We start from the raw sequence: 72,089 nt of genomic DNA, 5'->3' as shown, positions 1-72,089 counted from the left end.
CTGCTACAGGTCTGTCAATCATTTCCGCTACTTTTGAGCCTTCCCATCTACAATTTCTTCATCCCGGCCGCGCTTCTCTCTACATAGGTCTCTGTGTCAGCTTCACTGGTAGAGTGAACAGTGCCAGCCAAGACGGTCATAGACAATGTCCCCTCTAAGCTCCCTTGGACTCCTGCATGGAAGAAACATGAGCCAGTGACGCTGAACTTTCTAGAGTTTTCCCCTTTAGCTATCACTATCAACGTTTCGTTTTGGGAATTGTGATCGAATCAACGCCATATTAGCCACTTTCGATGTAATATCCCGAAACACAATGAACTAGGCAAGATTTAGTATGCAAAACTAAACTAAACTAAACTAATTCTCTACTATTATTATTCTGACATTTCACGTTCTTAAAATAAAGTGGTGATCCTAACTGAAATAAGACAGGGAATTTTTATTAGATCATCTGTTCACCTACTCTGCATCTCAAAGGCAGTTCGAACCAAAAATCTCAAATTTGGACTCATCAGACCAAAATGACAGATTTCCACCGGTCTAATGTCCATTTCTCATGTTTCTTGGCCTGATTCCCACAGTCTCCTCTAAACAGTTGATATGGAGATGTGTCTGTTACTTGAACTCTGAAGCATTTATTTGGGCTGCAATTTCTGAGGTTGGTAACTCTATTGAACTCTGGGTCTTCCTTTCCTGTGGAGGTCCTCATGAGAGCCAGTTAGCGCTTGATAGTTTTTGGGAGAAACTATAAAATTTCAAGAACTTTTCTGTATTGACTGACCATCATGTCTTAAAGTATTGATGGACTGTCATTTCTCTTTGCTTATTTCAGCTGTTCTTGCCATAAAATGGACTTGGTCTTTTACCAAATAAGGCTATCTTCTGTTAACCAACCTTGTCAAAGCACAACTGATTGGCTCAAACGCATTAAGGAAAGAAATTCCACAAATTCACTTAACAAGGTTCACCTGTTAATTGAAATGAAGTCCAGGTGAAGCTAGTAGAGAGAGTGCCAACCCAAGGCAAATGGTGGCTAATTTGAAGAATATAAAATCTATCTTATATATATATATACACACACACACACACACACACACATATATATTGGTTACTACATGATTCCATATGTGTTATTTCATAGTAGAATAATAGCGAAAACATCAAAAACTATGTAAAAACTAGTAAAAATATAGAAACACCCTGGAATGAGTAGGTGTGTCCAAACTTACTGTATTCCTCAACTTTCCTTATATTAAGCACATTCCTTCGCTTTACAACAGGAGTATAGCCTACCTGGCTAACATGAAAATGAACCGCAGAAAGTGTCCTCTATTCTCTATTTAAGTGCATACAGATGACATGCATTTCTTTCCCTTGCCCCTGAATTATAATGGCCCATTCTAAATCAGAACTAGTTTCACACATATATTATTTTGGTATATGTACAGACAAGATTAAATTGAGAATAGTCTGATGGGTGACAACATTATGACCTGTGAATGATGCATTATCACTTGTGAATGATACCCAGTCTCAGGCAAGAAATAGCACGCCTTTTTTTGTGTGCAAACTTTTAAAATCATAAATCACACACACATGGCCTAGCCCACCGGCCTAACTGTTTTGATACGGTTTATATCACAACTAAAGTGGCTAAATACAGCGTATGTTACCCCTTGGCAGCGTTATCAGAAAGCACCATGATTTTTTTTCCTGCCACCAGAGTATTTTAGCTCCACGGATAAATTATTAGACTGTATGGGTGATTTTAAATACTTGGATGGATCAAAACTTCCTCCAGCTAAATCAAGACAAGACCGAGGTACTTATTGTTGGAGTCAAAGCATAGAGAGAATCTAAAACATTCATGGGAAATAAAGATAAGAGGTGTTATTTTAGATTCTGAACACAGTTTAGAATCACACATCAGGAATGTGACCACAACAGCTTTTTATTACCTGAGGAACATTGCCAAGGTGAGGCTGTTTCTCTCTCAGACTTTTATTACAAGCAGGCTTGACTACTGTAATTTTCTTCTCTCTGGTCTACCCAAGAAAACCATTGGTTAAATGCAAAACATACAGAATGCAGCACAGGTACTGACCAAGACCAGACGGAGAGCACACATTACGCCGGTTTTAAGGTCTCTGCACTGAATGTCTGTGGGTTTAAAAATATATTTTAAGATACTTCAAATCAAATTGTATTTGTCACATACACATGGTTAGCAGATGTTAATGCGAGTGTAGCGAAATGCTTGTGCTTCTAGTTCCGACAATGCAGTAATAACCAACAAGTAATCTAACTAACAATTCCAAAACTACTGTCTTATACACAGTGTAAGGGGATAAAGAATATGTACATAAGGATATATGAATGAGTGATGGTACAGAGCAGCATAGGCAAGATACAGTAGATGGTATCGAGTACAGTATATACATATGGGATGAGTATGTAAACAAAGTGGCATAGTTAAAGTGGCTAGTGAGACATGTATTACATAAAGATGCAGTAGATGATATAGAGTACAGTATATACGTATACATATGATATGAATAATGTAGGGTATGTAAACATTATATTAGGTAGCATTGTTTAAAGTGGCTCGTGATATATTTTACATCATTTCCCATTATTAAAGTGGTTGGAGTTGAGTCAGTGTGTTGGCAGCAGCCACTCAATGTTAGTGGTTGCTGTTTAACAGTCTGATGGCCTTGAGAGAGAAGCTGTTTTTCAGTCTCTCGGTCCCAGCTTTGATGCACCTGTACTGACCTCGCCTTCTGGATGATAGCGGGGTGAACAGGCAGTGGCTCGGGTGGTTGTTGTCCTTGATGATCTTTATGGCCTTCCTGTAACATCAGGTGGTGTAGGTGTGATGTGTATGCCGATGAACTTAAAACTTACTACCCTCTCCACTACTGTTCCATCGATGTGGATAGGGGGGTGTTCCCTCTGCTGTTTCATGAAGTTCACAATCTCTGCTGTTTCCTGAAGTCCACAATCATCTCCTTAGTTTTGTTGACGTTGAGTGTGAGGTTATTTTCCTGACAACACACTCCGAGGGCCCTCACCTCCTCCCTGTAGGCCGTCTCATCGTTGTTGGTAATCAAGCCTACCACTGTTGTGTCGTCCGCAAACTTGATGATTGAGTTGATTGAGTACTTCTGTTGGTTTTTAAGTCAATACATGATTGTGCACCCCAATACATGTCACACATGCTTTTAAGTTACAGTGCATTCGGGAAGCATTCAGACCCCTTGACTTTTATTACGTTACAGCCTTATTCTAAAATTGAATAAATATTTTTTTCCCCCTCAACAATCCACGCACAATACCCCATAATAAAAGCAAAAACAGGTTGAAAAGTTTTAGCAAATGTATTAAAAATTAAAAACAGAAATACCTTATTTACATAAGTATTCAGACCGTATACAATGAGACTCAAAATTCAGCTCAGGTGCATCCAGTTTCCATTGATCATCCTTGAGATGTTTCTACAACTTGATTGGAGTCCACCTGTGGTCAATTCAATTGATTGGACATGCTTTGGAAAGGCACACACCTGTCTATATAAGCGGAAGAAGTTTAGAACCACAAAGACTCTTCCTCGAGCTGGCCGCCCAGCCAAACTGAGCAATCTGTCCTTGGTCAGGGAGGTGACCAAGAACTCAATGGTCACTCTGACATCTCCAGTGTTCCTCTGTGGAGATGGGAGAACCTTCCAGAACTCCACCAATCAGGTCTTTATGGTAGAGTGGCCAGAAGGAAGCCACTCCTCAGTAAAAGGCACAACAGCCTGCTTGGAGTTTGCCAAGATTCTCTGGTCTGATGAAACCAAGATTGAACTTTTTGACCTAAATGCCAAGCATCATGTCTGGAGGAAGCCTTGCACCATACTTATGGTGAAGCATGGTGGTGCCACCATTATGCTGTTTTTCAGCGGCAGTGACTGGGAGACTAGTCAGGATCGAGGGAACGATGAACGGAACATAGTGCAGAGATGCTTGATGAAAACCTGCTCCGGTGCACTCAGAACCTCAGACTGGGGCGAAGGTTTCTATTTGTATTCATATTTATTATGGATCCCCATTAGTTCCTGCCAAAGCACTAGCTACCAAATGCACTGCATTACTTAATTTAGTAGCTAGTGAGCTTTATGGCTAATTGATAAGCTTCTTCCAAAAATCAAGCATTCACTTAGTAATAGCAGAGAATTCCCTCCAGGATCAAGAGCCTTGATGTCAAATATTGTTTTTTTGCATGCAGCAAACTGTGTGGCATTTTTGAATTACTTATTTATATTTATACTATATATTTGTATAGTTTAGGTCAAAGACCGTATAAAATGTTTGCAATGTGATTGTTAGCATTAAGTTAGCATTCTCTATGGGATTGTACATGTACTTGTTAGCATGGCTAACCTTTGGACTACAGAGAAAGGTTTGAAAGCAGCGCCCCTTGTGTTCAGTGCCAGTATTCCAAATTTGGTATGAAGGTATGACAATCTAGATACCGCCGAAGTCTACTTAAAACATATGTTGGTCGCACACTGATGTCAGCGACATCACGTAGCTTTGAGGTTAGAGGGTTGGGCCAGTAACCGAAAGGTTGCTGGTTCGAATACCGGAACCAACAAGATTAAATAAATAAATACATCTGCCACTGTACCCTTGAGCAAGGCACTTAATCCTAATTGCTCCAAGGGTGGCCGTGGCCCCAATCCTTGCGGGTGACTTTAAAAATATATAAATATTTTACCTTTAACTAGGAAAGTGAGTTAACCTCTTACATCTATGGGGCGCTATTTCATTATTGGATAAAAAAACGTGCCCATTTTAAGCGCAATATTTTGTCACAAAAAGATGCTCGACTATGCATAGAATTGACAGCTTTGGAAAGAAAACACTCTGACGTTTCCAAAACTGCAAAGATATTGTCTGTGAGTGCCCCAGGACTGATGCTACAGGCGAAACCAAGATGAAACTTCAAACAGGAAATGAGCAGGATTTTTGAGGCTCTGTTTTTCATTGTCTCCTTATATGGCTGTGAATGCGCAAGGAATGAGCCTGCCCGATCTATCGTTTCCCCAAGGTGTCTGCAGCATTGTGACGTATTTGTAGGCATATCATTGGAAGATTGACCATAAGAGACTACATTTGCCAGGTGTCCGCCCGGTGTCCTCCGTCGAAATTGGTGCGTCATCTTCAGCTGCAAGTCTTTTTCCAAGTGATTCAGAGGAGAAAGTAGACATCCACGAACGATATATCAATGAAGAGATATGTGAAAAACACCTTGAGGATTGATTCTAAACAGCGTTTGCCGTGTTTCAGTCGATATTATGGAGTTCATTTGGAAAAAAGTTTGCCGTTTTGACGACTGAATTTTCGGGTTTTTTTGGTACCCAAACGTGATGTACAAAACGGAGCGATTTCTCCTACACAAAGAATCTTTCAGGAAAAACTGAACATTTGCTATGTAACTGAGAGTCTCCTCATTGAAAACACCCAAAGTTCTTCAAAGGTAAATGATTTTATTTGAATCCTTTTCTGGTTTTTGTGCAAATGTTGCCCGCTAAATGCTACGCTAGCTATCAATACTCTTACACAAATGCTTGTTTTGCTATGGTTGAAAAGCATATTTTGAAAATCTGAGATGACAGTGTTGTTAACAAAAGTCTAAGCTTGAGAGCAAATATATTTATTTCATTTCATTTGCAATTTTCATGAATAGTTAACATTGCGTTATGCTAATGAGCTTGAGGCTATAAATAGGATCCCGGATCCGGGATTGCTCGACGCAAGAAGTTAAGAACAAATTCTTAATTACAATGACAGCCTACAATGTCTCATGGGGAGTTGGGCAAAAATACACATTTCCATTACACATGTGTGAGTAACAGGACAAATAAACACCACCCAAATAATTATTATTGTATTATTATTACTCACCGGCTCCCAGTAGTTGTAGGTCTCGTCACAGTCGGAGATGTTGCTTAGCAACGCTGCACAGAATCGGGCTGACAGGAGACATTTAAATGCCGTGGCACCTTCAGGAGCCCACACCTGGCCTCCTCTACTGACACACCTACACACACGCACAGACAGAGAGAGAGGGAGAGAAAGAGAGAGTGTGAGTCCTACTACATCTAAACTCCACCAGACCCAAAGAGCAGCGACTTAGCAAAGGTATCGACACACAGACAGACACACGTGCCGTACCGGGAGAAGATGGAGCCGGAGAAGAAGGCAGACGTTTTAGGTGCCCACGGCCAAATGTGTCTTTTTGTTTGCGTTGTTTGTAACTTATTTCTGTATGTAATGTTGCCGCTACCGTCTCCTATGACCGAAACGAACTTCCAGACATCAAGACTGCGATTACTCACCACGGACTAGCAGAATCCTTTTTTCCTTTCACGACTCTGACGAGCCCGACGCGAAGGATATGCTGCTTCCTCGGGAACAGGCCCCGATCCCTGTGATCTACATGAAGTCTGCATGAAAAGGAGGCGGAGAAAGAGGTGCCGAAGGGGGGCTGCCATCTGAGAATTCGTAGGCGATCAAATAAACCCCCAGTTCCCTCCATTCTGCTAGCAAACGTGCAATCTTTGGAAAATAACATTGACGCGTTAAGCAGAAGATTAAACTACCAATGAGACATTAAAAAAACTAATATCTTATGCTTCACGGAGTCGTGGCTGAACGACGACAATATCAACATACAGCTGGCCGGTTATACGATGTACCCGCAGGATAGAACAGCGGCGTCTGGTAAGATAAGAGGCGGCGGTCTATGTATTTTTGTAAATAACAACTGGTGCACAATATCTAAGGAAGTCTCAAGCTATTGCTCGCCAGAGGTAGAGTGTCTCATGATAAGCTGTAGACCACACTACCGACCGAGAGAGTTTTCATCTGTATTCCCCGTAGCTGTTTATATACCACCACAGTAAGAGGCTGGCACTAAGACAGCATTGAATGAGTTGTATTCTGCCATAAGCAAACAAGAAAACCCTCACCCAGAGGTGGCACTCCTCGTAGCCAGGGACTTTAATGCAGGGGAATGTGCAACCAGAGGGAAAATAACTCTGGACCACCTTTACTCCACACACAGAGAGGCATACAAAGCTCTCCCTCGCCCTAATTTTGGCAAATCTTACCATTATTCTATCTTCCTGATTCGGGCTTACAAGCAAAAATTAAAGCACCAGTGACTAAAAGCAGATGCTAAGCTACAGGACTGTTTTGCTAGCACAGACTGCAACATGTTCCGGGATTCCTCCGATGGCATTGGAGTCCACCACATCAGTCATTGGCTTCATAAATAAGTGCATCGATGACGTTGTCCCCACAGTGACTGTGTGTACATACTAGAGTATAATCTAATGACCGATTAATTAGGGCCGATTTAAAGTTTCCATAACAATCGGTAATCGCCATTTTTGGACACCGAAAATGGACGCCATTTTTTGGCCGATTACATTGCACTCCAGGAGACTGCGTGGCAGGCTGACTACCTGTTATGCGAGTGCAGCAAGGGGCCAAGGTAAGGCGCTAGCATGCGTTTAACGTATCTTATAAAAAACAATCAATCTTAACATAATCACGAGTTAACTACACATGGTTGATGATATTACTAGATTATCTAGCTTGTCCTGCGTTGCATATAATTGATGTGGTGCCTGTTAATTTATCAGTGAATCATAGCCTACTTCGCCAAACGGGTGATTTAACAAGCGCATTCGCGAAAAAAAGCACTGTCATTGCACCAATGTGTACCTAACCATAAACGCCTTTCTTAAAATCAATACACAAGTACATATTTTTAAACCTGCACTATGGAAATTGTATCACTTCTCTTGCATTCTGTGCAACAGAGTCAGGGTATATGTAGGAGTTTGGGCCACCTGGCTCATTGCGAACTATGGGAAGACTATGATTTTCGCATTTGCGAAGAAAGCACAATCGTTGCACGAATGTAGCTAACCATAAACATCAATGCCTTTCTTCATGCGTTTACCAGCAGCAATTAGCTCTGCTTCAAGCATTGAGCTGTTTATGACTTCAAGCCTATCAACTCCTGAGATTAGGCTGGTGTAACCGATGTGAAATGGCTAGCTAGTTAGCGGGGTGCGCGCTAATAGCATTTCAATCGGTTACGTCACTCGCTTTGAGACCTTGAAGTAGTTGTTCCCCTTGCTCTGCAAGGGCCGAAGCTTTTGTGGAGTGATGGGTAACGATGCTTCGAGGGTGACTGTTGTCGATGTGTTCCTGGTTCGAGCCCAGGTGGTCCTCCAACAAATCGGTATTGGCGTTGAAAAATCATAAATCGGTCGACCTCTAGTACATACCCCAACCAGAAGCCATGAATTACAGGAAGCATCCGCACTGAGCTAACGGCTAGAGCTGCCACTTTCAAAGAGCGGGAATCTAAACCGGAAGCTTATAAGAACTCCCACTATGCCCTCCGACGAACCATCAAACAGGCAAAGCGTCAATACAGGTCTAAGATCAAATTCTACTACACTGGCTCTGACGCTCCTTGGATGTGGCAGGGCTTGCAAACCATTACAGACTACAAAGGGAAGCACAGCCATGAGCCACCCAGTGACACAAGCCTACCAGATGAGCTAAACCACTTCTATGCTCACTTTGAGGCAAATAACACTAAAACATGCATGAGAGTTACCAGCTGTTCTGGAAGACTGTGTGATCACACTCTCCCCAGCCGATGTGAGGAACACCTTTAAACAGGTCAACATTCACAAGGCTGCAGGGCCAAACGGATTACCAGGACGTGTACAGCGAGCATGCGCTGACCAACTGGCAAGTGTCTTGGCTGACATTTTCAACTTCTCCCTGTCCAAGTCTGCAATACCAATTTTTTTTAAGCAGACCACCATAGTGCCTGTGCCCAAGAACACTAAGGTAACCTGCCTAAAAGACTACCGACCAGTAGCACTCACATCTGTAACTATGAAGTGCTTTGAAAGTCTGGTCATGGCTCACATCAACACTATAAATCGCAGAAACCCTAGACCCACTCTAATTTCCATACCGCCCCAACAGATCCACAGATGACGCAATCTCTATTGCACTCCACACTGCCCTTTCCCACCTAGACAAAAGGAACACCTATGTGAGAATGTTATTCATTGACTACAGCTCAGCGTCCAACACCATAGTGCCCTCAAAGCTCATCATCAATAATAATAATAATCTAAGGACCCTGGAACTAAACACCTCCCTCTGCAACTGGATCCTGGACTTCCTGATGGGCCGCCACCAGGTGGTAAAGGTAGGTAACAACACGTCCGGCATGCTGATCCTCAACACAGGGGCCCTTCAGGGGTATGTGCTCAGTCCCCTCCTGTACTCCCTGTTCACTCATGACTGCACATTCCCAGTTTCCCTGTTTCCTCAAGCATCTTCACAAGGTCCTTTGCGTTTTCTTCTGGGATTGATTTGCACTTTTCGCACCAAAGTATGTTTATCTCTAGGAGACAGACCGCGTCTCGTTCCTGAGCGGTATGACAGCTGCATGGTCCCATGGTGTTTATACTTGCGTACCATTGTTTGTACAGAAGAACGTGGTACCTTCTGGCGTTTGGAAATTGCTCCCAAGGATGAACCAGACTTCTGGAGGTCTACAATTTATTTTCTGAGGTCTTTTGATATTCCAGTGATGTCAAGCAAAGAGGCACTGAGTTTGAAGGTAGGCCTTGAAATACATCCATAGGTACACCTCCAATTGACTCAAATGATGATCAGAAGCTTCAAAAGCCATGACACCATTTTCTGGAATTTTCCAAGCTGTTTAAAGGCACAGTCAACTTAGTGTATGTAAACTTCTGACACACTGGAATTGTGATACAGTGAATTGTAAGTGAAATAAGTGAAATAATGGGTCTGGAGGAAACTCATTCCACAATTTTAGATGAAGTTTTGTGGAAAAAGGACGAGGTGGGCGAAATACACTGCTCAAAATAATAAAGGAAACACTTAAACAACACAATGTAACTCCAAGTCAATCACACTTTTGTGAAATCAAACTGTCACTGATTGACAATAAATGTCACATGCTTCTGTGCAAATGGAATAGACAACAGGTGGAAATTATAGGCAATTAGCAAGACACCCCAAATAAAGGAGTGGTTCTACAGGTGGTGATCACAGACCACTTCTCAGTTCTTATGCTTCCTGGCTGATGTTTTGGTCACTTTTGAATGCTGGTGGTGCTTTCACTCTAGTGGGAGCATGAGACGGAGTCTACAACCCACACAAGTGGCTCAGGTAGTGCAAATGTGCATGTGTCTGCTCAAACGGTTAGAAACACTCTATGAGGGACGTTTGGCATTTGCCAGAGCACACCAAGATTGGCAAATTCGCCACTGGCGCCCTGCGCTCTTCACAGATGAAAGCAGGTTCACACTGAGCACGTGACAGACGTGAAAGAGTCTGGAGATGCCGTGAAGAAAATTCTGCTGCCTGCAACATCCTCCAGCAAGACCGGTTTGGCGGTGGGTCAGTCATGGTGTGGGGTGGCATTTCTTTGGGGGGGCCGCACAGCCTTCCATGTGCTCGCCACAGGTAGCCTGACTGCCATTAGGTACCGAGATCCTCAGAGCCCTTGTGAGACCATATGCTGGTGCGGTTGGCCCTGGGTTCCTCCTAATGCAAGACAATGCTAGACCTCATGTGGCTGGAGTGTCAGCAGTTCCTGCAAGGGGAAGGCATTGATGCTATGGACTGGCCCGCCCGTTCCCCAGACCTGAATCCAATCGAGCACATCTGGGACATCATGTCTCGCTCCATCCACCAACGCCACGTTGCACCACAGACTACTGTCCAGGAGTTGGCGGATGCTTTAGACCAGGTCTGGGAGGAGATCCCTCAGGAGACCATCCGCCACCTCATCAGGAGCATGCCCAGGCATTGTAGTGAGGTCATACAGGCACATGGAGGCCACACACACTACTGAGCCTCATTTTGACTTGTTTTACGGACATTACATCACAGTTGGATCAGCCTGTAGTGTGGTTTTCAATCAGCCTGTAGTGTGACTCCAAATCCAGACCTCCATGGGTTGATACATTTTTATTTCCATTGATAATTTGTGTGTTTTTTTTGTCAGCACATTCAACTATGTAAAGAAAAAAGTATTTAATAAGAATATTTCATTCATTCAGATCAAGGATGTGTTATTTTAGTGTTCCCTTTATTTTTTTGAGCAGTGAATATTTCTCCCATGGGCAAAGACATTCAAAAGGGGTGATGGTATTAATTAACAGTAATTTTGATCCAAATGTGCAAAATGTCCAAACAGATCATCAAGGTTGATGGATTATTTTAAATATGCTATTGGACAATAAACAGGTATGGCTTATTAATCTACATGGTCCAAATAATGATGATCCAAGCTTCTTTGAAAATATAAAAAATAATATATCAACTCTACAACCAACACTAGAGTATTATTATGGTGGAAGATTTTAATACCGTTTTAAATACCTCTATGGACTGGAATGGAAATCACACCATCACCCTCAGGCACTTAAGGAAATCATGAATGTCATGGATATATTGGAATTGGTGGATATATGGAGGCTTAAATACCCTGACCTAATGAGATTTACATGGCGGAGGCTTAATCAAGCTAGTCGTCTTGATTACTTTCTTATGCCATTCTCTCTGGCACCAAAAGTTTTAAAAGTGTTGATAGAGGACAGAATGCAGTCGGATCATGACATAATTGGCATATATATAATACTCTGACAGATTGTCCACGTGGGCGAGTATATTGGAAATTTAATCAAAGCCTACTAGATGATAAATTGTTTAGAACTAAGACAGAAGAATTTATAACCGACTTTTTCAGACATAACACAGGTACAGCAGATCCCCTTACTGTATGGGACACTTAAATGTGCCTTTAGAGGCCATGCAATTCAGTAGTCATCTATAAAACAAAATCAATTTAGATCAAAAGAGTCCATATAAACAAAGGAAATTGAAGGACTAACAGTACAGTTAGACAGCAATTAAAAAACTGTACCTTCGAGGCACAGAATAAATTAGAGGAAAAACAAAAATAAACAGAGGAACTTATTCAAGAAAGATACAGTGTAATATATTATAAAAATAAAGTGAACTGGATGGAATATGGGGAAAACAATGCACCAAATGATTTTCAATCTTCAATCTAGAAATGCTCCCCCAAAAATGTATTGAAACTTGTTACAAATGGAGTCACCAAATGATCTTTTGAAAGAGAAAGTAGAATATTTTCGTTTCAGTCTCCTCCATCTCCACTAACTGAAACTGTAGTGTTTCCAAGCACGTGGAAGAACGTGCGTTCTTTGGTATTTTTCTCCGGTAAAGACAATGAGAGAGATATAGTCTCTAGAGACGTTTAAACCAGGTGATGTCATCGCATATGTGGGAGGTGGAACAACATGGTTGGTTAAGGTATATTGAGCAGGGCTAGAGGCTCTACAGTCAAATAAGACAGTAATCACTAACCAGGACAGTAATGGACAAGGCATATTGATATTAGGGAGAGGCATGCGTAGCCAAGTGATCGTATGGGTCCAGTGAGGGGTTGGGCTGGCTGGGGACCCGGCGATCCAGACAGTTAGCAGGCCGGGGCTAGCATAAGGCGATCCAGACAGTTAGCAGGCCGGGGCTAGCATAAGGCGATCCAGACAGTTAGCAGGCTGGGGCTAGCATAAGGGCCTTAGAGGGACATCGCGATGGGGGAAAGTCTGTTTTTGCCTCCTCGTACGGTGACGTCGATAGACCAGTCGTGGAATAAGTAGGGTTCCAAAGTTCAAAGAGTTACGTCACACATGAAGCTAACACAGACATATGGAAAATTCTGCTCTACCCAAAATTACAACCAACTAACTGCAGCATTACCTCAAAAATGGAAGAGGCAAGTAGAAGGGGAAAAAAGTAAGGAACTTGTCTGACCGCCCTGCATTAAAGAAAAGTGTGATAAATAAAAAACATACCAATTTTATTTAAGGACCAAAAAATTGACAGATGTGCCATATAATTAGCAAAATAGTTGGTTAGAGATTTTCGATGTACCCAGTCCATGGCACATGGTTTATGAATTGACATTGAAAACAAAGCTAGATTTAAAACCTACTATACAAAATTCTTGCAACCAATTGAATGTTATATATATGGGGGATACAATCTTCCCAGCTCTACAGATTTTGCTGTGAGGAGGCAGAGTTATTAGATCATTTATTTTGGTATTGTCCGTATGTAGCTCGTTTTTGGTCACAGGTCCAGGAATGGCTGAAGAATTGCAACCTTTGCATAGAACTATGTATAGTATGTATATAAACTGAAGGTAGAGGCCTAAGTGTTATTGTTTATTAGTTTACTCCAATTGGGGGAAGGTTGGTAGGGTTTGGAGAATAATAAAGGTATATTCTAAAAAAAGAAGTACGTATATCTATATTAGAGGTCGACTGATTATGATTTTTCAACACCGATGCCGATTATTGGAGGACCAAAAAAATATCCTATACCGATTAATCGGACAATTTTTTTATTTGTAATAATGACAACTACAACAATACTGAATGAACACTTATTTTAAATGTAAAAAATACATCAAAATCAATTTAGCCTCAAATAAATAATGAAACGTTCAATTTGGTTTAAATAATGCAAAAACAAAGTGTTGGAGAAGAAAGTAAAAGTGCAATATGTGCCATGTAAAAAAGATGACGTTTAAGTTCCTTGCTCAGAACATGAGAACATAAGGTAAGACGTTTTAGGTTGTAGTTATTATAGGATTATTTATCTCTATACCATTTGTATTTCATATACCTTTGACTATTGTAATAAACATATTAAACGCATGTAATAACGCATTCACTGACTGTTGTCTGCCTGTGGCCTAACCATGCAATTGTGGCTTGCACACTGTGTCATAACCCTACCCTCCCCCTGTCCTTCTGTAGATACTAATCGCACTGGTACAACCCTGTACGGGTGGCAGACTGAGATAACATATACATTGAACATATATACTGAAATTCTTAAAACACAAACACCCGACCTCCTTCGGGATGGGCTCCAAAGACAAAGAACTCTGTCGAGAACCAATGGGATACGGACACCAGGCTGGAGGGGACTGTCTATCACCTACAAGCAACCTACCAGAAGCCAGGACGACCAGAATCTACCTACGTCATTTTAATGTATTAAAAGGACTGCACATCATGTTTCGGCCTCTTTTTCCGAAAGTTCCATAAGAGCTGGATGAAGGAGCCGTGCAGCACATTTTGCCAGACATCATTACGCATTGAATAAACAGTCTTTTATTATACCTTATCCGCCCTGTCCAGAGTCTCAACTTGATCTCATTTCCCATATACTTATTCATCAACACTATTGGATGTTCTTATAGCCACTTTAGTATTGCCAGTGTAACAGTATAGCTTCTGTCCCTCTCCTTGCTCCTCCCTGGGCTCGAACCAGCAACACAACGACAACAGCCATCCTCGAAGCATCGTTACCCATCGCTCCACAAAAGCCGCGGCCCTTGCAGAGCAAGGGGAACTACTACTTCAAGGGCTCAGAGTGAGTGACGTAACCGATTGAAACGCTATTAGCATGCACCCCGCTAACTAGATAGCCAATTCACATCGGTTACACGAGCCTAATCTCGGGGGTTGATAGGCTTGAAGTCATAAACAGCTCAATGCTTGAAGCACAGGGAAGAGATGCTGGCAAATGCACTAAAGTGCTGTTTGAATGCATGCTTACGAGCCTGCTGCTGCCTACTGTCACTCAGACAGACTGCTCTATCAAATATCAAATCATAGACTTAATTATAACATAATAACACACAGAAATACGAGCCTTTGGTCATTAATATGGTCAAATCCTGAAACTTTCATTACATTTCATTATAGTACAACGGTTTGATTTGTCTAATCTTAGCAATTTCTTCTTAGCTAGCTACATAGCCGTCTTTGTATCAAAGATAATTGCGTAATTATCGTATTTAGTCGTCCTAACGTAGTCTACACTGCTATCTGCCCAGCAGCTAGCTAACGTCCACCGTATACCGAATACCAGCACTGTAGAAACTATTACACTCAACTGAACGACTTGATTAGTGTAGTGTTAGCTAGCTACATAGTTGTCTTTGCTGTCTTCGTATCCAAGATAATTGTGTAGTTTAGAGTGTGTAGACTTAGAGTGATTATCTTAATTTACCGAGGTTAGCTAGCCAGCTATTTGTCGTCCTTAACGTAGGAGATACTGCTAGCTAGCTAGCCAACAGCTAGCCAAAGTCTACCGAATAGAACTTCAACAACCCGGTCAACATTCCGCTTCGCTCCACAGGTAGTATCACATTTTCATTTCACTTCATTACAGTACAACGGTTTGATTTGTTTGATCGTAGCTAGCTAGCTACATAGCCGTCTTTGTATCAAAGACAATTGTGTAGTCTAGAGCGATTTTCTAGGTTAGCTAGCCAGCTATTGTCGTTCTTTTAACGTAACGTAATCAACACTGCTAGCTAGCCAGCTATCCCCCGAATAGCAGCACTGTAGAAACTATTACACTCAACGGAACGACTTGATTAGTGTAGTGTCAACAACGCAGCCACTGCCAGCTAGCCTACAAAGTCAACAACGCAGCCACTGCCAGCTAGCCTACTCCAGCAGTACTGTATCATTTCAATCATTTTAGTCAATAAGATTCTTGCTACGTAAGCTTAACTTTCTGAACATTCGAGACGTGTAGTCCACTTGTCATTCCAATCTCCTTTGCATTAGCGTAGCCTCTTCTGTAGCCTGTCAACTATGTGTCTATCTATCCCTGTTCACTCCTCTCTGCACAGACCATACAAACGCTCCACACCGCGTGGCCGCGGCCACCCTAATCTGGTGGTCCCAGCGCGCACGACTCCACGTGGAGTTCCAGGTCTCCGGTAGCCTCTGGAACTGCCGATCTGCGGCCAACAAGGCAGAGTTCATCTCAGCCTATGCCTCCCTCCAGTCCCTCGACTTCTTGGCACTGACGGAAACATGGATCACCACAGATAACACTGCTACTCCTACTGCTCTCTCTTCGTCCGCCCACGTGTTCTCGCACACCCCGAGAGCTTCTGGTCAGCGGGGTGGTGGCACCGGGATCCTCATCTCTCCCAAGTGGTCATTCTCTCTTTCTCCCCTTACCCATCTGTCTATCGCCTCCTTTGAATTCCATGCTGTCACAGTTACCAGCCCTTTCAAGCTTAACATCCTTATCATTTATCGCCCTCCAGGTTCCCTCGGAGAGTTCATCAATGAGCTTGATGCCTTGATAAGCTCCTTTCCTGAGGACGGCTCACCTCTCACAGTCCTGGGCGACTTTAACCTCCCCACGTCTACCTTTGACTCATTCCTCTCTGCCTCCTTCTTTCAGACGACACACAATTAATCTTCTCCTTTCCCCCTTCTGATGACCAGGTGGCGAATTGCATCTCTGCATGTCTGGCAGACATATCAGTGTGGATGACGGATCACCACCTCAAGCTGAACCTCGGCAAGACGGAGCTGCTCTTCCTCCCGGGGAAGGACTGCCTGTTCCATGATCTCGCCATCACGGTTGACAACTCCATTGTGTCCTCTTCCCAGAGCGCTAAGAACCTTGGCGTGATCCTGGACAACACCCTGTCGTTCTCAACTAACATCAAGGCGGTGGCCCGTTCCTGTAGGTTCATGCTCTACAACATCCGCAGAGTACGACCCTGCCTCACACAGGAAGCGGCGCAGGTCCTAATCCAGGCACTTGTCATCTCCCGTCTGGATTACTGCAACTCGCTGTTGGCTGGGCTCCCTGCCTGTGCCATTAAACCCCTACAACTCATCCAGAACGCCGCAGCCCGTCTGGTGTTCAACCTTCCCAAGTTCTCTCACGTCACCCCGCTCCTCCGCTCTCTCCACTGGCTTCCAGTTGAAGCTCGCATACGCTACAAGACCATGGTGCTTGCCTACGGAGCTGTGAGGGGAACGGCACCGCAGTACCTCCAGGATCTGATCAGGCCCTACACCCAAACAAGGGCACTGCGTTCATCCACCTCTGGCCTGCTCGCCTCCCTACCACTGAGGAAGTACAGTTCCCGCTCAGCCCAGTCAAAACTGTTAACTGGTCTGGCCCCCCAATGGTGGAACAAACTCCCTCACGACGCCAGGACAGCGGAGTCAATCACCACCTTCCGGAGACACCTGAAACCCCACCTCTTCAAGGAATACCTAGGATAGGATAAAGTAATCCTTCTCACCCCCCTTAAATGATTTAGATGCACTATTGTAAAGTGGCTGTTCCACTGGATGTCATAAGGTGAATTCACCAATTTGTAAGTCGCTCTGGATAAGAGCGTCTGCCAAATGACTTAAATGTAAATGTAAATGTAAACTATCATTTCGAAAACAAAATGTTTATTCTTTCAGTGAAATACGAAACGGTTCTGCATTTTATCTAACGGCTGGCATCCCTAAGTCTAAATATTGCTGTTACATTGTACAACCTTCAACGTTAAGTCATAATTATGTTCAATTCTGGCAAATTAATTACGGTCTTTGTTCGGACTAAATGGACAGTTCGCAACGAGCCAGGCGGCCCAAACTGCTGCATATACCCTCACCGCTTGCACGGAACGCAAGAAGTGACACAATTTCCATAGTTAAAAGAAATTCATGTTAACAGGCAATATTAACTAAATATGCAGGTTTAAAAATATATACTTGTGTATTGATTTTAAAGAAAGGCATTGATGTTTATGGTTAGGTACACATTGGTGCAATGACAGTGCTTTTTTTCGCAAATGTGCTTATTAAATCATCACCCGTTTGGCGAAGTAGGGAAATTGTTGATGAGAAATTAACAGGCACCACATCGATTATATGCAATGCATGACACGCTAGATAATCTAGTAATATCATCAACCATATGTAGTTAACTAGTGATTATGTTAAGATTGATTGTTTTTTATAAGATAAATTTAATGCTAGCTAGCAACTTACTTTGGCTTCTTGCTGGCCTCACGGAACAGCTAATCAGCCTGCCATGCAGGCTCCTCGTGGAGTGCAATGTAAGGCAGGTGGTTAGAGAGTTAGACTAGTAACCGGAAGGTTGCAAAAATGAATCCTCAAGCTGACAATGTAAAAATCTGTCGTTCTGCCCCTGAACAAAGCAGTTAACCCACCGTTCCTAGATCGTCATTGAAAAAAAGAATGTGTGCCTAGTTAAATATAGTTCAAATGTTTTTTTGTTGTTGTTGTTTTTTAAAGTAAAAATCGGTTATGAAAAATTTAAAATCGTCCCTAATTAAATCGGCCATTCCGATTAATCGGTCGACCTATAATCTATATAGGTATGTGTATGTATATATGTATGAATGTTTATGTATGCATATGTACACTGCTCAAAAAAATAAAGGGAACACTGAAAAAACACATGCTCGATCTGAATGAATGAAATATTCTTATTAGATACAATACTTTTTCCTTTACATAGTTGAATGTGCTGACAACAAAATCACACAAAAATTATCAATGGAAATAAAAATGTATCAACCCATGGAGGTCTGGATTTGGAGTCACACTCAAAATTAAAGTGGAAAACCACACTACAGGCTGATCCAACTTTGATGTGATGTCCTTAAAACAAGTCAAAATGAGGCTCAGTAGTGTGTGTGGCCTCCACGTGCCTGTATGACGTCACTACAAAGCCCGGGCATGCTCCTGATGAGGTGGCGGATGGTCTCCTGAGGGATCTCCTCCCAGACCTGGACTAAAGCATCCGCCAACTCCTGGACAGTCTGTGGTGCAACGTGGCGTTGGTGGATGGAGCGAGACATGATGTCCCAGATGTGCTCAAATGGATTCAGGTCTGGGGAACGGGCGGGCCAGTCCATAGCATCAATGCCTTCCTCTTGCAGGAACTGCTGACACTCCAGCCACATGAGGTCTAGCATCGTCTTGCATTAGGAGGAACCCAGGGCCAACCACACCAGCATATGGTCTCACAAGGGGTCTGAGGATCTCAACTCGGTACCTAATGGCAGTCAGGCTACCTCTAGCGAGCACATGGAGGGCTGTGAGGCCCCCCAAAGAAATGCCACCCCACACCATGACTGACCTACCACCAAACCAGTCATGCTAGAGTATGTTGCAGGCAGCAGAACGTTCTCCACGGCGTCTCCAGACTCTGTCACGTCTGTCACGTGCTCAGTGTGAACTTGCTTTCATCTGTGAAGAGCACAGGGCGCCAGTGGCAAATTTGACAATCTTGGTGTTCTCTGGCAAATGCGAAACGTCCTGCACGGTGTTGGGCTGTAAGCACAACCCCCAGCTGTGGACGTCGGGCCCTCATACCACCCTCATGGAGTCTGTTTCTGACAGTTTGAGCAGACACATGCACATTTGTGGCCTGCTGGAGGTCATTTCGCAGGGCTCTGGCAGTGCTCCTCCTGCTCCTCCTTGCACAGGCGGAAGTAGCGGTCCTGCTGCTGGGTTGTTGCCCTCCTACGGCCTCCTCCATGTCTCCTGATGTACTGACCTGTCTCCTGGTAGCGCCTCCATGCTCTGGACACTACGCTGACAGACACAGCAAACCTACTTGTCACAGCTCGCATTGATGTCCCATCCTGGATGAGCTGCACTACCTGATTCACTTATGTGGGTTGTAGACTCCATCTCATGCTACCACTAGAGTGAAAGCACTGCCAGCATTCAAAAGTGATATATAATATATAATATATATATATACATATATACACACACATTTACATATACACATTTACATATACATACATATACATATACAGTGCCTTGCGAAAGTATTCGGCACCCTTGAACTTTGCAACCTTTTGCCACATTTCAGGCTTCAAAGATATAAAACTGTATTTTTTTGTGAAGAATCAACAACAAGTGGGACAGAATCATGAAGTGGAACGACATTTATTGGATATTTCAAACTTTTTTAACAAATCAAAAACTGAAAAATTGGGCGTGCAAAATTATTCAGCCCCTTTACTTTCAGTGCAACAAACTCTCTCCAGAAGTTCAGTGAGGATCTCTGAATGATCCAATGTTGACCTAAATGACTAATGATGATAAATACAATCCACCTGTGTGTAATCAAGTCTCCGTATAAATGCACCTGCACTGTGATAGTCTCAGAGGTCCGTTAAAAGCGCAGAGAGCATCATGAAGAACAAGGAACACACCAGGAAGGTTCGAGATACTGTTGTGAAGAAGTTTAAAGCCGGATTTGGATACAAAAAGATTTCCCAAGCTTTAAACATCCCAAGGAGCACTGTGCAAGCGATAATATTGAAATGGAAGGAGTATCAGACCACTGCAAATCTACCAAGACCTGGCCGTCCCTCTAAACTTTCAGCTCATACAAGGAGAAGACTGATCAGAGATGCAGCCAAGAGGCCCATGATCACTCTGGATGAACTGCAGAGATCTACAGCTGAGGTGGGAGACTCTGTCCATAGGACAACAATTAGTCGTATATTTAGCTCAAATCTGGCCTCTATGGAAGAGTGGCAAGAAGAAAGCCATTTCTTAAAGATATACATAAAAAGTGTTGTTTAAAGTTTGCCACAAGCCACCTGGGAGACACACCAAACATGTGGAAGAAGGTGCTCTGGTCAGATGAAACCAAAATTGAACTTTTTGGCAACAATGCAAAACGTTATGTTTGGCTTAAAAGCAACACAGCTCATCACCCTGAACACACCATACCCACTGTCAAACATGGTGGTGGCAGCATCATGGTTTGGGCCTGCTTTTCTTCAGCAGGGACGGGGAAGTTGGTTAAAATTGATGGGAAGATGGACCATACAGGACCATTCTGGAAGAAAACCTGATGGAGTCTGCAAAAGACCTGAGACTGGGACGGAGATTTGTCTTCCAACAAGACAATGATCCAAAACATAAAGCAAAATCTACAATGGAATGGTTCAAAAATAAACATATCCAGGTGTTAGAATGGCCAAGTCAAAGTCCAGACCTGAATCCAATCGAGAATCTGTGGAAAGAACTGAAAACTGCTGTTCACAAATGCACTCCATCCAACTTTACTGAGCTCGAGCTGTTTTGCAAGGAGGAATGGGAAAAAATGTCAGTCTCTCGATGTGCAAAAACTGATAGAGACATACCCCAAGTGACTTACAGCTGTAATCTCAGCAAAAGGTGGTGCTACAAAGTATTAACTTAAGGGGGCTGAATAATTTTGCACGCCCAATTTTTCAGTTTGATTTGTTAAAATAGTTTGAAATATCCAATAAATGTCGTTCCACTTCATGATTGTGTCCCACTTGTTGTTGATTCTTCATAAAAAAATACAGTTTTATATCTTTATGTTTGAAGCCGGAAATGTGGCAAAAGGTCGCAAAGTTCAAGGGGGCAGAATACTTTTGCAAGGCACTGTATATACCAAAAAAAGATATGGGGGATTGGAAATGATGCAGACAATTACAATGATCCACCCCTAAAAAAATACAATTAACATGGTCCAAGCACACCAAGACAGTCGTGAAGAGGGCACGACAAAACCTATTCCCTCTCAGCAGACTGAAAAGATTTGGCATGGGTCCTCAGATCCTCAACAGTTTCTACAGCTGCACCATTGAAAGCATTCTGACTGGTTGCATCACTGCCTGGTATGGCAACTGCTCGGCCTCTGACCGCAAAGGGCACTACAGAGGGAAGTGCGAATGGCCCAGTACATCACTGGGGCTAAGCTTCCTGCCATCCAGGAGGTCTCAGAGAAAGGCCCTAAAAATGGTCAAATACTCCAGCCACCCGAGTCATAGACTGTTCTCTCTGCTGCCGCACGGCAAGCTGAACCGGAGCACCAATTCTAGGTCCCAGAGGCTTCTAAACAGCTTCTACCCATAAGACTCCTGAACATCTCGTCAAATGGCTACCCAGACTATTTGCATTGCCTCCCTCACCCTCTTTACACCACTGCAACGCTCTATTGTTATCTATGCATAGTCACTGTAATAACTATACCTACATGTACATACTACCTCAACTAACCGGTGCTCCCGCACATTGACGCTATTGTCATTTTACTGCTGCTCTTTAATTACTTGTTACTTTTCTCTCTTATTCTTATCCATATATATTTTCTTTTAAACTGCATTGTTGGTTAGGGGCTCGTATGTTGTATTCGGCGCATGTGACTAATACAATTTCATTTGATTTGAAGATCATCTCTGTGGGCTCTAACTAATATGGAGGGGCTCATAACAAGGAGCATGCGCAGTGTGGAGCGTCACTTGGAAAACGTCATCCTTAATGCGCTCTACGAGTCTCAGACTGGACTAGCTGAAAAACTCCAGGTACAAATAAATACACACTGACCTCTGAGTTACAAGACCAACTGTAGAAGCTGTGTCTGTCAGAGAAGAAGAAAAAGTGTATTTGTCAGAAGGGTCGGCTGGCTGCAGCGGCAGACGGAATAAATAAACTGAAGAAGAGTGACAGAGATGAAGATAGCTAACTACTGACTGTGGCTAATTAGCTTCGAGACTGGCTGATACAACTAACTTAAACACGCCCTGTAACGCAGTGTTTCACAAGCAATACTCACGTTTAGCAACATATGGGTTGGTTGTCACTGACAGTGCAGTGAGCCAACATTAGCTAGCTAAGTTAGCATTGACCCAATAGCATCCCCTGGAACTGTAGCTAGCTATCACTACCGGCAAAATGTACTGTACTCACTCAGTCCGTGTGTCTGGGGTTTTGGTCTCCTCTCCGGCCTTCTCCTCTCTCTGCACCCGGGTTTCGCTCAGTAGATTCCCGCTGTTATTAGCATCTTGTCTACTGACTCGTCGCGTTTTTTGCTTACCCCCCTTAGCCGCCATGTCTACTACTGGCGCTCCCGTGCCTCGCCTTGTCCTCAATATGGTGTTTTGTGGCAAAAGGCACCGCCATTTTTAGTGATGGCAAGTTAACTAATGTAGACTGCGTGCTGTTCTGGACATCCCTGAAAGCTACAATTAAGCAAGAAGCCACGAGGAGGTGTGTATATTAAGTTGTCATTTCCGTCTCATAATTCAACTAAATGTAGGGAGGAATGTTGAGCGAACGTGGAGAGAGTTGATAAATCATAAAACATGGCCAGGAAGCAGATTATCATGTTGAGGAGCTGAGAGACAGTTGATGACATAATCTTATTCATTCCTTTACACTTGTGTGTATAAGGTAGTTGTTGTGAAATTGTTAGATTACTTGTTAGATATTACTGCATGGTCGGAACTAGAAGCACAAGCATTTCGCTACACTCGCAATAACATCTGCTAACCATGTGTATGTGACAGAATCAAATTTTATTTGTCACATACACATAGTTAGCAGATGTTAATGTGAGTGTAGCGAAATGCTTGTGCTTCTAGTTCCGACAATGCAGTAATAACCAACGAGTAATCTAGCTAACAATTCCAAAACTACTGTTTTATACACTCAAGTGTAAGGGGATAAAGAATATGTACATAAAGATATATGAATGAGTGATGGTACAGAGCGGCATAGGCAAGATACAGTAGATGGTATCGAGTACAGTATATACATATGAGATGAGTATGTAAACAAAGTGGCATAGTTAAAGTGGCTAGTGATACATGTATTACATAAAGATGCAGTAGATGATATAGAGTACAGTATATACGTATACATATGAGAAGAATAATGTAGGGTATGTAAACATTATATTAGGTAGCATTGTTTAAAGTGGCTAGTGATATATTTTACATCATTTCCCATCAATTCCCGTTATTAAAGTGGCTGGAGTTGAGTCAGTGTGTTGGCAGCAGCCACTCAATGTTAGTGGTGGCTGTTTAACATCCGTAGCACGCGCTCCAGCAGGTGTATCTCACTGATCATCCCTAAAGCCAACACCTAATTTGGCCGCCTATCGTTCCAGTACTCTGCTGCCTGTGACTGGAACGAATTGCAAAAATCCCTGAAGTTGGAGACTTATCTCCCTCACCAACTTCAAACATCTGCTATCTGAGCAGCTATCCGATCGCTGCAGCTGAACATAGTCTATTGGTAAATAGCCCACCCAATTTTACCTACCTCATCCCCATACTGTTTTTATTTATTTACTTTTCTGCTCTTTTGCACACCAATATCTCTACCTGTACATGACCATCTGATCATTTATCACTCCAGTGTTAATCTGCAAAATTGTAATTATTCGCCTACCTCCTCATGCCTTTTGCACATAATGTATATAGACTCCCCTTTTTTTTCTACTGTGTTATTGACTTGTTAATTGTTTACTCCATGTGTAACTCTGTGTTGTCTGTTCACACTGCTATGCTTTATCTTGGCCAAGTCGCAAGTTGCAAATGAGAACTTGTTCTCAACTAGCCTACCTGGTTAAATAAAGGTGAAAAAAATAAATAAATAAAAAAAAACAGTCTGATGGCCTTGAGATAGAAGCTGTTTTTCAGTCTCTCGGTCCCAGCTTTGATGCACCTGTACTGACCTCGCCTTCTGGATAATAGCGGGGTGAACAGGCAGTGGCTCGGGTGGTTGTTGTCCTTGATGATCTTTATGGCCTTCCTGTGACATCGGGTGGTGTAGATGTCCTGGAGGGCAGGTAGTTTGCCCCCGGTGATGGATTGTGCAGACCTCACTACCCTCTGGAGAGCCTTACGGTTGTGGGCGGAGCAGTTGCCGTACCAGGCGGTGATACAGCCCGACAGGATGCTCTCGATTGTGCATCTGTAGACCAAATACATTTGATTTGATTTGGAAATACTTTATACTTTTTACCAAATAATTTATTTACAGTAAATTTTAGTTGTCACATACACATGGTTAGCAGATGTTAATGCGAGTGTAGCGAAATGCTTGTGCTTCCAGTTCCGACAATGCAGTAATAACCAACAAGTAAACTAACTAACAATTCCAAAACTAATTTCTTATACACAGTGTAAGGGGATAAAGAATATGTACATAAAGATATGAATGAGTGATGGTGCAGAACAGCATAGGCAAGATACAGTAGATGGTATCGAGTACAGTATATACATATGAGATGAGTATGTAAACAAAGTGGCATAGTTAAAGTGGCTAGTGATACATGTATTACATAAGGATGCAGTAGATGATAGAGTACAGTATATACGTATACATATGAGATGAATAATGTAGGGTATGTAAACATTATATTAGGTAGCATTGTTTAAAGTGGCTAGTGATATATTTTACATCCTTTCCCATCAATTCCCATTATTGAAGTGGCTGGAGTTGAGTCAGTGTGTTGGCAGCAGCCACTCAATGTTAGTGGTTGCTGTTTAACAGTCTGATGGCCTTGAGATAGAAGCTGTTTTTCAGTCTCTCGGTCCCAGCTTTGATGCACCTGTACTGACCTCGCCTTTTGGATGATAGCGGGGTGAACAGGCAGTGGCTCGGGTGGGTGTTGTCCTTGATGATCTTTATGGCCTTCCTGTAACATCGGGTGGTGTAGGTGTCCTGGAGGGCAGGTATTTGCCCCCGGTGATACATTGTGCAGACCTCACTACCCTCTGGAGAGCCTTACGGTTGTGGGCGGAGCAGTTGCCGTACCAGACTGTGATACAGCCCGCCAGGAGGCTTTCGATTGTGCATCTGTAGAAGTTTGTGAGTGCTTTTGGTGACAAGCCAAATTTCTTCATCCTCCTGAGGTTGAAGAGGCGCTGCTGCGCCTTCTTCACGATGCGGTCTGTGTGAGTGGACCAATTCAGTTTGTCTGTGATGTGTATGCCGAGGAACTTAAAACTTACTACCCTCTCCACTACTGTTCCATCGATGTGGATAGGGGGGTGTTCCCTCTGCTGTTTCCTGAAGTCCACAATCATCTCCTTAGTTTTGTTGACGTTGAGTGTGAGGTTATTGTCCTGACACCACACTCCGAGGGCCCTCACCTCCTCCCTATAGGCCGTCTCGTCGTTGTTGGTAATCAAGCCTACCACTGTTGTGTCGTCCGCAAACTTGATGATTGAGTTGGAGGCGTGCGTGGCCACGCAGTCGTGGGTGAACAGGGAGTACAGGAGAGGGCTCAGAACGCACCCTTGTGGGGCCCCAGTGTTGAGGATCAGCGGGGTGGAGATGTTGTTGCCTACCCTCACCACCTGGGGGAGGCCCGTCAGGAAGTCCAGTACCCAGTTGCACAGGGCGGGGTCGAGACCCAGGGTCTCGAGCTTGATGACGAGCTTGGAGGGTACTATGGTGTTAAATGCCGAGCTGTAGTCGATGAACAGCATTCTCACATAGGTATTCCTCTTGTCCAGATGGGTTAGGGCAGTGTGTTTGAGATTGCGTCGTCTGTGGACCTATTTCGGCGGTAAGCAAATTGGAGTGGGTCTAGGGTGTCAGGTAGGGTGGAGGTGATATGGTCCTTGACTAGTCTCTCAAAGCACTTCATGATGACGGAAGTGAGTGCTACGGGGCGGTAGTCATTTAGCTCAGTTACCTTAGCTTTCTTGGGAACAGGAACAATGGTGGCCCTCTTGAAGCATGTGGGAACAGCAGACTGGTATAGGGATTGATTGAATATGTCCGTAAACACACCAGCCAGCTGGTCTGCGCATGCTCTGAGGGCGCGGCTGGGGATGCCGTCTGGGACTGCAGCCTTGCGAGGGTTAACACGTTTAAATGTTTTACTCACCTCGGCTGCAGTGAAGGAGAGACCGCATGTTTCAGTTGCAGGCCGTGTCAGTGGCACTGTATTGTCCTCAAAGCGGGCAAAAAAGTTATTTAGTCTGCCTGGGAGCAAGACATCCTGGTCCGTGACTGAGCTGGATTTATTCTTATAGTCCGTGATTGACTGTAGACCCTGCCACATACCTCTTGTGTCTGAGCCGTTGAATTGAGATTCTACTTTGTCTCTATACTGACGCTTAGCTTGTTTGATAGCCTTACGGAGGGAATAGCTGCACTGTTTGTATTCAGTCATATTACCAGTCACCTTGCCCTGATTAAAAGCAGTGGTTCGCGCTTTCAGTTTCACGCGAATGCTGCCATCAATCCACGGTTTCTGGTTAGGGAATGTTTTAATCGTTGCTATGGGAACGACATCTTCAACGCACGTTCTAATGAACTCGCACACCGAATCAGTGTATTTGTCAATGTTGTTGCCTGACGCAATATGAAACATGTCCCAGTCCACGTGATGGAAGCAGTCTTGGAGTGTGGAATCAGCTTGGTCGGACCAGCGTTGGACAGACCTCAGCGTGGGAGCTTCTTGTTTCAGTTTCTGTCTGTAGTCAGGGATCAGCAAAATGGAGTCGTGGTCATCTTTTCCGAAAGGGAGGCGGGGCAGGGCCTTATATGCGTCGCGGAAGTTAGAATAACAGTGATCCAAGGTTTTGCCAGCCCTGGTGGCGCAATCGATATGCTGATACATTTTAGGGAGTCTTGTTTTCAGATTAGCCTTGTTAAAATACCCAGCTACAATGAATGCAGCCTCAGGATGTATAGATTCCAGTTTGCAAAGAGTCAAATAAAGTTCGTTCAGAGCCATCGATGTGTCTGCTTGGGGGGGAATATATACGGCTGTGATTATAATCGAAGAGAATTCTCTTGGTAGATAATGCGGTCTGCATTTGATTGTGAGGAATTCTAAATCAGGTGAACAGAAGGATTTGAGTTCCTGTATGTTTCTGTGATCACACCACGTCTCGTTAGCCGTAAGGCATACGCCCCCGCCCCTCTTCTTTCCAGAAAGGTGTTTGTTTCTGTCGGCGCGATGCGTAGAGAAACCCGCTGGCTGCACCGCCACCGAGAGCGTCTCTCCAGTGAGCCATGTTTCCGTGAAGCAAAGAACGTTACAGTCTCTGATGTCCCTCTGGAATGCTACCCTTGCTCGGATTTCATCAACCTTGTTGTCAAGAGACTGGACATTGGCGAGAAGAATGCTAGGAAGTGGGGCACGATGTGCCCGTCTACGTAGTCTGACCAGAAGACCGCCTCGTTTCCCTCTTTTACGAAGTCGTTGTTTTGGGTCGCCGGCTGAGATCCATTCCGTTGTCCTGGTTGAAAGGCAGAACACTGGATCCGCTTCGCGAAAGTCATATTCTTGGTCGTACTGATGGTGAGTTGACGCTGATCTTATATTCAGTAGTTCTTCTCGACTGTATGTAATGAAACCTAAGATGTCCTGGGGTACTAATGTAAGAAATAACACGTAAAAAAAAACAAAAAACTGCATAGTTTCCTAGGAACGCGAAGCGAGGAGGCCATCTCTGTCGGCGCCGGAAGTAGAGCTTGGACTTGTTGCAGAGTTACTGTCATGTTGCTGAGTTGGACCTGTTGCAGAGTTACTGTCATGTTGCTGAGTTGGACCTGTTGCAGAGTTACTGTCTTGTTGCTGAGTTGGACCTGTTGCAGAGTTACTGTCATGTTGCTGAGTTGGACCTGTTGCAGAGTTACTGTCTTGTTGCTGAGTTGGACCTGTTGCAGAGTTACTGTCTTGTTGCTGAGTTACTGTCATGTTTAGGGGTCGACCGATTATGATTTTTTCAACACCGATACCGATTATTGGAGGACCAAAAAAGCCGATACCAATTAACCGGCCAATTTTTTTTTTTAAACATTTTTTATTCTTAATAATGACAATTACAACAATACTGAATTAACATTTATTTTAACTTAATATAAAACATCAATAAAATCAATTTAGCCTCAAATAAATAATGAAACATGTTCAATTTGGTTTAAATAATGCAAAAACAAAGTGTTGGAGAAGAAAGTAATATGTGCCATGTAAAAAAGCTAACGTTTAAGTTCCTTGCTCAGAACATGAGAACATATGAAAGTCGATGGTTCCTTTTAACATGAGACTTCAATATTCCAAGGTAAGACGTTTTAGGTTGTAGTTAATATAGTATTTATAGGACTATTTCTCTCTATACCATTTGTATTTCATATACCTTTGACTATTGGATGTTCTTATAGGCACTATAGTATTGCCAGTGTAACAGTATAGCTTCCGTTCCCCTCCGAGCCCCTACCTGGGCTCGAACCATGAGCACATTGACAACAGCCACACTCGAAGCATCATTACCTATCGCTCCACAAAAGCCGCGGCCCTTGCAGCGCAAGGGGAATAACTACTCCAAATCTAAAAGCGAGTGACGTTTGAAACAGTATTAGCGCGCACCCAGCTAACTAGCTAGCCATTTCACATTGGTTACACCAGCCATTAGGCTGATAGGCTTGAAGTCATAAACAGCGCGGTGCTTGAGAAGAGCTGCTGGCAAAACGCACGAAAGTGCTGTTTGAATGAATGATTACGGGCCTGCTGCTGCTCAGTCAGACTGCTCTATCAAATCAGACCTAATTATAACATAGCACACAGAAATACGAGCCTTTGGTCATTAATATGATCGAATGCAGAAACTATCCTTTTGAAAACAAAACGTTTATTATTTCAGTGAAATACGGAACCGTTCGTTATTTCATTTAACAGGTGGCATCCCTAAGTCTAAATATTCTTGTTACATTACACAACCTTCATTGTATGTCATAATTACGTAAAACTCTGGCAAATTAGTTCGCAATGATAGTTCGCAATGAGCCAGGCAGCCCAAACTGTTGCATATACCCTGACTCTGCGTGCAATGAACGCAAGAGAAATTACACAATTTCACCTGGTTGATATTGCCTGCTAAACTGGATTAGTAGTTATAACTAGTGATTATGATTGATTTGTTTTTATAAGATAAGCTTAATGCTAGCTATCAATTTACCTTGGCTTCTACTGCATTCGCGTAACAGGCAGGCTACTCGTGGAGTGCAATGGTTAGACTAGTTAACTGTGCGGTTGCAAGATTGAAACCCCTGAGCTGACAAGGTGAAAATCTGTCGTTCTGCCTCTGAACAAGGCAGTTGACCCACAGTTCCTCGGCAGTCATTGAAAATAAGAATGTGTTCTTAACGGACTTGCCTAGTTAAATAAAATATATTAAAAAAATATTAAAAAAATCGGAAATTGCCGCCCAAAAATACAGATTTCCAATTGTTATGGAAACGTGAAATCGGCCCTAATTAATCGGCCATTCCAATTAATCGGTCGACCTCTAGTCATGTTGCATAGTTACTGTCATGTTCTTGAGTTACTGTCTTGTTGCTGAGTTGGACCTGTTGCAGAGTTACTGTCTTGTTGCTGAGTTGGACCTGTTGCAGAGTTACTGTCTTGTTGCTGAGTTGGACCTGTTGCAGAGTTACTGTCTTGTTGCTGAGTTGGACCTGTTGCAGAGTTACTGTCTTGTTGCTGAGTTGGACCTGTTGCAGAGTTACTGTCTTGTTGCTGAGTTGGACCTGTTGCAGAGTCACGTTGCAGAGTCACTGTCACGTTGCAGAGTCACGTTGCAGAGTCACTGTCACGTTGCAGAGTCACGTTGCAGAGTCACTGTCACGTTGCAGAGTCACGTTGCAGAGTCACTGTCACGTTGCAGAGTCACGTTGCAGAGTCACTGTCACGTTGCAGAGTCACGTTGCAGAGTCACTGTCACGTTGCAGAGTCACGTTGCAGAGTCACTGTCACGTTGCAGAGTCACGTTGCAGAGTCACTGTCACGTTGCAGAGTCACGTTGCAGAGTCACTGTCACGTTGCAGAGTCACGTTGCAGAGTCACTGTCACGTTGCAGAGTCACGTTGCAGAGTCACGTTGCAGAGTCACGTTGCAGAGTCACGTTGCAGAGTCACTGTCACGTTGCAGAGTCACTGTCACGTTGCAGAGTCACTGTCACGTTGCAGAGTCACTGTCACGTTGCAGAGTCACTGTCACGTTGCAGAGTCACTGTCACGTTGCAGAGTCACTGTCACGTTGCAGAGTCACTGTCACGTTGCAGAGTCACTGTCACGTTGCAGAGTCACTGTCACTGCAGAGTCACTGTTGCAGAGTCACTGTCACGTTGCAGAGTCACTGTCACGTTGCAGAGTCACTGTCACGTTGCAGAGTCACTGTCACGTTGCAGAGTCACTGTCACGTTGCAGAGTCACACTGTCACGTTGCAGAGTCACTGTCACGTTGCAGAGTCACTGTCACGTTGCAGAGTCACTGTCACGTTGCAGAGTCACTGTCACGTTGCAGAGTCACTGTCACGTTGCAGAGTCACTGTCACGTTGCAGAGTCACTGTCACGTTGCAGAGTCACTGTCACGATGCAGAGTCACTGTCACGATGCAGAGTTACTGTCATGTTGCTGAGATGGACTTGTTGCAGAGTTACTGTCATGTCGCAGAGTTGTGTCCCTATTCTCCTCTCTTATCCCAAAGTGCGTGCTTGCATACTTCCGTGATGATGGGATTCCTGAGGCTGCAGCCATATTACAATGAGGGGATTCCTGAGGGCTGCAGCCATATTACAATGAGAGGATTCCTGAGGGCTGCAGCCATATTACAATGAGGGGATTCCTGAGGGCTGCAGGCATATTACAATGAGGGGATTCCTGAGGGCTGCAGCCATATTACAATGAGGGGATTCCTGAGGCCTGCAGCCATATTACAATGAGGGGATTCCTGAGGGCTGCAGCCATATTACAATGAGGGGATTCCTGAGGGCTGCAGCCATATTATAATGAGGGGATTCCTGAGGCTTCAGCCATATTACAATGAGGGGATTGCTGAGGGCTGCAGCCATATTACAATGAGGGGATTCCTGAGGGCTGCAGCCATATTTAATGAGGGGATTCCTGAGGGCTGCAGCCATATTATAATGAGGGGATTCCTGAGGGCTGCAGCCATATTACAATGAGGGGATTCCTGAGGCTGCAGCCATATTACAATGAGGGGATTCCTGAGGGCTGCAGCCATATTACAATGAGGGGATTCCTGAGGGCTGCAGCCATATTACAATGAGGGGATTCCTGAGGGCTGCCGCCATATTACAATGAGGGGATTCCTGAGGCTGCAGCCATATTACAATGAGGGGATTCCTGAGGGCTGCAGCCATATTACAATGAGGGGATTCCTGAGGGCTGCAGCCATATTACAATGAGGGGATTCCATATTACAATGAGGGGATTCCTGAGGGCTGCAGCCATATTATAATGAGGGGATTCCTGAGGGCTGCAGCCATATTATAATGAGGGGATTCCTGAGGGCTGCAGCCATATTACAATGAGGGGATTCCTGAGGGCTGCAGCCATATTACAATGAGGGGATTCCTGAGGGCTGCAGCCATATTACAATGAGGGGTTCCTGAGGGCTGCAGCCATATTACAATGAGGGGATTCCTGAGGGCTGCAGCCATATTACAATGAGGGGATTCCTGAGGGCTGCAGCCATATTATAATGAGGGGATTCCTGAGGGCTTCAGCCATATTACAATGAGGGGATTGCTGAGGGCTGCAGCCATATTACAATGAGGGGATTCCTGAGGGCTGCAGCCATATTTAATGAGGGGATTCCTGAGGGCTGCAGCCATATTATAATGAGGGGATTCCTGAGGGCTGCAGCCATATTATAATGAGGGGATTCCTGAGGGCTGCAGCCATATTATAATGAGGGGATTCCTGAGGGCTGCAGCCATATTACAATGAGGGGATTCCTGAGGGCTGCCGCCATATTACAATGAGGGGATTCCTGAGGCTGCAGCCATATTACAATGAGGGGATTCCTGAGGGCTGCAGCCATATTATAATGAGGGGATTCAAAGCCCATGGTGAAGTCAGCTGTGTTACGAATCCCTTTTGGCCCGACAGTCTAGGGGGGATGGTAATGAGACTCGTAACATAACTCATGCAAATTATTATTGTGACAAAGGAAAAGTGTGAACGAAATAAGCACGACAACTGAAATCTACCGTCAAACTCTAGGTTTATTTATAAACACACGGTAATGGGGGGAGCAGGAAAAGGGGCTGAGCTGGACCCAAGGAAAGAAACAATAAGTATTCAAAAACACCCCTAAGCTAGACTAGCCTACTTTAACAACAGCTAACTAACTAACCAAAAATACAGTGGGTGGTCCGCCCAGTTCTAACTAGTGTATTTAACAAAGTTCACCTACGGGTAGTGTATGCCCATGGGCGACTTGTCTTGGTTTCCCCCTTTTCCACCAGCAATCAAACAAACACCATAACCAAAAACAATACTCACAGGTGATGACAAAGTGCTATGAGGTGCTTAAACAAAAGAGAGGTTACGACACAAAGCGAGAGTGAAACACAGAGACCTACAGACATGGCATTTACAGAGAGGCTGAGCTGAGCTGAGCTGAGCTCTAGAACAAACAAATGGGGTTTTTAAACCATGGGGAAGGAACTGTGATAGGTCAGGAAATTGGAGGAGGTGTGTCTTCTGATTGATGATTGATTGGGGAGTGATGATTTTCACCTGTGAGGGGAGAAGGAGAGAAAAGAAACACACACACAGGATACACACACACACAGGATAACTGTATCCGTAACACTCCCACCCTTAAAAGAGCAACCCTAGGGGTTGCGACTACAGTATTTCAATTAATACTCCCAACAAAGCAACAACCTTGCAAAACATGCAGAAATCATTTTCACACACGAGACAAAGCATCTGCCAACACATTATCAGAACCCTTTTTGTGGCGGATCTCCAAATTATAATTTTGTACAATCAGCGCCCAACGCATAAGGCGCTGGTTCTGGTTGTACATTCGGTGGAGAAAAACTAAGGGGTTATGGTCAGTATATACAATCACGGGTAGGGCACTGGAACCAATATATACTTCAAAGTATTGCAGAGCCAACAACAAAGCAAGAGCTTCTTGTTCTATTGTCGCATAGTTTGTTTGACATTTATTAAATTTACGTGAAAAATAACAAACGGGATGATCCACTCCACTCTTGTCCTGCTGCAGTAGAACAGCACCAGCACCTCTGGCACTAGCATCTACCTCAAGTTTGAACGGTTGTTCAAAATCAGGAGCAGCAAGTACAGGTGTACTACATAAGAGTGCTTTCGCTGATTCAAAAGCTCTCTTACAATCAGGGGACCACTCAAATGATCTAGCCGGACTAAGCAAATCGGTCAATGGAGCAACTACCGCAGAGAAATTTTTACAGAAGCTACGGTAGTAGCCAACCATCCCTAAAAAAACGGCGTAGCTCTCGTCTGGTGGTAGGTGCAGGGAATGCAGTTATAGCCAAGACCTTGGCATCAACAGGGCGCACCTGTCCATGCTTCTCAGAGGTATCACACAATCCAACCTCTTGATCAACCTCTTTGAACAGAACAGTGTTCGACAAATCTATCTCATCACCCTCTTGTCGTGCCTGAGCACGAGTGACAGCACAAGCGGGGAACACATGTGGATAATTCTGTGCCAGCTCATTCGAGAGAGAGTGGTCACTTTTATCCAATACTTCCAATACGGGTACTACATTTCCTCCGGCAATATCGTTACCCATTATGAAGGTCACACCTTTCACTGGCAACATAGGGTCCCCCACTCTGAATATTCCACTGATTAACTCAGAGTGTACTTTCACAAAGTGCAATGGCACTGGGACAAAACCCATTTCAATACCCTGCACTAACACACTGGAACCACAGTATGTATCGTCAGACAAGGGCAACACATCAGACAATATAAACGACTGCGCCGCACCAGTATCTCTAAGGATTTTAACCGGACGCTGAGACGCTTCGTCATTCGTTAGGGACACAAACCCCTCGAAAATGAATGGTTCATAACTGCGGTCGGGGACTGAGACTTTCAAACTACAGTTACCCTGAGGCACCTGTTTTGTTGCAGACCTCACAACCGTACGAATTAGAGCAACACCGGTTGGTGGCTTGACACGAAGAGGCATCCCTTGTTTGCGTTTAAGCAGGAAGCAATCATTAATCATATGTCCTACTTTATGACAATAGAAACATGGACGCTCATTCTTCTGGCGTGCTTGACATACTACTGCTGGCCGACTAGGACTAAAGGTAGGAAACTCAGTAGCTCTACTCTCAGTTTGAGCCGAAAACACACTCTTGTGCGTCAACACAAACTCGTCTGCCAACACAGACGCTTCTGCCAGGGAGGATACTTTCTGTTCGTTTAGGTAAACTACAATGCGTTCGGGTAAGCAATTTTTAAACTCTTCCAACAAGATTAACTCCCGGAGAGAGTTGAAATCAGTTACCTTACTAGCAGCATGCCATTTATCAAACAGATTTCCCTTGTCTCTAGCAAATTCCACATAAGTCTTACTAGAAGACTTTTTATGAGACCTAAATCTCTGTCGGTATGCCTCAGGCACAAGCTCATAGGCACGAAGAACAGTAGCTTTGACCACTTCATAATTCAAACTGTCCTCCAGAGGTAGCGCTGACAAAACCTCTTGGGCTTTACCAGTTAATTTACACTGAAGTAATAGGCACCAAACCTCTTCAGGCCATTTCAATGCTACGGCTATACGCTCAAATACACAAAAATAGGAGTCAACCTCTGACTCTCTGAACAAAGGTACTAAGGCAATCTGCCTACTAATGTCAAACGTGTTTGAGGACACAGCAGGTGAGGACGGCTCACAAACAGGCACAGTAGGACTGGAGGCTAGCCTCGCTGTCTCTGCCTCAAGTTCCATCTGGCGCATTTTGAACTCCAACTACCTTTGTTCTCTGTCTGCCTCAATTTTACACATCTCCAAATGCCGTTGTTCTCGTTCTTTTTCTGCCTCTATTTTACACATCTCCAACTGGAGAGTCTCTCGCCTAATTTGGGCTCTCTCTTCCACCTCCAGTTGGAACTGTGCTAAACGGACATCCCTCCTGGCATCACCATTTGACAGTGGGGAGAGTGGATCAAAATGGGACAATGTGGCTGGTGTTTTAGCCTCTCCCTCATTATCAGACACCAATGGTCTTACAGGAGCAGCAACATCCGCTACAGGGGTAGTAGTCTCAGGCAGCGGTAACACAAGCACCTGCTCTTCCAACAATACATTTAATACTAGCCGTTTCACCTCCGCCTTAACTAAACTCTGCGGAATCGATACTGAATAATGGTCAGCCAAGGTCATTAAATCAACTCTACGACATTTGTCAAAAACCTCCCACGAAGGGTTATCCAAAAAAGATTTCAAATCAAAAGTAGTCATTTTTACACTACTTCACAAGTGCCAAAGGAAATAGCAAACACTAATGCTACTTCAGCTATGACGCTCAACACTGAACTATACCACTACAACAATCTACATGAGCGGCATGGGTGTCAGTTATGACAGATCCCGGACGAGGCTCCACTTATGTTACGAATCCCTTTTGGCCCGACAGTCTAGGGGGGATGGTAATGAGACTCGTAACATAACTCATGCAAATTATTATTGTGACAAAGGAAAAGTGTGAACGAAATAAGCACGACAACTGAAATCTACCGTCAAACTCTAGGTTTATTTATAAACACACGGTAATGGGGGGAGCAGGAAAAGGGGCTGAGCTGGACCCAAGGAAAGAAACAATAAGTATTCAAACACACCCCTAAGCTAGACTAGCCTACTTTAACAACAGCTAACTAACTAACCAAAAATACAGTGGGTGGTCCGCCCAGTTCTAACTAGTGTATTTAACAAAGTTCACCTACGGGTAGTGTATGCCCATGGGCGACTTGTCTTGGTTTCCCCCTAGGTTTCCCCCTAGGGTAGCCTAGTGGTTAGAGCGTTGGACTAGTAACCGGAAGGTTGTGAGTTCAAACCCCCGAGCCGACAAGGTACAAATCTGTCGTTCTGCCCCTGAACAGGCAGTTAACCCACTGTTCCCAGGCCGTCATTGAAAAATAAGAATGTGTTCTTAACTGACTTGCCTGGTTAAATAAAGGTAAAAATTAACTTGTAAGTCGCTCTGGATAAGAGCGTCTGCTAAATGACGTAAATGTAATGTAAATGTTTTCCACCAGCAATCAAACAAACACCATAACCAAAAACAATACTCACAGGTGATGACAAAGTGCTATGAGGTGCTTAAACAAAAGAGAGGTTACGACACAAAGCGAGAGTGAAACACAGAGACCTACAGACATGGCATTTACAGAGAGGCTGAGCTGAGCTGAGCTGAGCTCTAGAACAAACAAATGGGGTTTTTAAACCATGGGGAAGGAACTGTGATAGGTCAGGAAATTGGAGGAGGTGTGTCTTCTGATTGATGATTGATTGGGGAGTGATGATTTTCACCTGTGAGGGGAGAAGGAGAGAAAAGAAACACACACACAGGATACACACACACACAGGATAACTGTATCCGTAACAGCTGAAAACAAAGTGATGTATGTCAACAACGTGGTGTCGTGATGTAGGGCTCAGACTGTTCACAAGCAAAATTTTGTTTTCTCTTAGAGGTCATGGGACACCCTACAGTCATCAACACAGTCTGACCACAGACCTCCAGACAGGGCTGCTTTCTCTCTGTAACACACTCACTCGTACTGTATTGAAGAATGTGTGCATGTGTGTGTCTCTGTGTGGGTTTCTGTGTGTCTCTCTATGTGTGTCTCTGTGTGTGTCTCTGTCTGTCTCTGTGTGGGCCTCTGTGTGTGTCCTGTCCTCTTTCTAGACAGTGGGCGGAGTGTGCTACTGTGGGACTGGAGGGGGGGGGGCTTCTATGGGCCTGAACAGAGATATCTTGTCCTCTTTCTAGACAGTGGGCGGAGTGTGCTACTCTGGGACTGGAGGAGGGGGGGGGGGGGGGGCTTCTGTGGGCCTGAAAAGAGCTGTGTGTGTTTTCCTCTCCTTCTTAGCCTCTATTCAGGCAGCAGAGCAGCAGAGAGAGAGAAGCAGAGTAAAGGAGAGAAAGATGTCCGCTCGAGGAGTGTGTGTGTGGGGTGTTGTGTTTTTGTGTGTTGTGTCTGTCTGTCAGGCCGGAAGACAGATGCCCAAACTCTCCAACAAGAAACAGTGTGCCGACGCTGAGTGTAGCCGTGAGTACAGATATAAATACAGCTACAGTACTACTAAAACTATACTGCTACTATACTACAGTACTACTAAAACTATACTACTACTATACTACAGTACTACTAAAACTATACTGCTACTATACTACAGTACTACTAAAACTATACTACTACTATACTACAGTACTACTAAAACTATACTGCTACTATACTTCCGTACTACTAAACTATACTGGTACTATACTACAGTTCTACTAAAACTATACTGTTACTATACTACAGTACTACTACAACTATACTGGTACTATACTACAGTACTACTAAAACTATACTGGTACTATACTACAGTACTACTGAACTATACTGTTACTATACTACAGTACTACTACAACTATACTGGTACTATACTACAGTACTACTAAAACTATACTGGTACTATACTACAGTACTACTGAACTATACTGTTACTATACTACAGTACTATTAACTATACTGTTACTGTACTACCGTACTACTAAACTGTACTGTTACTATACTACAGTACTACTAAATCTATACTGTTACCATACTACAGCACTACTAAAACTATACTGGTACTATACTATAGTGCTATTAAAACTATACTGTTACTATACTACAGTACTACTAAAACTATAGTGTTACTGTACTACCGTACTACTAAACTATACTGTTACTATACTACAGTATTACTAAATCTATACTGTTACTATACTACAGTACTACTAAAACTATACTGGTACTACACTACAGTGCTATTAAAACTATACTGTTACTATACTACAGTACTACTAAATTATACTGTTACTATACTACAGTACTACTAACACTATACTGTTACTATACTGCAGAACTACTAAACTATATTGTAACTATACTACAGTACTACTAAAAATATACTGTTACTATACTACATCTACAGTACTACTAATACTATACTGTTACTATACTACAGTACTACTAAAACTATACTGTTACTATACTACAGTACTACTAAAACTATACTGTTACTATACTACATCTACAGTACTACTAAAACTATACTGTTACTATACTACATCTACAGTACTACTAAAACTATACTGTTTCTATACTACAGTACTACTAAAGCTATACTGTTACTATGCTACAGTACTACTAAACTATACTGTTACTATACTACAGTACCACTAAAACTATACTGTTACTATACTACATCTACAGTACTACTAAAACTACTGTTACTATACTACATCTACAGTACTACTAAAACTATACTGTTACTATACTACAGTACTACTAAAACTATACTGTTACTATACTACAGTACTACTAAAACTATAATGTTACTATACTACAGTACTACTAAAACTATACTGTTACTATACTACAGTACTACTAAAACTATACTGTTTCTATACTACAGTACTACTAAAGCCTTACTGTTACTATGCTACAGTACTACTAAACTATACTGTTACTATACTACAGTACTACTAAAACTATACTGTTACTATACTACATCTACAGTACTACTAAAACTATACTGTTACTATACTACATCTACAGTACTACTAAAACTATACTGTTTCTATACTACAGTACTACTAAAGCTATGCTGTTACTATACTACAGTACTACTAAACTATACTGTTACTATACTACAGTACTACTAAAACTATACTGTTACTATACTACATCTACAGTACTACTAAAACTATACTGTTACTGTACTACATCTACAGTACTACTAAAACTATACTGTTACTATACTACAGTACTACTAAAACTATACTGTTACTATACTACAGTACTACTAAAACTATAATGTTACTATACTACAGTACTACTAAAACTATACTGTTACTATACTACAATACTACTAAAACTATACTGTTACTATACTACAGTTCTACTAAAACTATACTGTTACTATACATCAATATTAAAACTATATTGTTACTATTTTTTATTTTTTTATTTTATCTTTATTTAACCAGGCAAGTCAGTTAAGAACAAATTCTTATTTTCAATGACGGCCTAGGAACAGTGGGTTAACTGCCTGTTCAGGGGCAGAACGACAGATTTGTACCTTGTAAACTCGGGGGTTTGAACTCGCAACCTTCCGTTTACTAGTCCAAAACTCTACCCACTAGGCTACCCTACCCTACCCTACTGCTACGAAACTAAATCTACAGTACCACTAACACTATACTGTTACTATACTATGTCTATAGTACCACTACCACTATACTGTTACTATATTACAACTATTTTGTGAGTAGCCGTAAGTAGAGATACAGCTACCATACTACTATACTTCTACTAATACTATACTAATACTACCACCACTACTACTAATGCTCAAATCAAATGTTATTGTCACATACACATGGTTAGCAGATGTTAATGCGAGTGTAGCGAAATGCTTGTGCTTCTAGTTCCGACAATGCAGTAATAACCAACAAGTAATCTAACTAACAATTCCTAAACTACTGTCTTATACACAGTGTAAGGGGATAAAGAATATGTACATAAGGATATATGAATGAGTGATGGTACAGAGCAGCATAGGCAAGATACAGTAGATGGTATCGAGTACAGTATATACATATGAGATGAGTATGTAAACAAAGTGGCATAGTTAAAGTGGCTAGTGATACATGTATTACATAAGGATGCAGTCGATGATATAGAGTACAGTATATACGTATGCATATGAGATGAATAATGTAGGGTAAGTAACATTATATAAGGTAGATGTCAGGATTTGGCCAGGGTTGTTCCGGGTTTTGGTCAGTAGATGCCCCCATTGTGCTTTTTGTCCTTATGTTTTTCCCTTGATCCCCATTAATTATTTGCACCTGTGCCTCGTTTCCTCTAATTGTATTTAAACCCTTAGTTTCCCTCAGTTCTGTGCTCTGTGTTTGTATGTTAGCACCCTGCCCTAGTGTTCTGTGTACTCTTGTCGATTCCGGGTGACGCTCTTGTGGTATTCTGTTTTTTGTTTTTGTTTATTTTTTGTGAGTTTCTTTTGAGGCCTTTTTGTGCTTTTCCTACCACCTTTTGGATTTGCCATTTTTTGTATTTAAGGATTTTTTTTCTTTATTAAATACACCGTCTTAAGTACTGCTGTGTCTGCCTCATCTTCTGGGTTCTGCTGACTATTCGTGGCTCAGTTGGTTAAGTGACTGTTTCTCACTCCGGAGACCCAGGTTCGAAACCGGGTCCTGACAGTAGCATTGTTTAAAGTGGCTAGTGATATATTTACATCATTTCCCATCAATTCCCATTATTAAAATGGCTGGAGTTGAGTCAGTGTCAGTGTGTTGGCAGCAGCCACTCAATGTTAGTGGTGGCTGTTTAACAGTCTGATGGCCTTGAGATAGAAGCTGTTTTTCAGTCTCTCGGTCCCAGCAAAATGGAGTCGTGGTCAGCTTTTCCGAAAGGGGGGCTGGGCAGGGCCTTATATGCGTCGCGGAAGTTAGAGTAACAGTGATCCAAGGTTTTTCCGCCCCTGGTTGCGCAATCGATATGCTGATAAAATTTAGGGAGTCTTGTTTTCAGATTAGCCTTGTTAAAATCCCCAGCAACAATGAATGCAGCCTCCGGATAAATGGTTTCCAGTTTGCAAAGAGTTAAATAAAGTTCGTTCAGAGCCATCGATGTGTCTGCTTGGGGGGGGATATATACGGCTGTGATTATAATCCAAGAGAATTCTCTTGGTAGATAATGCGGTCTACATTTGATTGTGAGGAATTCTAAATCAGGTGAACAGAAGGATTTGAGTTCCTGTATGTTTCTTTCATCGCACCATGCCTCGTTAGCCATAAGGCATACACCCCCACCCCTCTTCTTACCAGAAAGGTGTTTGTTTCTGTCGGCGCGATGCGTGGAGAAACCCGTTGGCTGCACCGCGACGGGTTAGCGTCTCTCCAGTGAGCCATGTTTCCGTGAAGCACAGAACGTTACAGACTCTGATGTCCCTCTGGAATGCTACCCTTGCTCGGATTTCATCAACCTTGTTGTCAAGAGACTGGACATTGGCAAGAAGAATGCTAGGAAGTTGGGCACGATGTGCCCGTTTCCGTAGTCTAACCAGAAGACCGCCTCGTTTCCCTCTTTTTCGGAGTCGTTTTTTTGGGTCGCTGCATGCGATCCATTCCGTTGTCCTGTTTGTAAGGCAGAACACAGGATCAGCGTCGCGAAAAACATATTCTTGGTCGTACTGATGGTGAGTTGACGCTGATCTTATATACAGTAGTTCTTCTCGACTGTATGTAATGAAACCTAAGATGACCTGGGGTACTAATGTAAGAAATAACACGTAAAAAAAAACAAAAAACTGCATAGTTTCCTAGGAACGCGAAGCAAGGAGTCCATCTCTGTCGGCGCCGGAAGTTTTACTGCTCCTACTACTGTTAATACTATACTGCTATAATGTTACTGTAGTCCGTATGCCAAGTGTCACATGGCTTGACGCTGAAGAGACGAAGCAGGTACGGGGAGTCAAACATTTAATATAGAACGGACATGGAACGAGACAGGAACAGCGTCAGCAAACAAGTAACACAGACAAAAAAACAATGAATGCAGCAGCGGGGAACAGAGCAGGGAACTGACACATATAGGGAGGTAATAAACAGGTGATGAGTGAGTCCAGGTGATCAGAGCAGGGAACTGACACATATAGGGGAGGTAATAAACAGGTGATGAGTGAGTCCAGGTGATCAGAGCAGGGAACTGACACATATAGGGAGGTAATAAACAGGTGATGAGTGAGTCCAGGTGATCAGAGCAGGGAACTGACACATATAGGGGAGGTAATAAACAGGTGATGAGTGAGTCCAGGTGATCAGAGCAGGGAACTGACACGTATAGGGGAGGTAATAAACAGGTGATGAGTGAGTCCAGGTGATCAGAGCAGGGAACTGACACATATAGGGGAGGTAATAAACAGGTGATGAGTGAGTCCAGGTGATCAGAGCAGGGAACTAACACATATAGGGGAGGTAATAAACAGGTGATGAGTGAGTCCAGGTGATCAGAGCAGGGAACTGACACATAGGGGAGGTAATAAACAGGTGATGAGTGAGTCCAGGTGATCAGAGCAGGGAACTGACACATATAGGGGAGGTAATAAACAGGTGATGAGTGAGTCCAGGTGATCAGAGCAGGGAACTGACACATATAGAGGAGGTAATAAACAGGTGATGAGTGAGTCCAGGTGATCAGAGCAGGGAGCTGACACATATAGGGGAGGTAATAAACAGGTGATGAGTGAGTCCAGGTGATCAGAGCAGGGAACTGACACATAGGGGAGGTAATAAACAGGTGATGAGTGAGTCCAGGTGATCAGAGCAGGGAACTGACACATATAGGGGAGGTAATAAACAGGTGATGAGTGAGTCCAGGTGATCACAGCAGGGAACTGACACATATAGAGGAGGTAATAAACAGGTGATGAGTGAGTCCAGGTGATCAGAGCAGGGAGCTGACACATATAGGGGAGGTAATAAACAGGTGATGAGTGAGTCCAGGTGATCAGAGCAGGGAACAGACACATATAGGGGAGGTAATAAACAGGTGATGAGTGAGTCCAGGTGATCAGAGCAGGGAACTGACACATATAGGGAGGTAATAAACAGGTGATGAGTGAGTCCAGGTGATCAGAGCAGGGAACTGACACATATAGGGGAGGTAATAAACAGGTGATGAGTGAGTCCAGGTGATCAGAGCAGGGAACTGACACATATAGGGGAGGTAATAAACAGGTGATGAGTGAGTCCAGGTGATCAGAGCAGGGAACTGACACATATAGGGGAGGTAATAAACAGGTGATGAGTGAGTCCAGGTGATCAGAGCAGGGAACTGACACATATAGGGGAGGTAATAAACAGGTGATGAGTGAGTCCAGGTGATCAGAGCAGGGAGCTGACACATATAGGGGAGGTAATAAACAGGTGATGAGTGAGTCCAGGTGATCAGAGCAGGGAACTAACACATATAGGGGAGGTAATAAACAGGTGATGAGTGAGTCCAGGTGATCAGAGCAGGGAACTGACACACATAGGGGAGGTAATAAACAGGTGATGAGTGAGTCCAGGTGATCAGAGCAGGGAACCTACACATATAGGGGAGGTAATAAACAGGTGATGAGTGAGTCCAGGTGATCTGAGCAGGGAGCTGACACATATAGGGGAGGTAATAAAGGTCCGGACAAACTGTTACTACCGTTACTACTGTTACTACTACTATACTATACTACTACTGGCGGTTTTGGAGCAGTGGCTTCTTCCTTGCTGAGCAGCCTTTCAGGTTATGTCGATATAGGACTCGTTTTTCTGTGGATATAGATACTTTTGTACCTGTTTCCTCCAGCATCTTCACAAGGTCCTTTGCTGTTGTTCTGGGATTTATTTGCACTTCTAGCACCAAAGTACGTTTATCTCTAGGAGACAGAACGCTTCTCCTTCCTGAGCGGTATGACGGCTGCGTGGTCCTATGGTGTTTATACTTGCATACTATTGTTTGTACAGATGAACGTGGTACCTTCAGGCGTTTGGAAATAGCTTAAAGGATGAACCAGACCATCAGAGACTCTGGGTTCGCGCCCAGGCTCTGTCGTAACCGGCCGCGACCGGGAGGTCCGTGGGGCGACGCACAATTGGCCTAGCATCGTCCGGGTTAGGGAGGGCTTGGCCTGTAGGGATGTCCTTGTATCATCGCGCACCAGCAACTCCTGTGGCGGGCCGGGTGCAGTGCGCGCTAACCAAGGTTGCCAGTTGCACTGTGTTTCCTCCGACACATTGGTGTGGCTGGCTTCCGGGTTGGATGCGCGCTGTGTTAAGAAGCAGTGCGGCTTGGTTGGGTTGTGTATCGGAGGACGCATGACTTTCAACCTTCGTCTCTCCCGAGCCCGTACGGGATTTGTAGCGATGAGACAAGATAGTAGCTACTAAAAAAAAAAACAATTTAAAAAAAGGATGAACCAGACTTGTCGAGGTCTAAAACATTTTTCCTGAGGTCTTGGCTGATTTCTTTTGATTTTCTGTACTTGGTAGTATTTAATAGCTGATTCTGAGATTTGTAATTTCAAATGTGTATGTTTTTGCTGTTTGTTCTTTGTTATAGAGCCAAAAACAATGTAGAAGGGGTTTATCTATACATCTCCGTTTTGGATAGACAGCTCTTCGTGTTGTTGCTTGTTTAAATGTTCTTATTTTCCCAGAAGTGGTTAGATTCTATGGATTCTCAATTCCATTGAGCTGATTTCTCTCATGCTGTTCCTTCTTTTTTTCCGTAGTGTATTTCTGTATTTTGTTTGAATAGGTTTCTCAATTTCTTTCTTAGATTTTTGCATTCTTCATCAAACCATTTGTCATTGTTTTTAATTTTCTTAGGCTGTGGTCACGCCCTGACCTTAGAGAGACGTTTTATTTCTCTATTTGGTTAGGTCAGGGTTTGATGTGGGGTGGGCATTCTATGTTTTGTTTTCTATGTTTCTTTATTTCTATGTTTTGGCCGAGTATGGTTCTCAATCAGGGACAGCTGTCTATCGTTGTCTCTGATTGGGAATCATACTTAGGTAGCCCTTTTTTTCCCCCCTTCTTTCAGTGTGGGTAGTTATCTTTGTTAGTGGCACTGTAGCCCTGTTAAGCTTCACGTTGTTTCTTGTTTTGTTGGTGACATTTCTATAAATAAATAAAAATGTACGCTCACCACGCTACACCTTGGTCATCTTCCTTCGCCGGCCGTGACAGTTGTCTGCTGAAAGGTCAAATATACTGTTTCGAATTTCTACAGTTAAGTTTACACCTTCACTATTACAGTGAAATGCTTTGTCCAGGAAGTTGTCTAAAAGGGATTGAAATTGTTGTTGTCTTATTGTTTTTAGTGGGTTTCTACACTACTTTCCTTCCATCTATAGCATTTCTTAATGTTATGCAGTTCCTTTGGCTTTGATGAGTCATGATTGAGTATTGCTCTGTTCAGGAAGCCTGATTTTGCTGTGATCTGACTATGTTAAGACCCAGTGTGGGACAGAGCTACAGGAGTTGTGTCCTGTTTTTGTTGGTTGTTTTGTCATAGTTCTGTCTTGGGAGGGAATTTTGTCACCTCCAGGTAGATGTTTGTCCCCCTGTGTGCTGAGGTTGTCAGGTTCTTGTCCGGTTCTGGCATTTAGGTCGCCACAGACCAGAACATGTCCCTGGGCCTGGAGATGATTGATCTCCCCCTCCAGGATGGAGAAGCGGTCTTCATTAAAGTAAAGGTAATTCTATTGAGGGGATATACTTTATTTAGCACACAGGAGGACATTTTTCTCTGTTGAGATCATTTCCTTATTCATTTCTAGCCAGATGTAAAATGTTCCTGTGAAGGAGAGTGAGAGTAGGTGAGAGAGAGAAAAAAGGGGGGGAGGAGAGAGAGAGTGAGAGCATACTTAAATTCCCACAGGACACCGGATAAGACAGGATAAATACTCTGACGATACCCTCGGACAGGGCCAAAAAGCAGTAAAACCTTGAAATCAGCCCTATCCTTAACTGGAAGCCAGTGTAGAGAGGCTAGCACTGGATTAATATGATAAACATTTTTGGTTCTAGTCAAGATTCTCGCAACCGTGTTTAGCACTAACTGAAGTTTATTTAGGGCTTTAGCCGGAAAGTAGAGCATTGCAGTAGTCTAACCTGGGCTGAAGATTTCTGATTTTTGCTATTTTATGTAGATGGAAAACAGCTCTCCTTGAAACAGTCTTGATATGTTCGTCAAAGGAGAGATCAGGGTCCAAAGTAACGCCAAGGTCCTTCAGTTTTATTTGAGACGATTGTACAACCATCAAGATTAATTGTCAGATTCAACAGAAAATCAATTTGTTATTTGGGACTTAGGACTAACATCTCTGTTTTGTTCGAAGTTTAAAAGTAGAACATTTGCCGCCATCTACTTCCTTATGTCTGAAACACAGGCTTCCAGGGAGGGCAATTTTGGGGCTTCACCATGTTTCATTGAAATGTACAGCTGTGTGTCATCCGCATAGCAGTAAAGGTTAACATGGTGTTCCTGAAGCCTCCGTTTTAGGAAACAGACATTTACAGTTGAGGACAAACCATCTACAGAGACAAACTGATATCTTTCCGACAGATAAGATCTAAAGCTGGCCTGAAATTGTCCGTGTAGACCAATTTGGGTTTCCAATCACTCCAAAAGAAAGTGGTGATCGATGGTATCAAAAGCAGCACTAAGGTTTAGGAACATGAGGACAGATGCAGAGCCTCGGTCTGACGCCATTAAAAGGTCATTTACCACCTTCGCAAGTGCAGTCTCAGTGCTATGATGGCGTCTAATTCCAGACTGAAGCGTTTCGTATACATTGTTTGTCTTCAGGAAGGCAGTGAGTTGCTGCGCAACAGCTTTTTCTAGCAGGGTCCGTAATTTGCTTTCTAATGATCATGATCTTTTCGTCAAAGAAGTAGTCATCTTCTCTTGGGTAAATGCTGCTTTTTAGTTAACTTTTCGACAGTTTGAAAATCACATTTTAGATTGTTCTTATTTTCCTCAATTAAGTTGGAAAAATAGGATGATCGAGCAGCAGTCAGGGCTCTTCAATACTGCACGGTACTGTCTTTCCAAGCTCGTCGGAAGTCTTCCAGTTTGGTGTAGCGCCATTTTCTGGAAGCTTGCTTCAGGGCTCGGTTATTTTCTGTATACCAGGGAGCTAGTTTCTAGTGACAAATGTTTTTTGTTTTAGGGGTGTGACTGCATCTAGGGTTAAAGGTTAAATTGAGTTCCTCAGTTAGGTGGTTAACTGGTTTTTGTACTCAGATGTCCTAGGGTAGGTCGAGTCTAGAAAGGCATTTAGGAATCTTTGGGTTGTCTGAGAATTTATGGCACGGCTTTTAAAGATCCTTGGTTGGGGTCTGATCAGAATATTTGTTGTGATTGCAAACGTAATAAAATGGTGGTCCGATAGTCCAGGATTATGAGGAAAAACATTAAGATCCACAACATTTATCCTAAGGGACAAAACTAGTTCCAGAGTATGACTGTGGCAGTGAGTAGGTCCAGAGACATGTTGGACAAATCCCACTGAGTCTATGATGGCTCGAAAGCCTTTTGAAGTGGGTCTGTGGACTTTTAAAATCACCAAAAATAGAATATTATCTGCTATGACTACAAGGTCCGATAGGAATTCAGGGAACTCAGTGAGGAACGCTGTATATGGCCCAGGAGGCCTGCAAACAGTAGCTATAAAAAGTGATTGAATAGGCTGCATATATTTAATGACTAGAAGCTCAAAAGACAAAAACGGAGTCATTTTTGCTGTCGTAAATGTTAGCAACACCTCCACCTTTGCGGGATGCGCGGGGGATATGGTCACTAGTAACCAGGAGGAGAGGCCTCATTTAACAAAGTAAATTCATCAGGCTTAAGCCATGTTTCAGTCAGGCCAATCACATCAAGATTATGATCAGTGATCAGTTCATTGACTATAACTGCCTTGGAAGTGAGGGATCTAACATTAAGTAGCCCTATTTTGAGATGTGAGATATCATGATCTCTTTCAATAATGACAGGAATGGAGGAGGTCTTTATTCCAGTGAGATTGCTAAGGCGAATACTGCCATGTTTAGTTTTGCACAACTAGATCGAAGCACAGACACGGTCTCAATGGGGATAGCTGAGCTGACTACACTGACTGTGTGGGTGAGTCCCAGAAAGAGGGCCAATTATCTACAAATTCTATCTTTTGGGAGGGACAGAAAACAGTTTTCAACCAGCGATTGAGTTGTGACACTCTGCTGTCGAGCTCATCACTCCCCCTAACTGGGAGGGGGCCAGAGACAATTACTCGATGCCGACACATCTTTCTCGCTGATTTACACGCTGAAGCTATGCTGCGCTTGGTGACCTCTGACTGTTTCATCCTAACATCGTTGGTGCCGACGTGGATGACAATATCTCTATATTCTCTACACACGCCGGTTTTAGCTTTAGCCAGCACCATCTTCAGATTAGCCTTAACATCGGTAGCCCTGCCCCCTGGTAAACAGTGTATGATCGCTGGATGATTCGTTTCAAGTCTAATACTGCGGGTAATGGAGTCGCCAATGACTAGAGTTTTCAATTTGTCAGAGCTAATGGTGGGAGGCTTCGGGAGGAGGAGACCAGAGAAGGCTCTGCCTCAGACCCCGCACCTCAGACCCCGTAACCCCGTAGGGTCAGGAGGAGTAGAGACCAGAGAAGACTCGGCACCTCAGACCCCGTAACGGGAGGAGGAGACCAGAGAAGACTCGGCCTCAGACCCCGTAACGGGAGGAGGAGACCAGAGAGACCGGGAGGAGAGACCAGAGAAGGCTCGGCACCTCAGACCCCGTAACGGGAGGGGAGGAGGGCTCGGCCTCAGACCAGAGAAGGCTCGGCACCTCAGACCCCGTAACGGGAGGAGAGAGACCAGAGAAGGCTCGGCACCTCAGACCCCGTAACGGGAGGAGGAGAGACCAGAGAAGGCTCGGCCTCAGACCCCGCCTAACGGGAGGACCCCGTAACGGGAGGAGGAGACCAGAGAAGGCTCGGCCTCAGACCCCGTAACGGGAGGAGGAGACCAGAGAAGACCAGAGAGGCTCGGCACCTCAGCTCGGCACCTCAGACCCCGTAACGGGAGGAGGAGACCAGAGAACGGGAGGCTCGGCCTCAGACCCCCCCGTCAGACCCCGTAACGGGAGGAGTAGACAGAGAAGGCTCGGCACCTCAGAGGAGGAGACCAGAGAAGGCTCGGCACCTCAGACCCCGTAACGGGAGGAGGAGACCAGAGAGAGGCTCGGCACTCAGACCCCGACGGGAGGAGAGACCAGAGAAGGCTGCCTCAGACCCCGTAACGGGAGGAGTAGAGACCAGAGAAGGCTCGGCACCTCAGACCCCGTAACGGGAGGAGTAGAGGAGGCTCGGCCTCAGACCCCGTACCAGAGAAGGCTCGGCACCTCAGACCCCGTACGGGAGGGGAGGAGCTAGAGACCAGAGACCAGAAGCACCTCAGACCCCGTAACGGGAGGAGGAGACCAGGCTCACCTCAGACCCCCGGGAGGAGTAACCGGGAGGAGTAGAGACCAGAGAAGAAGGCTCGGCCTCAGACCCCGTAACGGGAGGAGGAGACCAGAGAAGGCTCGGCACCTCAGACCCCGTAACGGGAGGAGAGAGACCAGAGAGGCTCGGGCACCTCAGACCCCGTAACGGGAGGAGGAGACCAGAGAGACCAGAGTAAAGGCTCAGGAGGAGTAGAGACCAGAGAAGGCTCGGGACCCCGTAACGGGAGGAGGAGACCAGAGAAGGCTCGGCCTCAGACCCCGTAACGGGAGGAGGAGAGAGAAGGCTCGGCCTCAGACCCCACGGGAGAAGGCTCGGCACCTCAGACCCCGTAACGGGGGAGGAGGAGAGACCAGACCCCGTAACGGGAGGAGAGACCAGAGAAGGCAGAAGGCTCGGCCTCAGACCCCGTAACGGGAGGAGTAGAGACCAGAGAAGGCTCGGCACCTCAGACCCCCAGAGACCAGAGAAGGGTCGGGAGGAGTAGAGACCAGAGAAGGCTCGGCCTCAGACCCCGTAACGGGAGGAGTAGAGACCAGAGAAGGCTCGGCACCTCAGACCCCGTAACGGGAGGAGGAGACCAGAGAAGGCTCGGCACCTCAGACCCCGTAACGGGAGGAGTAGAGACCAGAGAAGGCTCGGCACCTCAGACCCCGTAACGGGAGGAGTAGAGACCAGAGAAGGCTCGGCACCTCAGACCCCGTAACGGGAGGAGGAGACCAGAGAAGGCTCGGCACCTCAGACCCCGTAACGGGAGGAGAGACCAGAGAAGGCTCGGCACCTCAGACCCCGTAACAGAGAGGGGAGGAGAGACCAGAGAAGGCTCGGCCTCAGAGTAACGGGAGGAGTAGAGACCAGAGAAGGCTCGGCACCTCAGACCCCGTAACGGGAGGAGTAGAGACCAGAGAAGGCTCGGCACCTCAGACCCCGTAACGGGAGGAGGAGACCAGAGAAGGCTCTGCCTCAGACCCCGTAACGGGAGGAGTAGAGACAAGAGAAGGCTCGGCCTCAGACCCCGTAACGGGAGGAGGAGACCAGAGAAGACTCGGCCTCAGACCCCGTAACGGGAGGAGTAGAGACCAGAGAAGGCTTGGCCTTTGACTCCAACTCGCTGCTTAATGGGGAAAACAGGTTGAACGTTTCTGTCAGCTGAATGAGCGACACCGGTTGAGCGTTCCTACAGCATTTCCCTCCAGAAGCCATGAGAAAGTTGTCCGGCTGCGGGGACTGTGCAAGGGGATTTATACTACTATCTGTACTTACTGGTGGCACAGATGCTGTTTCATCCTTTCCTACACTGAAATTACCCTTGCCTAACGATTGCGTCTGAAGCTGGGCTTGCAGGACGGCTATTCTCCTGTATATTATGTGTACAGAGACTGCAATTAGAAGGCATAATGTTAATGTTACTACTTAGCTTCGGTTGGTGGAGGTCCTGTAGAACCATGTCCAGTTAAAACGTCCTGGGTGAAAAAGTTGAGCGAGGGGATTTAAAAAAATATATAAAACTGTATTTAAAAAGTAGAATCTGTGAAGTTGGCCGGTAGCAAAGTAAGTTTAGCAACAAACCGCACAGCAGCATGTAAACAAGTCTACAAGTTGTGACCGGAAATGACGCATCAGACTCACAACTGTCAGAATGTTGAGGCTCTCTTTGCAGGAGCATGGGGTGGGCAGGAGGGGCATTGGTCTGATCATCTGAGGGTGTGGACATGGTTGGTTTGGGGAGGTATTGATTGGTGGGGGTGTCACGGTGCTGACTTTTGCCCAATGCCTGCAGCAAAAGCCTCTACCCCGTCCTTTGGCTGGGCAGAGTACTTTGGATCTTTAGTTACTTCGGTGTAACAAGTGCCTAGCTGTGCGGCCCTACCAACCCTTCTATTTATTCATAATGGCCCTTCGCGTGAGTTGGGTTTGTTCACGTTGTCACTCCCTTATTTTCCGGTCTAGTATGAGGCCTTGGATAGATATACTCCTATTTAAATATTCTTAAGCGTTATGGATTCCTCCTATATTTCCTTACTTTCAAGTTTCTTTACCTTTGTATATATCAATACCTAATAACAACTCCTAGTAGTTATTTTGCTCATCAGCTAGTAGTCACTCTGAAACTAATATTGGTATATGTTTTTGACTCTCTTAAAAATATATTATTGTCCACACAATGAAATATTCTTTAGTGCAATCACTTTAACCTATAACAAGGGTCACTTTCTGTTCAGTGAGATTGTCAAAGGAGTTTGCTCTCCAGATCGTTAATCTGGCCTAGTTGTCAAAGTTTCAAGCTTTTTTTAAGTCACTCTGTTTTTTGTCTTATACACATCATTACGATTCAATGGTTATACAGTTTCTCAATACAACAATAATGCTCAATCAATCCTTAATGCTTTAAGCTATGCCAGATAATATTGCAAAACTTTAAATGCGTTAACACTTCTAACAATATTGACTAAATAGCAAAAATAGTTCAATTACCTTAAATGCTCAGCCCCTTGGTCACTTTCCCGTAATCGGTATTCTCGCAGCTATGACGCTAGATTCTGAATTCCAGTATCTCTATACACTTCCAACTCTGTGTATGGATTCAATATATTGTAACTGGTACTTGGCTATTTTCCTTGAATTGCTAATCACCTCTGGTTTCTGGTGTCAAAAATGTGAACGCCCGCTTTGCCTATGTGATCAAGAGGTGGTTAGACCTCTGTTTTTCGGAGACTCAGTCGGATTCACAAGATTCAACCAGCTTCTTCAGAGTATGACCCAATAAGGACTTAAGCACAATTATCCGGTTCTCAAAATATTGTTTTACTCTATCAAAAAGCGTATAGTGAAATAGTAAATTTACCTATGATGATTCTCCATATGAAGTCTGTTTCCTATGTTTGTGAGGATCATGCTGTCTTATGATCTCTGTTCTCTTTATATACCTTTTTACAGGGGAAGTTCCCACTGGGGCTGTAGACCTACGTAACCTGAGGCCTGTGTGTTAAACAGACGCTTCCTATTATTACCCTTTAAGGTCATGCACTACTGACTCTCACATTGCTGCTTCCGTGTTACTGTTGGCTGATTCTACTCAATCATACCAGCTGGTTGTTTCTACCACTGGAGGTGGCGTAGGTGGCATGTCAAGCGTCAGCTGGGAGAAGTCTATGATAGGTATCTCCTCTGCTTCCCCCCGTTGTCCAGTTTCTGCAGGTGCGGTCCATGGTTCCATGAGGTCCCGTGAATGCTCTGTGTTGTTGCCCCCATTGCTTGATGGAGTGGGCAGATTCTTTTCATCTCTTGTCACAGGGGTGTGGATGTGGCTGGTGATGCTGTGGTCGGAATGTAGGTCCTCTTGGCGTGGGTCCTCTAGGTCCCGCAGGTCTGCGAGAGTGTCTCATAGGTCGATTGAGATTGTATGGCTTTTTGCTTGATTTTATACACCTGTTTGGGGCGGCAGGTAGCCTAGTGGTTAGAGCTTTGGGCCAGTAACTGAAAGGCTGCTCCATCGAATCCCCAAGCTGACAAGGTAAAAATCCGTTGTTCTGCCCCTGAATAAGGCAGTTAACCCACTGTTCCTCGGCCGTCATTGTAACTAAGAATTTGTTCTTAACTGACTTGCTTAGTTAAATAAAGTTTATATAAAAAATACAAAAAGAAAAAGGTCCGGGCAGGGTGTCTCTTGATCTGTTGCTCCTGTGTTGAGGGCGATTCGGTTCTGAGCACTGCTGCCTTTTATAGGTGGACCTGGTCGTAAAGGCTGTTCAAGTCCTTGGTGGAGTGGTGGACCTGGTAAACATTTGGTTTTGAGGAACAGTCACCCGCTGTATGGTAGCAGGGTAGAAGTATTTTCGTGGTAGGCTTTCCACTAGATGTTGGAACATTGCTGCAGGGACTTGCTTCTGTTCGGCCACGAGCATTATTGAGGTATTCGTGAGGTTGGGCAATTAGGCATGGCTCGCAGTCGGCGTTCCAATTCATCCCGAAGGTGTTCGATGGGATTGAGGTCAGGACTTTTGACAGGTTTGACAGAAATGTTACATGTTGGAAAGGTGGCATCCTATGACGGTGTTGAAAGTCACTGAGCTCTTCAGTAAGGCCATTCTACTGCCAATGTTTGTCGTTGGAGATTGTATGACTTTTTGCTTGATTTTATTCACCTGTCAGCATCGGGTGTGGCTGAAATAGCCCAATCCACTAATTTGAAGGGGTGTCCACATGGCTTTGTATATACAGTGTATTTGCCATTTAAGTCCATAAGGAGTACAATCAGTGGCTTGTGTGTGTCCTCAGTGGGAGGAGGGCTATCAGGGGGGCTTATGGGGGTGCTAGGAGGGGGTCACCTGGGCTTGGGGTTCTTCATTTATCTGTCCTGTGATGTCGAGGCCATGGTAAGGGTCTGGGGTAGACTGTTCTACTGTGGTGTAGATGGCAAGGGGCTGAAGCTCTTTGGCCAGAACTCAAATTGATAGGGGGCTGGCCCATGTGGGGAAAATGGCACCGCACAGTTTCCAGAAAACAGACTGCCGATTTATGTTTCATTGAGGTAAGACAGTAATTCTGCTAATAGATTATGCATGTATGAACTACGCATTGACACATCCTGCCCAAGAGGGAGGTTTAAAAAAATGCTTGCTAGTTTTCAAAGTTCCAGTTCAAAGTATTTAAGATGGTCAAGTTTGTGGTAATGATATGCCAGAGATCTGTCATCTCCCGAAGACATCCCTTTCCCTTTCTTTCTGTGCCCCCAAATGAATATACTGGTCAAGTTACCAGGTTGTTAGCTAGCTAGCCATTCAGGTAACATGACTGAACATAGTGTAGTCCTGCGAGTTGGTTAAGAATGCAAAATGCAGTCCCGGCGATCCGCTATAGGAATAAAATAACATTGCGGAGGTAATATCAGTTTTTTTCTGTAGTAATGCTGCAGCCATGATGATAAGAAGTATGTGCATGTTTCCTTCACTGGGGATTCGGAACATTTGTGACACCTTGATTCGGTCTTATGTAGCAAAATTTGAAAATGGGCATTCAATCCAGCAACCTTTCGGTTACTGGCTCAAAACTGTAACCACTAGGCTACCTGCCGCCACGATGGACAATGGGAAAGTAATTCTGCTTTGGAAGTTGATAAACTTGTAACCTCACTTTTGAAGTTCAAAATGTATATTTTGGTACCTACTGGAGAGCTCTTCATTGTCTACACCCATGCAGCATTGTTCACACGCTCTTAAGCTTTAGCCATCTCTTGAAGGTTTGATCCGAGCGTTCGTCCTAACAACAACAGTCAAGCACCCAAGCTAACGGTGGCTAGCTTGCTAGTTACTCCCAGACACAAATTACAGAACAGCTCACGGACCATTTTACTCACCCTAGCAGAGCTAGTTAGGCTGTTATGTTATCCAGAGAGTTGGTGACTGAAACTGTGCTGCTGGCAACAATTTTAGCTTTTTTGCCAACGTTTACTGACACGGCAATAGTCAACGTGTGTTGAGCGTTCGTAAATTCATCAGTTATTCTGCATAGAGGGCCGATTTCAAGTTTTCATAACAATCGGAAATCTGTATTTTTGGGCACCGATATGCTTATTTATTTATTTATTTTTGTTTACCTTTTTAACTAGGCAAGTCAGTTAATAACCTGTTATGGCTGCAATCCCCCTATCGGGATAAGTGTCATCAAGAACCGCTGAATGGCATAGCGCTACATACTATAAATATTTATATTCATGAAATCACAAGTGCAATATAGGAAAACACAGCTTAGCCTTTTGTTAATCCAGCTGTCGTGTCAGATTTTGAAATTATGCTTTACAGTGAAAGCAATCCAAGAGTTTGTAAATTTATCGATCACACTATAAAACATTAAGTACACTTAGCATCAGGTAGCTCGGTCACGAAAATCAGAAAAGCAATCAAATTAATCATTTATCTTTGATGATCTTCGGATGTTTTCACTCACGAGACTCCCAGTTACACAACAAATGTTATGTTTATTCCATAAAGCTGATTTTTATATCCAAACTGGACAAACAAACAGACGCATTTATGGTCAGAAATCCACAGGAAAGAGCGGTCACGACAACGCAGATGAAAATTCCAAATAGTTTCCATTATGTCCATAGAAACATGTCAAAGTTTTTTATAATCAATCCTCAGGTTGTTTTTTAAAATATATAATCAATAATATATCAACCGCAAATGTCTTTCACAGTAGGAGAGGGGAAAACAATGGCTGTCAATCTGTTGCACAAGCAAAACTCATGTGACCACTTGACGCGATGTTATCGTTCTGGCTCATTTTTCAAAATAAAAGCCTGAAACTATGTCTGAACACTGTTGACACCTTGAGGAAGCGATAGGAAAAGGAATTTGGTTGATATCCCTTTAAACCCAGCAAAGGGAGGCTATGGAACATGGAGTTTTCAAAATAGAATCCACTTCCTGTTTTGATTTTCCTCAGGGTTTCGCCTGCAATATCAGTTCTGTTATACTCACAGACAATATTTTGACAGTTTTGGTGGGTTAACTGCCTCATTCAGGGGCAGAATGACAGATTTTCACCTTGTCAGCTCGGGGGATCCAATCTTGCACCATTACAGTTAACTAGTCCGTTGTGCGTCAAGCATTGCGCTGTTTATGACTTCAAGCCTATCAACTCCCGAGATGAGGCTGGTGTAACCGATGTGAAATGGCTAGCTAGTTAGCACGCGCTAACTAGAGGGACGGAAGCAAAACTGTTTCACTGGCAATACTAAAATGCCTATAAGAACATCCAATAATCAAAGGTTAATGAAATACAAATGGTATAGAGGGAAATAGTCCTATAATAACTACAACCTAAAACTTCATACCTGGGAATATTGAACACTCGTGTTAAAAGGAACCACCAGCTTTCATATGTTCTCATGTTCTGAGCAAGGAACTGAAACGTTAGCTTTCTTACATAGCACATATTGCACTTTTACTTTCTTCTCCAACACTTTGTTTTTGCATTATTTAAACCAAATTGAAAATGTTTCATTATTTACTTGAGGCTAAATTGATTTTAATTGATGTATTATATTAAGTTAAAATAAATGTTCATTCAGTAACAACAACAAAAAAATTGTCCGATTAATCGGTATCGGCTTTTTTGGTCCTCCAATAATCGGTATCGGCGTTGAAAAATCATAATCGGTCAACCTCTAATTCTGCACTCAGACGAGAGTGCTCTGAAATTGGAGTAGATAGCCAGAGCGAACTTACCAGCAACGTCTATCAGCAGTTCTCGCAGTGACATTCTATTGAAATGGTTACTTGCAGAGTGGAGTCTTTTGTTAAAACGTGACCCATAACCCATAATTAAACAATGAACCATAATCCCAACTCGTGACGTTACTACCCTGCATGAATCTGCAGGTAGCTAACCAACCAGGTTTAATGTTAGCTAGCTAATATTAGGCTATGACAAGCCAAGCAAATGGCTCTGAGATACGAATAATACACGTAACATTAGCTAGAGTGCCAGCCAGTTAATATTAGCTAGCTAGTTAACAGTACACATTAACTTGAAATGAAAATGACTTTCTTTCAAAATTAGAAATGTGTAATATCTGAAAATGTAGCAAGCTGTACACATCATGGATGGACGCCTCTCCCTGTCACGGATGCCATGGTTGCACTTAGTTTGAAGATGTAATCGGGATACAGGGATTTTCTCCATCCCCTTAGCTTTCATACTCTAATTCCACTGATTTCAAAACTCTGTCCTCCAGAAAGTGGAAAACAACACTTATGCACTTCTACTACGTGATACTTTTAAAAAAAAGCATCGTTACACAGGACCAGCTCAAATAGACAGAAGCGTGCTATATGGCAGACCAATTCCGAACTCATCTCTCGGCATGTCCAGCCCACTCATAATCTCAGCCAATTTATTTATTTTAATTGTATTTAACCTTTATTTATTTAACTAGGCATGTCAATTAAAAACAAATTCTTACTTGCAATGATGGCCTACCAAAAGGCCTCTTGTGGGGACAGGGGCTGGGATTAAACATAAAAATAAATAGCAAATATATAAATATAGGACAAAACACACATCACGACAAGAGACAACACTACATAAAGAGAGACCTAAGACAACAACATAGAAGGCAGCAACACATGACAACAAGGCATGTAAGCAACACAACATGAAGCGGCACAGCATGGTAGCAGCACAAAACATGGCACAAAACATTATTGGGCACAGACAATAGCACAAAGCGCAAGAAGGAAGAGACAACAATACATCACGCAAAGCATCCTTAACTGTCAGTAACACAGAAGCCAATCCGGCTGTGCGCATGCGCCATCGTACATACATTTATTTTGTCCCCTACACCAAACGCGATCACGACACGCGGGTTAAAATATCAAAACAAACTCGTAACCAATTACATGAATTTGGGGACAGGTCAAAAAGCATTAAACATTTATGGCAATTTAACTAGTTAACTTGCACTTTAGTTTTTGTTCTGGGATATTAACATTAGGTTGTTATTTTACCTGAAATGTACAAGGTCCTCTACTCCGACAATTAATCCACGCATAAAACGGTCAACCGAATCGTTTCTTGTCATCTCTCCTCCTTCCAGGCTTTTTCATCTTTGAACTGATATCGTGATTGGCATCTAAACATTCATAGTATTACCACGACAACCGGCAGTTCATCATTCAATCACCCATGTGGGTATAACCAATGAGGAGATCGCACTTGGGTACCTGCTTCTATAAACCAATGAGGAAATGGGAGAGGCAGGACTTGCAGCGCAATCTGCGTCAGTAATAGTAAGGACTTCTATTTTAGCCTTTGGCAACGCAGACGCTCGTTGACACGTTGAGGCACACGCGACGCAAGCTGTGTGGTCAGCCTGTAAGAGTGTCCATGATTGAGTCTTTGAATGAAGAGATGGAGGCAAAACTGTCCAGTTTGAGTGTTTGTTGCAGCTTGTTCCAGTCACGAGCTGCAGTGAACTGAAAAGATGAGCAAACCAGGGATGTGTTTGCTTTGGGGACCTTGAACAGAATGTGACTGGCAGAAAGGGTGTTGTATGTGGAGGATGAGGGCTGCAGTAGATATCTCAGATAGGGAGGAGTGAGGCCTAAAAGTGTTTTAAAAATAAGCATCAACCAGTGGGTATTGCAACGGGTATACAGAGATGACCAGTTTACAGAATAGTATAAATTGCAGTGATGTGGCCCTATGAGGAGCATTGGTGGCAAATCTGATGGCTGAATGGTAAAGAACATCTAGCCAATCATGGCTAGCGGGATGGTTGCCCCCATTTTCTGTCACTAAACCAACTAGGCTCGTAATTAAACAATTGTATTTGTATGTACAGATGGCATGCAAGTCTATTATTAAGGGACATTTACGTTTTCACTTTCCAGAAAACACATTTAGATTTTTTTTAAGTACTTTCAAATGGTTCTCCTGTGAAGTAGTGACACCTAGTTTCCTGAAAAGAGTCCCCCCAAAAATATGAGGGCACTGGTGCTCACAAATTAAAATGCCAGGTCTCACAGCAAAATATTTAAGCATATGTTCACACTGTATATCCCTGACTGGCTAGACAATATATCCTTTACTACAGCTAATAATGCTAATATTATAATAACATTATAATTATAAGAAATAATTTATTAATAATATTATATTACTAATATCTAAATCCACGTGAAATTACAACCTTAGCTAGATGAGTTATGAAATGAGTAAATTAAAATAGTTTGCTAACTAACTAGCTTTCTGTCTTTGGATTGCTTGAAAGTTGTCACATTCAAAAAGCTCAGCGGCTTGCTCAGCGGCTTGATAACTAACTTGACCGTGCAGTCCGTTCCGACTATAAAACCCATGTTTAGGTTATTCAAACCTGATCTGTCTTTGACGACAACTAGTTAGATCAGGTCTTTGAATTAACAATGGTGAAGTCGTTTTCTCATCAATATTTTGGATTAGTGCTGATGAATGGTGGCACTGCTTCTGCCTTGTCTCAAATAGCTAGACGGTAGACTGTACATGACATGGTGACACTGCTTCTGCCTTGTCTCAGCTAGCTAGACGGTAGACTGTACATGACATGGTGACACTGCTTCTGCCTTGTTTTAAGCTAGCTCGGTGGTTGCCCATACATCACATTATGAAAGTTCCACTTTTTATTTTAGCTAGCTGAAGTACCTCAAATAAATTACAGTGATGCAAATAATTTGTCTCTTCGATATTAGCTGCTATTAGTATTAGTTAGCAGCCAATGTCATGCCTTTTTTCATGCCTTTTTACACGAGACACCTGCATGCATGCACTTGTTGTAGCCAGTTGAAATTGACATTTCACCAACTTTTTAATTTAATTTTTAATTTCATCTTTATTTAACCAGGTAGGCTAGTTGAGAACAAGTTCTAATTTATTACTATGACCTGGCCAAGAAAAAGCAAAGCAGTTCGACACATACAACAACACAGAGTTACATGAAATAAACAAACATACAGTCATTAATACAGTAGAAAAAGTCTATATACAGTGAGTGCAAATGAGGTAAGATAAGGGAGGTAAGGCAATAAATAGGCAAGTAGAGATGTGCAAGTAGAGATACTGGGGTGCAAAGGAGCAAGATAAATAAATAAATAAATACAGTACGGGGATGAGGTAGTTGGATGGGCTATTTACAGATGGACTATGTACTATGTGCAGTGATCTGTGAGCTGCTCTGACAGCTGGTGCTTAAAGCTAGTGAGGGAGATATGAGTCTCCAGCTTCAGTGATTTTTGCAGTTCGTTCCAGTTATTGGCAGCAGAGAACTGGAAGGAAAGGCGGCCAAAGTAGTAATTGGCTTTGGGGGTGACCAGTGAGATATACCTGCTGGAGTACGTGCTACGGGTGGGTGCTGCTATGGTGACCAGTGAGTTGAGATAAGGTGGGGCTTGACCTAGCAAAGACTTGTCGATGACCTGGAGCCAGTGGGTTTGGCGACGAGTATGAAGCGAGGGCCAGCCAACGAGAGCATACAGGTCGCAGTGGTGGGTAGTATATGGTGCTTTGGTGACAAAACGAATGGCACTGTGATAGACTGCATCCAATTTGTTGAGTAGAGTGTTGGAGGCTATTTTGTAAATTACATCGCCCAAGTCGAGGATCGGTAGGATAGTCAGTTTTACGAGGGTATGTTTGGCAGCATGAGTGAAGGATGCTTTGTTGCGAAATAGGAAGCCAATTCTATATTTAATTTTGGATTTGAGATGCTTAATGTGAGTCTGGAAGGAGAGTTTAGTCTAGCCAGACACCTAGGTATTTGTAGTTGTCCACATATTCTAAGTCAGAACCGTCCAGAGTAGTGATGCTGGATGTGCGGGCAGGTGCGGGCAGGTGCGGGCAGCGATCGGTTGAAGAGCATGCATTTAGTTTTCCTTGTATTTAAGAGCAGTTGGAGGCCACTGAAGGAAAGTTCTATGGCAATGAAACTCGTAAGGAGTTTAGTTAACACAGTGTCCAAAGAAGGGCCAGAAGTATACAGAATGGTGTTGTCTGCGTAGTGGTGGATCAGAGAATCACGACGGAGGAAGTCTGTTATAGCCTCCTCCTGCGGTTACATCGAATTGACCAGTCGTGATGGATTAGTAGTTCCGTGTTGCAAAGGGGTCCTGCACAATTGGCAAAATAGGTATATTGGCCCAAGAAATTGGCCGATGGACCTATTCAGCTAACAGTCCGATATGCTCTAGACAGCTAGCAGATGGGCATTCAGGGGACGCCGCAACGTAGGATCTTGGCTTGGTATCTTGAAATAAGTGGTAAAAGTGATTTATTTGTTAAATATTTGACTTCATGGCTCACACAACAGAAGTCAGGGATTAACTTGATTATAGATAGAATACATGATTATATGAAAATATTATATTTTAAACCATTTAAAGCAGTACTAAAATCTATGAATTTCAATGAGAGATTCCCTTTTCTGTACCCTTTGTGTACGGGACCGAAGCTGTTGCCGGGGATGCAAGGCCTGAGCACGTTGGAAAGTTAAAACCTGTGTTCCTCCATACTGTCCATACTGGCTATATAAATAAATTTGATTTGATTTGTTACTATAGTAAGTTAATATAATACTAACATAACTGTGCTTCTTCAACAACTACAGTCATATACTGATTGTACTACCTGTGTGTGTGTGTGTGTGTGTGTGTGTGTGTGTGTGTGTGTGTGTGTGTGTGTGTGTGTGTTAGACCCCATCCTGATAGCGCGTGCCTTAGAGGACTACTACCCTGGAGACTGCCGCTTCATCTCTCTGCGTCAGGGTCAGGTGGTCTATGTCTACGCCTTGCTGAAGGACCGAGGAAACATGTTCTGGGCTGGCAGCGTAAGGATCTGAGTGTGTGTGGGGGGGGGGGGGGAGCAGCATGTGTGTGTGGTGTGCAAGTGTTGGTGCTTCTTTCCCATCCCGGATCCGGGAGAATTGTCATCAACTGACACTAAGTAGCATAACACAACGGACAAAACATCTTCCTAGAAAACACAGCTTAGCCTTTTGTTAATCACCCTGTCATCTCAGATTTTGAAAATATGTTTTACAGCCAAAGCAAGACAAGCATTTGTGTAAGTCTATCGATAGCCTAGCATAGCATTATGCCTAGCTAGCAGCAGGCAATCTGGTCACGAAAATCAGAAAAGCAATCAAATTAAATCGTTTACCTTTGATGAGCTTCGGATGTTTTCACTCACGAGACTCCCAGTTAGATAGTAAATGTTCCTTTTTTCCAGAAAAATTATTTTTGTAGGCGAAATAGCTCCGTTAGTTCTTCACAAATTAGCTCCATAATATCGACAAACATGTCAAACGTTGTTTATAATCAATCCATCAATCCTCAAGGTGTTTTTCAAATATCTATTCGATAATACACTGCTCAAAAAAATAAAGGGAACACTAAAATAACACATCCTAGATCTGAATGAATGAAATATTCTTATTAAATACTTTTTCCTTTACATAGTTGAATGTGCTGACAACAAAATCACACAAAAATGATCAATGGAAATCAAATTTATCAACCCATGGAGGTCTGGATTTGGAGTCACACTCAAAATTAAAGTGGAAAACCACACTACAGGCTGATCCAACTTTGATGTAATGTCCTTAAAACAAGTCAAAATTAGGCTCAGTAGTGTGTGCCTCCACGTGCCTGTATGACCTCCCTACAACGCCTGGGCATGCTCCTGATGAGGTGGCGGATGGTCTCCCGAGGGATCTCCTCCCAGACCTGGACAAAAGCATCCTCCAACTCCTGGACAGTCTGTGGTGCAACGTGGAGTTGGTGGATGGAGCGAGACATGATGTCCCAGATGTGCTCAATTGGATTCAGGTCTGGGGAACGGGCGGGCCAGTCCATAGCATCAATGCCTTCCTCTTGCAGGAACTGCTGACACACTCCAGCCACATGAGGTCTAGCATTGTCTTGCATTAGGAGGAACCCAGGGCCATCCGCACCAGCATATGGTCTCACAAGGGGTCTGAGGATCTCATCTCAGTACCTAATGGCAGTCAGGCTACCTCTGGCGAGCACATGGAGGCCCCCCAAAGAAATGCCACCCCACACCATGACTGACCCACCGCCAAACCGGTCATGCTGGAGGATGTTGCAGGCAGCAGAACGTTCTCCACGGCGTCTCCAGACTCTGTCACGTCTGTCACATGTGCTCAGTGTGAACCTGCTTTCATCTGTGAAGAGCACAGGGCGCCAGTGGCGAATTTTCCAATCTTGGTGTTCTCTGGCAAATGCCAAACGTCCTGCACGGTGTTGGGCTGTAAGCACAACCCCCACCTGTGGACTTCGGACCCTCATACCACCCTCATGGAGTCTGTTTCTCACCGTTTGAGCAGACACATGCACATTTGTGGCCTGCTGGAGGTCATTTTGCAGGGCTCTGGCAGTGCTCCACCTGCTCCTCCTTGCACAAATGCGGAGGTAGCGGTCCTGCTGCTGGGTTGTTGCCCTCCTACGGCCTCCTTCACATCTCCTGATGTACTGACCTGTCTCCTGGTAGCGCCTCCATGCTCTGGACACTACGCTGACAGACACAGCAAACCTTCTTGCCACAGCTCGCATTGATGTCCCATCCTGGATGAGCTGCACTACCTGAGCCACTTGTGTGGGTTGTAGACTCCGTCTCATGCTACCACTAGAGTGAAAGCACCGCCAGCATTCAAAAGTGACCAAAACATCAGCCAGGAAGCATAGGAACTGAGAAGTGGTCTGTGGTCACCACCTGCAGAACCACTCCTTTATTGGGGGTGTCTTGCTAATTGCCTATAATTTCCACCTGTTGTCTATTCCATTTGCACAACAGCATGTGACATTTATTGTCAATCAGTGTTGCTTCCTAAGTGGACAGTTTGATTTCACAGAAGTGTGATTGACTTGGAGTTACATTGTGTTGTTTAAGTGTTCCTTTTATTTTTTTGAGCAGTGTAGTAGTATTCATATAAAGTAGTATATATTTATTATAGTATTTATATATAGTAGTACATAGTAATATTTATTTTGTTTGTATGGTCTTCTATCTGTGTGTGCGTGCACGTGTGTGTTTACCAGGTCCAGGGGTCGTACTACGGGGAACAGGAGGCAAGACTGGGACATTTTCCCAGCAGCGTCGTCGAGGAGACACACGCTCTCATGCCAGCTACCAACGAGGTCATGACTGATGTAGGTGGACACACGAACACTCACACAAACAAATACACAAACACGCACACGCACACACACACATAATTAATAATTTTTCCGCAAAATCAATTGATATAGAATATTAGGCATCTCTCCTCCCTCTCTTCTCCCCTCTGCTCCTTTCCTCCTCTTCTCCTCTCTTCCTCTTCTCCTCTCCTCCGCTCCTCCTCTTCTCAGACACAGCAAACCTTCTTGCCACAGCTCGCTCCCATCCAGCTGCACTACCTGCACTACTCTCTTCTTCTCCTCCTCCTTCTCTCCACTCAGCCCTCTTCTCCTCCTCTCTTCTTCTCTCCTCCTCTCTGGTCCTCTCCTCTTCTCCTCCTCTCTTCTTCTCTCCTCCTTCTCTCCACTCCTCTCCTCCTCCTCTCTTCTTCTCTCCTCCTCCTCTCTGGTCCTCTCCCCTCCTCTCTTCTTCTCTCCTCCTTCTCTCCACTCCTCTTCTCCTCCTCTCTTCTTCTCTCCTCCTCTCTGGTCCTCTCCTCTTCTCCTCCTCTCTTCTTCTCTCCTCCTCCTCTCCACTCCTCTCCTCCTCCTCTCTTCTTCTCTCCTCCTCCTCTCTGGTCCTCTCCTCTTCTCCTCCTCTCTTCTTCTCTCCTCCTCCTCTCCTCTCCACTCCTCTCCTCTTCTCCTCCTCTCCACTCCTCTCCTCCTCCTCTCTTCTTCTCTCCTCCTCCTCTCTGGTCCTCTCCTCTTCTCCTCCTCTCTTCTTCTCTCCTCCTCCTCTCCACTCCTCTCCTCCTCTTCTCTCCCTTTCTTTTCCTCTTATCCAGAATTGGGACTTTTACTGTAACTGAAGCCTGAAGTGTCCTGATTCTTTGTCTCCCGGCTGGCGCACTGCAACATGAGGACAACCCAGACATCATCAAACCAGTATCTCTATTTACAAGCTATGATGAAAACACGTTAAAGTTTAATAATTTTTCTTTATTACAACCATGCATATACAGTATATTCTTTAGAATAAACCTTCCTCTCAGCTGTTTAATGTTATCTCTGTGGCTTTAATCTGAAAGAATAAAGATACTATGCTGCTCTGATCACTGCTGTCTCTTCTGGTGTCTGGCCTTCATTATCACTGCTGTCTCTTCTGGTGTCTAGCCTACATTATCACTGCTGTCTCTTCTGGTGTCTAGCCTTCATTATCACTGCTGTCTCTTCTCGTGTCTGGCCTTTATTATCACTGCTGTCTCTTCTGGTATCTGGCCTTCATTATCACTGCTGTCTCTTCTGGTGTCTGGCCTTCATTATCACTGCTGTCTCTTCTGGTGTCTGGCCTTCATTATCACTGCTGTCTCTTCTGGTGTCTGGCCTTCATTATCACTGCTGTCTCTTCTGGTGTCTGGCCTTCATTATCACTGCTGTCTCTTCTGGTGTCTAGCCTTCATTGTCACTGCTGTCTTTTCTGGTGTCTAGTCTTCATTATCACTGCTGTCTCTTCTGGTGTCTGGCCTTCATTACCACTGCTGTCTCTTCTGGTATCTGGCCTTCATTATCACTGCTGTCTCTTCTGGTGTCTGGCTTTCATTATTACTGCTGTAATAATTACTGCTGGCCCAGATGGCATCACCAGCCGCGCCCTCAGAGCATGCGCAGACCAGCTGGCTGGTGTGTTTACGGACATATTCAATCAAGCCTTATCCCAGTCTGCTGTTCCCACGTGCTTCAAGAGGGCCACCATTGTTCCTGTTCCCAAGAAAGCTAAGGTAACTGAGCTAAACGACTACCGCCCCGTAGCACTCACTTCCGTCATCATGAAGTACTTTGAGAGACTAGTCAAGGACCATATCACCTCCACCCTACTTGACACCCTAGACCCTCCAATTTGCTTACCGCCCCAATAGGTCCACAGACAACGCAATTGCAACCACACTGCACACTGCCCTAACCCATCTGGACAAGCGGAATAGCTATGTGAGAATGCTGTTCATCGACTACAGCTCAGCATTTAACACCATAGTACCCTCCACACTCGTTATCAAGCTCAAGGATAGGGGGTGCTCCCCCTGCTGTTTCCTGAAGTTCACGATCATCTCCTTTGTTTAGTTGACGTTGAGTGATAGGTTATTTTCCTGGCATCACACTCCCAGAGCCCTCAACTCCTCCCTGTAGGCTCACTAATCAAGCCTACTACTGTTGTGTCATCTGCAAACTTGATGATTGAGTTGGAGGCATGCTTGGCCATGCAGTCATGGGTGAACAGGGAGTACATGAAGAGGCTGAGCACGCACCCTTATGGAGCCCGTGTTGAGGATCAGTGAAGTGGAGGTGTTGATTCCTACCTTCACCACCTGGGGGCGGCCCAGGTCTTTGAACTTAGTGATGAGCTTGGAGGGTACTATGGTGTTGAATGCTGAGCTATAGTCAATGAACAGCATTCTTATATAAGTATTACTCTTTTCCAGATGGGTTAGGGCAGTGTAGTGTGCTGGCGATTGCGGATCTATTGGGGCGGTAAGCAAATTGAAGTGGGTCTAGGTTGCAGGTAAGGTAGAGGTGATATGATCCTTGACTAGTCTCTCAAAGCATTTCATGATGACAGAAGTGAGTGCTATGGGGCGATAGTCATTTAGTTAAGTTACCTTGTCCTTTCTTGGCTACAGGAACAATGGTAGCCATCTTGAAGCATGTGGGGACAGCAGACTGGGATAGTGAGAGATTGAATATATCCGTAAACACATCAGCCAGCTGGTCTGCGCATGCTCTGAGGACATAACTTGGGATGCCGTCTGGGACTGCAACCTTGCGAGGGTTTAACGCTTAGGTGTCTTAAGAACGTCGGCCACAGAGAAGGAGAGCCCACAGTCCTTGGTAGCGGGCCGTGTATATACTGTATAACTTTTGGGGGTTCCATACATGAAGCAAGCAATATAATCCTTTTTGTTTCTATAAGGAATCTTGTTGTTGTGGTGATATGCTTCCACCTATTGGCTGAGCTGAAACTGCAGTTTAGAATCAAATGTGGCTTCTGAGTCAAAACATAATAATTCCTGTCAGAGACGATAGAGGAAGTGAGGCATCCCACTCCCTCATTTTTTCTGGTAGGGGCGGGGCCACTCTAGCCTGCTTATCACCTGCTTATCAACCCCGCCCCGTGGAGAGGGTTCCCCAAAGACGGTAGAGAAATGAGACATCTCAATGGCAATTTTTTTCTGGGCTAGCGGGGAGGGACTAGGGGACAATCTCAATTGCATACTCCTCGCGTCCTCACTCCTCCCACCTCAAGGAGATTGGGATGAAGAGAGGATAGGAGAAGAAGGGAGAGGAGACGATAATGTTGTGATCCTCCTGTACTGGCTGGTGTCCTTGGCTGAGTCACTGCAGAGGAGAGAGACGAATCAGCGCTCTCCCTCACTCTCTTCTCTCCTGAGCAGTCTGCAGTGCTCCAGCCCAGACTGCAGCTATAAAAAAATAAGCATATAACGTCACCACCACTACTATCACAGCTCTACCACTGAGATTCACAATCAGTTCCACACCACAGAACACGGTCCAGAGACGAGAAAAAAAGGAGCCTGTCGAGCACGGGACGGGATGTTTGGGTTCCAGAGGACACAACAACAGTTCAGGTATGTTCCTTGCCTCTCCTGTCTTAGACCAGGGTTTCCCAAACTCTGTCCTGTGAAACCCTGTTTTGGACAGTGCAGAACTGGTGTCGAGTGTGGAATGTGCTAAAAGGAACTAGAGAGGACAGGCATGATGCTAGATGGCCATGCTAGAGAGAACAAATACTTTATGCTAGTAGGAAATGCTAAATCAGGAGAGAGATACAGGCTAGTTTAACTAAAGCAGTTAAATGCTGAATCAGGAGAGAGACAGGCTAGTTTAGCTAAAGCAGTTAAATTCTAAATCAGAAGAGATTTAGTTTAATTAAAGCAGTTAAAGGCTAAATCTCGAGAAGAGGGACACAGGGTGTGTGAGAGAGGAGGAGGGAGTGAGAGAGAGGAGGAGGGAGTGAGAGAGAGGGGGAGGAAGACAGGGTGTGTGCTGTACAATATTCTAGTATTGTATCAATAATTTATTGCTGACTGCTGTTTCACGCTGGTAGGGTGTGTGTGTGGCATTTGGGGACAGGGCTCTAAACTGCGACCATTCTGGTTGCACATGCTTCTAAACATTTTGCTGTGCAACCTGGACGTTTCATTTGGGAGCACAAGTGTGCTTAGATAAAAACAGAGTAACTGTTTCAATGATTATGCTTTGCTGTATCTCTGCCTCCGAGTGCCATCGACAGAAAAAGCGTTGCAGATTTGTGACTGCCATGGTTTCACCATTACTAAGGAGAAAGCTGATTGTTTTTATCAAAAACCATTCAAACATATAATGCTATGTTTTTATCTTCCTATCGCGCATTGGCGGGCCACATGTTTGTCTTCATAAACCATGTCGCGGGCCGTTCTAAAACTAATCGTGGGCCGCCAACCATTTGTTTGCACTTTGTTCAGTTAGCTTGCAAGCAAGACTTTACCAGTGTATCCAAACATTTGGCGGCTCAGAAAGAATGTTAAAGGGATATCTTGTTCAGGAGATCAATGATCTTAGCAATGAATGAATGATCTCTTGCATGTTGTGACTCACAAATTATTTTATAATTTCAATGACCGGTATTTGTATCAGTCTTTCTATAAACTAGGGTACCAGTGAGGATTTCCTACACTGTTGATAATTATCTGCCAATTCTTTTTCATGTCCTTACCTTTAAGATATAAGGAGGATCATAGCTATATTCAATCAAATTCACAAGTGTATTTAAAACCTGTGTTTAACCCTTTATCATGGTTGGTGTCTTGACAGATTTGTTGAAAATCGTGTGACATAAAACATGACTTTTCTGTCCTTGCATTAAGGTCAGCCTGTATACCAATGACTGCAAATCATGATCCACAATACACTCCTTTTCAAGTACTCTAATGACGCAGCCACCCTGTCCCTAGTTAGCTAACAATACACACCTTTTCAAGTACTCTAATGACGCAGCCATCCTGTCCCTAGTTAGCTAACAATACACTCCTTTTCAAGTACTCTAATGCCGCAGCCATCCTGTCCCTAGTTAGCTAACAATACACTCCTTTTCAAGTACTCTAATGACGCAGCCATCCTGTCCCTAGTTAGCTAACAATACACTCCTTTTCAAGTACTCTAATGATGCAGCCATCCTGTCCGCAGTTAGCTAACAATACACTCCTTTTCAAGTGCTCTAATGACGCAGCCATCCTGTCCCTAGTTAGCTAACAAAAGACTCCTTTTCAAGTACTCTAATGACGCAGCCATCCTGTCCCTAGTTAGCTAACAATAGACTCCTTTTCAAGTACTCTAATGACGCAGCCATCCTGTCCCTAGTTAGCTAACAATACACTCCTTTCCAAGTACTCTAATGACGCAGCCATCCTGTCCCTAGTTAGCTAACAATACACAAAATTAGAAAACGTGTAATGTACCTTCCAGCAATATCAATAATCCATCATGAAAACATCTACAGTCCTATTGATCTGATTGCTTACTGATTTGATTGGTTAATAATAATATCATTTCAAATCCCTCATTGTGTCCCAAATGTGTTTAGACACGGTGACCATTTACGGTGACGGTGTTGCAATAACTACCTGGATCTCAAAGCCTCAGAAACAAAAGAAATAACAAACAACTTCCAGGAAAAAAATATAAACTGTGACTGCCCTATCCTCATCAATGGAGAGGCCATTGAAATGGTTCCTGCATTAAAATATCTCGGAATAAAGATGGAAATCACAGCAACGTCTGTCTGTCACCAGACCAATCCGGTCCGTCAAACCTCATTCTAATACAGTATCCGGGCATCAAACTCAAAATCCTTCTACTACTGTACCAGAGCATCAAACCCCAACTCCTTCTACTACTGTACCAGAGCATCAAACCCCAACTCCTTCTACTACAGTACCAGAGCATCAAACCCCAACTCCTTCTGCTACAGTACCAGAGCATCAAACCCCAACTCCTTCTACTACAGTACCAGAGCATCAAACCCCAATTCCTTATGCTTCTGTACCAGAGCATCAAACCCCAACTCCTTCTACTACTGTACCAGAGCATCAAACCCCAACTCCTTCTACTACAGTACCAGAGCATCAAACCCCAAATCCTTCTACTACAGTGCCAGAGCATCAAACCCCAACTCCTTCTACTACAGTACCAGAGCATCAAACCCCAATTCCTTATGCTACTGTACCAGAGCATCAAACCCCAACTCCTTCTACTACAACTACTGTACCAGAGCATCAAACCCCAACTCCTTCTACTACTGTACCAGAGCATCAAACCCCAACTCTTCTACTACAACTACTGTACCAGAGCATCAAACCCCAACTCATTCTACTACTGCTACTGTACCAGAGCATCAAACCCCAACTCCTTCTACTACTACTACTGTACCAGAGCATCAAACCCCAACTCCTTCTTCTACTACTACTACTACTGTACCAGAGCATCAAACCCCAACTCTACTACTGCTACTGTACCAGAGCATCAAACCCCAACTCCTTCTGCTACTGTACCAGAGCATCAAACCCCAACTCCTTCTGCTACTGTACTAGAGCATCAAACCCCAACTCCTTCTACTACTACTGTACCAGAACATCAAACCCCAACTCCTTCTACTACTACTACTGTACCAGAGCATCAAACCCCAACTCCTTCTACTACTACTACTACTGTACCAGAGCATCAAACCCCAACTCCTTCTGCTACTGTACCAGAGCATCAAACCCCAACTCCTTCTTCTACTACTACTACTACTGTACCAGAGCATCAAACCCCAACTCCTTCTACTACTGCTACTGTACCAGAGCATCAAACCCCAACTCCTTCTACTACTGTACCAGAACATCAAACCCCAACTCCTTCTGCTACTGTACCAGAGCATCAAACCCCAACTCCTTCTGCTACTGTACTAGAGCATCAAACCCCAACTCCTTCTACTACTACTACTGTACCAGAGCATCAAACCCCAACTCCTTCTACTACTACTACTGTACCAGAGCATCAAACCCCAACTCCTTCTACTACTACTACTACTACTGTACCAGAGCATCAAACCCCAACTCCTTCTACTACTACTACTACTGTACCAGAGCATCAAACCCCAACTCATTCCACTACTTCTACTGTACCAGAGCATCACACCCCAACTCCTTCTTCTACTACAACTACTGTACCAGAGCGTCAAACCCCAACTCCTTCTGCTACTGCACCAGAGCGTCAAACCCCAAATCCTTCTACTACTGTACCAGAGCATCAAACCCCAATTCCTTATGTTACTACATGAGAGCATCATTCCCCAACTCCTTCTACTACTGTACCAGAGCATCAAACCCCAACTCCTTCTACTACTACTACTGTACCAGAGCATCA

At 44.0% G+C, this 72,089-nt stretch overlaps 2 protein-coding genes across 2 annotated transcripts in view; one reads left to right on the top strand and one right to left on the bottom strand.

The window, feature by feature from the left end:
- The window catches only part of alg9 (ALG9 alpha-1,2-mannosyltransferase), a 59,021-nt gene extending 36,029 nt beyond the window's left edge, over positions 1–22,992 (bottom strand). The window contains exons 1-2 of the mRNA XM_064982481.1: positions 22,766–22,992; positions 5,949–6,084 (exon numbers count right to left, since the gene is read on the bottom strand). Of these exons, the coding sequence (XP_064838553.1) occupies positions 5,949–6,084; positions 22,766–22,908 (279 nt within the window). The 5' untranslated portion in view covers positions 22,909–22,992. The remainder of the gene's footprint in view (positions 1–5,948; positions 6,085–22,765) is intronic.
- Positions 22,993–37,717: 14,725 nt separating this feature from the next.
- Positions 37,718–65,743, top strand: mia (MIA SH3 domain containing). The gene is made up of 4 exons (XM_064982483.1): positions 37,718–37,920; positions 62,208–62,341; positions 64,572–64,682; positions 65,477–65,743. Exons 1-4 carry the CDS (start codon positions 37,797–37,799, stop codon positions 65,498–65,500), a joined length of 393 nt encoding a protein of 130 aa, XP_064838555.1. The 5' UTR covers positions 37,718–37,796; the 3' UTR covers positions 65,501–65,743.
- The last annotated feature ends 6,346 nt before the right edge of the window (positions 65,744–72,089 follow it).

The sequence above is a fragment of the Oncorhynchus masou genome, chromosome 12 (assembly GCF_036934945.1).
Source record: "Oncorhynchus masou masou isolate Uvic2021 chromosome 12, UVic_Omas_1.1, whole genome shotgun sequence".
Lineage (NCBI taxonomy): Eukaryota > Metazoa > Chordata > Actinopteri > Salmoniformes > Salmonidae > Oncorhynchus > Oncorhynchus masou.
The sequence above is the reverse complement of the archived record's forward strand: the minus strand, read 5'-3'. Positions and strand labels throughout refer to the sequence as shown.

Excerpts from the sequence above, each read along its gene's own strand:
- mia (XM_064982483.1), top strand. The coding sequence starts at position 37,797 with ATGTCCGCTCGAGGAGTGTGTGTGTGGGGTGTTGTGTTTTTGTGTGTT. Across the intron at positions 37,921-62,207 it reads TGCCGACGCTGAGTGTAGCC|ACCCCATCCTGATAGCGCGT; the intron begins GTGAGTACAGAT and ends TGTGTGTGTTAG. Across the intron at positions 64,683-65,476 it reads CCAACGAGGTCATGACTGAT|AATTGGGACTTTTACTGTAA; the intron begins GTAGGTGGACAC and ends CCTCTTATCCAG.